The sequence below is a fragment of the Dendrobium catenatum genome, unplaced genomic scaffold (genome assembly GCF_001605985.2).
Source record: "Dendrobium catenatum unplaced genomic scaffold, ASM160598v2 fragScaff_scaffold_655, whole genome shotgun sequence".
NCBI classification, from domain to species: domain Eukaryota; kingdom Viridiplantae; phylum Streptophyta; class Magnoliopsida; order Asparagales; family Orchidaceae; genus Dendrobium; species Dendrobium catenatum.
This window is the reverse complement of record NW_021319117.1, coordinates 465,073-537,161: the sequence shown is the minus strand read 5'-3', so window position 1 is coordinate 537,161 and position 72,089 is coordinate 465,073. Positions and strand designations below refer to the sequence as shown.

General features: G+C 34.0%; 2 protein-coding genes across 4 annotated transcripts in view; both read left to right on the top strand.

Annotated features, from left to right (window-relative positions):
* The first annotated feature begins 14,016 nt into the window (after positions 1-14,016).
* Positions 14,017-47,437, top strand: LOC110104572 (KH domain-containing protein SPIN1-like). Of its 2 annotated transcripts, none has more exons than XM_020833741.2 (7): positions 14,017-14,258; positions 14,400-14,488; positions 17,833-17,981; positions 27,262-27,378; positions 27,453-27,569; positions 30,279-30,422; positions 40,519-40,708. In XM_020833741.2, the coding sequence occupies exons 1-7, from the start codon at positions 14,179-14,181 to the stop codon at positions 40,567-40,569; spliced, it is 747 nt and encodes a 248-aa protein (XP_020689400.1). In that variant the 5' UTR covers positions 14,017-14,178; the 3' UTR covers positions 40,570-40,708. The 2 variants fall into 2 exon arrangements, with proteins under 2 accessions (XP_020689400.1, XP_020689399.1); XM_020833740.2 differs by lacking the exon at positions 40,519-40,708 and adding an exon at positions 46,701-47,437 and having other exon boundaries at positions 14,019-14,258.
* Positions 47,438-63,416: 15,979 nt separating this feature from the next.
* Positions 63,417-72,089, top strand: part of LOC110104557 (B3 domain-containing protein Os05g0481400) — a 19,444-nt gene continuing 10,771 nt past the window's right edge. The window contains exons 1-3 of one of the 2 annotated variants that reach the window (XM_020833712.2): positions 63,418-63,647; positions 70,172-70,237; positions 70,869-70,967. In XM_020833712.2, the coding sequence (XP_020689371.1) occupies positions 63,576-63,647; positions 70,172-70,237; positions 70,869-70,967 (237 nt within the window). In that variant the 5' untranslated portion in view covers positions 63,418-63,575. Of the gene's footprint in view, positions 63,648-70,171; positions 70,238-70,868; positions 70,968-72,089 lie in introns of both variants that reach the window. The other variant, XM_028695542.1, reaches the window with a different exon arrangement.

Below are 72,089 nucleotides of genomic sequence, written 5' to 3'. Positions count from 1 at the left end.
ACAGAATGGAAATTATGATAAATAAATTTTTTTGGGGTGCTTCTTTTAACAATTCTGGTATTAAATGGACCAAGTGGAATAAACTTTGTGGTGTTTATAAGGAAGGTGCCTTGGGGTGCAAGTCTATTATTGATATGATGAAAGTGTTTGCTCATAAGCTTTGGTTTTCTCTGCGTGCTAATACTAGTCTTTGGGCTAAATTTATGTTAGCCAAGTATTGTAAAGGGTCTCACCCTTTAATTGCTCATTACAAAATTTCTGATTCGGCTGTGTGGAAAAGACTGTAAAATTAAAAGGGAGGCTGATTTGAATATCTTCTAGGGTCTCGGTGAAGGGGAAATTTCTTTCTGGTAGGATAACTGGCTGGGAGTATCTTTTATTGATAGGTATCTTAATACTTATACTATTGCCAATATTAAAGTCAATGCTTTTTTTGTTAATGGTTTTTGGAATATTGATATGTTGCATGAGGTTATTCCTCAAGAAATTGTTGATTTAATCATTAAAATCCCGGTTCATTCTCTGCTAAAGGATAAAATTCTGTTTAGTCTATCTTCTACGAGTGTTTTCAGTTTTAAAAATCTTTGGGAGCATATTAGAGTTAAAGAGAAGGTCTCTCATACTTATCAAGCTTTGTGGCATAATACCATTCCTGTTTCTTACTGTTTACTAGCTTGGAGATGTCTTAAAGGTTTCATGCCGGTGGATAATAGATTATGGAGAAAAGGTTTTTATCTTGTTTCTAAATGCCAATGTTCTGTTAATATTGAGAGCATTCAAGACATCTTCCTTACTAGCTTGACTGCTCGGCTGGTTTGGGACCATTTTAGCCATTTAGCTGGTTTGGATTTTTTTTCTTATAATGGTGATTTACAAGATTTCCTCAGTAAGTGGTTTACTAAAGGTAAAGGGCATATTCTTAACTTAATGCCTATTTTAATTCTGTGGTATTTATGGAAAGCTAGAAATGAATCTAAGCATGAGGGTATTAAAGTTAATGTAAACCAGATCATTACTAACATTAGAAACAAAGTTTTACAACTCATTTCTGTTAACCTGATTTTTCCTAATAACTTTAAGCACTGCAGTATTTTGGCTGAGTCTTTTAGCTTAAATGGTGCTGCTGCTACTGATATTACTGTTGGCCGGATGGTTAGATGGTTAAAACCGGAGTTACCTTTTGTGAAGCTGAATACTGATGGGGCTGTTGGTGTTAATTCAGCGGGTTTTGGTGGGATTATTCGTAATCATCAGGGTAATCCTGTGGATGCTTTTGCTGGCCATTTGGAGTTATGCTCTGTTTTGTCTGCTGAGCTTACGAGCTTGAGTTTTGGCTTAAATCGCTGTCTGAATATGGGTTACCATCATGTTAACATTGAGGTTGATTCTACTACTGTGATTCATGTTATTTCTGAGAATAGTAATGGTTATCCTCAAGATTTTTATATGATTAGGAAGATTAGAATGATGCTTGGTGAGATGTCTTATAAGATATCTCATATTTACCGGGAAGGGAATGTTTGTGCTGATTGGTTGGCTAAAGCTGGGGCTAATAGCCTCAGTTTTCAAGATTTTAATGTTATGGATTTGCCTTCCCCTCTTAAAGGCATGGTCTCTCTGGACAAAGCTGGCCTTCCTTATTTTCGTCATGCTTAATTTCTATTTCGTGGAGCTTTTGGGTCGGTTTTTCTGTTTTTTTTTTATTCTGTTTTTACTATTTCTTTTGCTGAATTTTGGTGTTCTTCGGATAGGTATTTGCTCTGTTTTTGTTTTCTGTTTTATGTTTATGCAAATGCAGGGATGGTGATCTCCTCAAATGCTTACTACTGCTATATAACTGGGAGATCTATTTTGTCTCTGGTGTTGCTCCTCTACATGCTGTTTGTTGGTGCCAGTCTCGTGATTAGAGGTGTGAAAATCCGGTCATATTTTGTTCGTTTCTATTTTTCTGGGATGTTTTTTTGGTCCGAATGGAATTTTGGGCTTATTACGAATACCTGGCATCTTTTGGATAAGTGTTTTAAGATGATTGGTAGGTGTGTTTGGCTTAGACTGCTCCTGAATCTGGTTACTCATATTAGTTGGTATCCCTTACACAACACTGAGTTATTCTCTTCAATTACTAATCATGATTTTTGGAGATTTTTTTGCAGGGAATATGTTTTCTTGAGGATCTTTGACTGCAAGGTAATCTCTTTTTTACGTATCCTTTGGTTTTTCCTTTTCCTGTTTCTTTTTTGCAGGGTGACTGTGCTTAATGGAATTTATCTGCTCTCCCAAATTTCGGGTGCTGGTTCCTACCAGCCCGAATCTTTTTATATGTTCTTTTTGTAATCTTAGGAGAAGGACCCATCGGCTCTTAGGGTTTTTGTTTTTATTTTTCATTGTAGCTCTTTTAAGCAGTCGTGAGCTGTTTTCATTGTAGCTCTTTTAAGCATTCGCGAGCTGAAGGGTCCTTTTAAGGACTTCTGTAACCGCTTTTTTGAATTAACACGTAGGCCCGTCAGTGGGTTTTAACCATATATATATATATATATATATAATCTAAAAAATTATTTTAGATAAAATTACTCTGCCCTATTGAAGTTTGTTATGAGAAAAATTAATTTGAACGGGTTCAAATTCAAATTTTTATTCGAACAAAGGTTCAAACACATGCTTGAATGGTTGTTCAAATCTTATTCGATTCTAGTTTGAACCAAGGTTAGAACATGACTATCCTAGGAGGCCTTTGTTTGAAACTCTCTTCATGTGGGTCCCGCAATGCCTTCCACACTGAGCTTAGAGTTGGAAGTCTTGGGATGCATTTGTTGTGCAAACACAACAAAAAATAAATAGAAATCACAACACAATCAATGCAAGGAACACGATGATTTACGTGGTTCGGCAAAGATATGATGCCTACGGCCACGAGAAGGGGATGATGATTTCACTATAGTGGAGAAGAATATAATTACATGTTGGCTCTCTCTTATGCTCTCATACAACAACCCTTAAGCCCTTTTAAATATATTTTTAACTAAATTAAATTAAAAAAAAACTAATTAATGAAAATTTAATCATGCCAATTAGACATCACAATCAATGCAAATCAAATTTCCAAATCTCGGTAACAATCAGGGCTCCTAATTAATGCAAATAAGCCAATAAATTTTTTCTAAACAATGATGATCTAGATTTGAAAAGATTTTCAAATTAACATAAATCTCCATGTCATCCTTCACTTTAAAAAGTGGAAGATGATAAATTAGGCTCCAATATCAGAACAACTATACCCATATGGTTGCCTACGTACCCCCCCCCCCCCCCCCCCCCCCCCCCCCAAGGTATCAAGTCGAGCATAGTTCTTCAAAACAAATGGACAATCGGTCATGAGCCTGAATATTCACCAAACTCCTAGTAGGTGATCTTACTCAATATACCAACTAAGGACTTTTCCAATTTGCAAACCAAGTCTTTTGAGATTCCAAATCCATGCGGCTGTAACATGTGGTTCTCTTCTTACAACTCCCTGTGTAAGAAAGCAATTTTTTACATTAAGCTGATCTAGAATTAGATCATAGTGTGCAACAAGTATTAAAAGAACACAGATCTAGGAATGTTTGACCACTGGGAAGAACAATCACAATCAATCCCTTTCCATTGCGTAAAGTCTTTTGCCACCCACCTAACCTTGTATCGCACATTAGCTACATGAGATCCTTCCTTCTTTGCACACACCCATTAGCTTTATTAATCTCCAAGTAGTATTATCCTAAAGTGACTCCATCTCTTAATACATAGCCCTCTTCCACAAATCATCATTAGGACTGTCCATTGTTTCCTTATAGTGATTAAAAACTTTAGTCTCTGTACGTGGCTAAAAGTGCAAATGCAATGTGGTCCCTCAATCAAGTTGGTTTTAAAAAAATTGATGCTTGGACCTATTCCTTGCAATAGACTCTTGAGCTACAACCTCATCCTTGATTTCATCTTCTACCTTATTATATGCAGTTGAATCATGTACATGGGTAGAAGTGATATGTCTCTATGGAATAAATGGAGTTGCGTCAAACTTCAACTTCTACATCACATTTATGGTCCCAATAAAAGTCTCAGTTGGTTTAGAGTCATAAGGTTTTAGCATAATAACCTTGTTAAATGTAACATCGCTGCTAATGACAATCTTCGATCTTCTCTACTGGATCATAGAGTTTGAAGCCCTTGACTCTATGCCTAAAGCCAATAAAGATTTCCTTCTTTACTCGCAGTTCTAGTTTATCATTCTAAACATGATAGAAAGCTAGACACCTAAACACTCTCAAGTGCTCATAATCTCTAATAGGATGCCCTGACCACTTCTTTTATGAGGTCTTCTTCCCAATATCTGTATAAGGCAGATAGTTTACTAAGTGACAGGCATAGTTTATAGCCTCAACCCAATAGAATCTATCAAATCTAGATAACATACATCAATTTTTTTCCAACAAAGTATGCTTCATCCACTCTGCCACCCCTTTCTACTGTGGTGTCTCTCTAATAATAAAGTGGTGCTTTATGCCAGATATATGTCAATACTAGAAGAATGCATTTGAGGTGTATTCACCCCCATTATTTTGATTTGATACACTGGATCATTTTGTCAATCTGAGTCTCAATCCACTTCTTTCAAGTTATAAAAATATTTGGTACCTCGCTTTGTGCCTCATGATATACACCCAAAAAAATCTAAAGTAATCATCAATAAAAGAGACAAAGTATCACCACCCACATAATGATGATGTCTTCATTAAGCTCCAAATATCTATGTGAACATAATCCAGGATATCTTTTATGTTATGGATGACAGTACCAAAGGATACTCATGACTTCTTCCCAAACAAATAATGTTCATAAAAATTGAGCTTGCAAATGATTGCTCCTTTAATCAATCTTTTTTTTTCCCAGAACCATAAGTGAAGCCTCTCCAACATAAGGTAACCTCAAATACCATAATATTGTGACAATAGAATAATAATTAGGAATAGCAGATGTTCCAATCATTGCTCTTCCTTAAAGATGGTAAATGTTGTAATGATGAACTCCATTAAGAAAAATTAATGCTCCATAATATATCTTTAAAACTCCTACCTCAATGACTACCTTATAGCCATTGGACTCTAAATCCCTAACATATAATAAATTCTTCCTGATATCTAGAACGTGTCCCACATCAGACATCTATCTCATAGTACTATCATGCATTATGATGAAGATATTCCCTACACCAATAGTACGATAAACTTGCTTATTTCCCGTGGCCACTACACCACTATCATGCTTCTTGTTGCTACAGAACCACTCTTTAGAGGGACAAATGTGATTGGTAGCGCCAGTATCCATTATCCAACAAGAACTATTTGCAAACAAACTTTGAGAAGCTGTAGGTAGTGATACATCTGAGTACTGAGTCTTTGTCACGCTCTTCTACACTAAGGTTTACCTTTGCCTTTACCTTTAGCTTTGACAATCTTTCTTATAATAACCAATCTTTAAATAGAAAGTACATCGATTCTTCCCAAGACTATGCCCATGAGACTTATTGTTGTTTCCACCCTTTTTATTCTTCTGCTTATCAAGTCTTCCTAGTTGGTGTGTGAAAGCCTCAATTGAATCTATCTTTATAGATTCCTTGTCCTGACGCCAAACTCGTGATTCAGCAATGCAGTGGTCACCTCACCAAAGTTCATGATCTCTTTCCCATTAATGAGTGTCATCATGAAGTTTTCATACTCATAAGAGAGCGAATTCAACAAATGGAGCACCTTGTCTTCATCTGCAACATCCTCATCCATATTTAAAAGATCTGTCAATAACTTTGTAAAGTCTTTCAGATGCTCATCAATTGTAACCTCATTTCTCATTTGAAACTTGTAGAGTTAACCTTTCAAATGAAAATTATTCTCCACCCACTTCGTCAAGTCTTATTTCCCAAAATCTTCCACAACTTTATAATGAAAGTCTCCATCATCACCCCATACTTGATCTCCTGGGATATGCAATTTTTTATCAAGCCACGTACACTTTTGGTTCATCTTCAGCCAACCTCTTCCAAAATAACTTCCTATAGATTCAAAGAGCACAATGTAGTTATCACCTCACATTGCCACATGCCAAAGTTCTATTTATCTTTAAATTTTATTACATCAATTTTGACAAGATGAATAACCACCAGATGAATCAACTTCTTCTCCACCGTCGAGATGGATGTATCCATGGCTCCACCAAACTACATAGCATCTACCAAATTGCAGCTGTCTTACGGCACCAGAATTGCAACAATCCAACTCAACAACAATCCAGAGAAAAAAATCGACATCCTTTACATGTTCAATCTAACCATTCATAATATCCCACTTAGAACATGTGCCACTCAACCTGTAGAACAATTTTTGTGATCAGATTTTTCTGCACCCAACCACTTGCGGGCAAGCTAAGTTGCTTCTGATTTTGTCGTGCGCCTTTGTCTCACGTGAAGAATCGCACGTTCATCGTATTTTGATCTCGCACAATATTGTGCATTAACTCCACGCGAACTGCCTTTACGCAAATAGTCACGAGTGAACCAATTCGTGCAATCTGTTGCTCCTACACATGTGATATTCGCTTTGATTCATGCTCGATTCGTCCATTTGCATGTTCTTCCTGCTACCGCACCTATGACCAAATCCAATTTGACCCACATTATGTACCTTAGTCGTCGCACGTGCTGGTCTCCTATGCCCTCCATATTGCGTGATCGACAAGTCCCATACGTGAGTCATGCTCTCGCTTCCAGACCAAACTTGCACGACCTTCGTGCCTGTCATGTCTGCCTATTGATAGTGCCTGGTCAGTCTGCCTACTACTTCCACGATAACCGCCTTCACACAAAACAATTCATGTAATATGCTGCCTCCTACACGTGATGCTTGATTCGCCGTCTTTGTTTCACGGAAATGAGCACCTTCGCTCCGACTGTACGAACCACACAAATAGATAAATCTTAATGAAAATTTAACCATTCCAATTAGACCTCCAAATCAGTGCAAATCAAATCTCCCAATCTTGGCGGCAATCATGGCTCCTAATTAATGCAAATCAACCCATAAATTCTTTCTAAACAATGATGATCTATATTCACAAATATTTCCAAATCAACAACATTTCCTAGCATGCTTCACCTTCAAAGTCTTTTCTCGTCACACGTCTCTTGTCCTACTGACGTCTGCCATTAGCGAGCTCTTTGTTGTGAAATTCTCTTCTCTAAAGCATGTCACCATCGATGCATTCACATAATAAGAGACACTCCCATCCCAAACTGTCATACTCCTACATACGACGGTAGACCCTTCGACATCCGCCCGCCCCCAACGAGTTTGCACATATTTTGAACTAAGCAGAGCAATTTGAAAAATGGTTCGACCTTTATTCCAAAAAAGTTCAAATGAAACTTTGAGATTCGAGATTTGAACCAACTTCAGATAATTTTCTAGCCAACAGTCCGCAAATATAATATATTATCCCTCATTGCTAAGAACTTTGTCCGAAACAAACATTCAAATATATTTCTAAAAAAAACAAATATCAAAAACATATTTTCAATTATATTCACATTGATACACAAAGTCAAATTTCACCAACCAAATACTATACCATGATAAAAAAGTCAAAATCAAAACAATGAATAAAATCTGCGTATGCTCTATATATTTATATAGTACAAGTTTTACAAAAGATTATGCAAATCTTCTCACAATCAAAGTCTTGTCCTTTAGGTTTTCTAAACGGTCAATGTTTATATTGTTAAATAGTTTCTCGATTTAATTTTAATTATAATTTTTTTTTTTTTACTGATTATTGTGTTTGCCAAGTATAAGTGATTTTTTGGACCATTCGCTAATATTTGTTTACGTGAAACATATGGAGCAGTTGAGGGGAGCTATATAGAGTTAATATCGTACAAAATAAAGATTTCAGTGAAATTGAGAACGGTAATGAGTTCTGGTATAATTTTTTTATTATTATTTTACTTTTAAAATTATTACTATAATTTTAATTTGATCATTTTTTTCAATCATTATAAAAAGTTACTGTAACTTTACCAAACATTATAAAAACAATCACAAATGAAGTCTTAATAAAAATTTTGATGTATCTAATAAAAAAATTATTTCTAATATTTTCTAACTAAATCATTTTAGTTCTATCTATAACTTTTTTTTAATATAGGTTAGATTTAATACATGTACTCTTGTTGTGGGCTAGAATATACACGGCGATAGAGTTATAATTATACGTCTTATCGTTGCACGGATATCTAGCCCACACATAGAGAACACAATATTTTTTACGTGGAAAACCTGGGAAAGAAAAAAACCACTGGGCTTAGCCCAGTTGAAAATAATTATACTAGAATTTGAGCAAAGTACAATAATCTGACTCGTCCTTGAAGACGACCAAATTACAAATGTCAAAGAGTCACTCCAACATTAGGTAGTAGTGCAGCAGCACTACAAGGTCAGGTGGTGGTTCGGCAGTATTACTTCAGTGTCAGGGAGCAATCCAGCTTCATATGGCACTTCGACATCCTTTGATAGTCTGGTAATGATATGACAGAACTCCGGTGTCCCTTGGTGGTCTGGCGGTGGTGCAGCAGAACTCCGGCGTCCCTTAGTTGTCCGACGATGGTGCGGCAGACCACCGGCGGTGGTGCGATAGAACTCCGGCGTCTCTTGGTGGTCCGGCGGTGGTGAGACAGAACTTCGGCGTCTCTTGGTGGTCCGACGGTGGTGCGGCAGAGCATCGGTGGTGGTGCGACAAAACTCCGGTGTCACTTGGTGGTCCGGCGGTGGTGTGATAGAACTTCGACAGAGGTCGAAGAGAAGCTAGGCAGTTTGATCTTTCTTCATCTTCCTTCTTCTCTCTTGGCTTCCTCTCCCTTTCAAGAGGAAACGAGGTTCTATTTATATAATTCTTGAGTGACATGACTTGTAAATAAGTGAAAGATCAAGAGTAAATTGGGAGTGGTTCGGATGGACGACCGATCTTGATTCATACGATCATGCACCGTTCAATGGACTTTTGACTATCTTAATAATATCAGAATTTGATGATCTTGGGCTCGTTAGATTCGTCTCGTCGAGCCGCTCAATTTGACTATAAACATGTAATGATTGTAGAGCATTTGGTAACCCAAATTGTGGTTAAATCCTTCCAAAAGTGCTTTGAGTCTTTGATTTGGACTCATTTGGGCTCGGATTGGGTCGATTTTTATGTCGTTGTGTTCGTGCTTCCGAGACGCTTAGTTCGACTATTAGTTTGCTGAAATCAGAATTCATATAGTCTCCGATTTAATTTTTGAAGTTTCCAACTTGATTTTGCCTCGAGATTCGTGCTTGATTGAAACTATTTTTTTGGTGACTTATCAACTCTCTTAAGGAGATCATCAAAAGGCACACTTTATGTGACCAAATAATTTAAGGAGACTCTCTCTAATATTATGTATCACTCAAGCTACTCAAAATAAAATGTACATAATCTAAATAATAAAAATACTTATTTGCTTTTTTTGTTTATCATAATCTAAAAAAATCTAAATGCGCATTAAATTTAAATATATCTTGAAAAATTATAATTTCTTAATATCTAATAAAAAAAATCAAAAAGTAAAACACTTCACACCTATTCATTTCTTAATAAATTTCTTTTTATTAAAATTTATAAGCTCATAATTTAGAATTTAATTTGAAAAATGTACGGATGAGTAAAGTAAATATAAAAAAAATATTATAAATCTTTAATGATTGGCATCTTAGTGAGAAAAAAATTATTATGTGCAGACGCCGAACGTCGTATGGAGATTAATCAGAATGCATCACGTCACCCATGTGCTCGGTACCGCGGCTCCGTACTGCTACCGCTGACGTGACACATTTTGGTTGATCTCCGGACGTATTCTGCGTTCCGTCTCCGCACAGAATAATTTCTCCTTAGTAAGAGCGCCCAATTTAAGTCGAGATTTGTTTTTTATAATTTTCTTAAATTAATGATGAATGTATGAAACTAACTTTTATTAAATTTTAAAATATTAATATTCAATTAAATTTCAAAAAGATAAACTAATAGCTTTCAGTTGAGTTTTGGCCTTTGGGCCATTAATTTCCGTTTCATTAGCACTTCACAATTTTGATTTTGTTTTGTTTTTTTAAATCCAACTTTCTGCGATTGACTAATGACTTGATAAACTAATATATCATTTGAATATGACATATTAATATATTATACTTTCGAGTTTCAAATTTTACCATAGAATAAGATTAAAAAAAAAATTTATACAAAAAAGTTACTTTAGAAAGTAACAAGAAAGCTATTTCAATCTAAATCTAAAATTCAAATAATCTATTTTTAAGGAAGTGTATAATATACAATCATGAATTTATAAATTAGATAATTGGGTGTTTATAAGAAACTCACCGTTCTAAAATTTTTAATAAATTTACAAATCATGCCATTTTCTATCTCATGTCCTAAATTCACTTTAGGGTGTAATTAAGCTAAGCCGGCTTGCGAGCCAACTCGAAATCGACACGCGAATGAGCTGGCGTGATTAGCTTATTGAGGTGCCAGTTTCCATTCGAGCTTAAATTTGAGCTCATATACTGACTCAATTAATATTAATTAACACATCGACATTTATTGTAGCATAACTAATTATTTATTTTAACCAAATTCAACATAAGAAATTGAGCTCAAAATGAGTCAATCTCGAAATTTTTTATCGAGCTCAAGCATTCGAGTCGAGCTCATGCATCATAGTTTTCTCTTAAAATGTGCTCGAGCTCAACAAAAGAGCTCGAGTTCATGCTCTTTATAAATGAATCAAATTTGGCTTAATTAAGCAAGAAATCAACTATTTTTCACTCCTTTATTCACTTAGGATCTTACATTGAGCGAAGGCATCTATTTAGACCATGATGTTATGTAGTAAGAAAAAGTCTTATTAATAAGTGTTGTGTCCTGGATATTCGCGGTGGTAGAGAAATATAAAATTTAGCGTCTTAGAGTTGTACGAAAATCCGGCACGCAATCAGATAAGAGAGAGGATCTAGCATTTATAAGATACCAACATTTTTACGTGGAAAACCCCTGAACGGGGGTAAAACCACGGGGCCTAGCCCAGTTTGAATGAATCCACTAGTATAGTAGTTGATTACAAATGAGTCCCTTCCTTGAGAGAAGCCCTTAGCTTGATGTACATTTTATAGAGTACATTACATGATGTGAATGCAAAGAGTCACTATTAACGTATTCGTTTGATCAGGAGGACCATAGTCTGGTGATAGAAGTTAGAAGAACCGTAGTCGGCGGGCAACAAAGGTTATAAAGAACGTTGTTTGGCGACGGAGGTCAAAAAGACTGTAGTTGGCGGGCGACGAAGGTCATAAAGACTGTTGTCTAGCGACGGAGGTTGGAAAGGTTGTAGTCGGCGGGTGACTTAAGTCAGGGGACTGTAGTCGGCGGGCGACAGAGGTCATAAAGATCATTGTCTTGCGACGGAGGTCGGAAAGACTGTAGTCGGCAAGCGACGTAAGTCAGGAGGACCGTAGTCGGCGGGCGACGAAGGTCGAAAGGACTATTGTCTGACGACGAATGTCAGAAGGACGACGTCAGGTAGAAATCCAACAATGAAAAGAAATCCAACATCAGATAGATGTCCAGCGAAAGTCTGACAACCGGTAGAAGTCTGACGTTGGGTAGAGACTTGGCGACGAGTGAAGGTCCGGCGTCGGGTGGAAGTCCGACGTATGTTAGCGGCCGAGGAGAACTCAGGCATAACTTGGGCAGAGTTTCGACGTCAGGGGGAAATTTTGTCGTTACTTAGGCAGAATTTCAGCATCCTGTGGAAGTCGGGCAGAATTCTGGAATTTCGTGGAAGTCGGGCAGAATTCCGGTGTCCTGTGGAAGTCAGGCAGAATTCCGATGTCATTTGGAGTTTGGACGGAACTCCAACGGTGATCGAGGATGAGTCTCTTCCCTCCTATTCTTCTCTTATCCTCTTGTTCTCTTCTTCTTCTTGCTTGGATCCCCTCTCATGAGAAATGAGGGGTTTATTTATAGATATTATGGAGTGGCATGACATATAAATAGGTGAGAGATCAGGGGTAAATAAGGAGTGGTCGGATGGACGGCCGATATTGAATCCATTCATCGTGTACCGTTCGTCAGATATTTGAAGGTCTTAATGATGTCGGAATTTGGCGATCTTGAGCTCGTTGGATTCGTCTCGTGGAGCCGCTTGATTTATTATAAGAACGTTATATTTGAAAACCGTTTGGTAACTCAAATTATGGATTGAATCTTCCAACATCACTTCGGGTCTTTGATTCGGACCCATTTGGGCTCGGATTGAGTTGAATTTGGTGTCGTTGGGTTTGTATTTCTGAGACGATCAGTTCGACTATAAGTTTGTTGAAATTGGAGTTCAGATGATCCCAGATTTAATTTTTGAAGTTTCCAACTTGATTTTTGCCTCGAGATTCGTGCCCGATCAAGATAAATTTTTTTATGACATATCAAGAAGAAAGAAAAAGAGGAGCAAAGCGAATGATCTCACCCAATAATTACCATAACAGTTGTTAAGTTATTGATGACTAATATTATGGTAATTTAAAAATTTTAATATTATAATATTTTTTAAGTTCTAATAAGTGAGGCACCTTTTTCAATGCCTATATATTAAATAATAATAATAATAATAATCACAAGTGCTCCAATTACTTCGGGGAGCAACGCTTCTTAAATGGGGCCCAATCAAGTGCGGGCCATGAGTTTTTTAGGGTGAGTGTCTCTTTTAGATCAGCTGAGGATTATTCACGCAGCCAAGTATCCCTTCAGGGGAGACAACAAGTGGATATCCCGTTCCAAAATAATAATAATAATAATAATAATGATCACATCAAAATTAAACTTGATTCCAACAAAATTATCAAAATCATGGAATTAAAAAAGGATGATTTAGGTTCATATAATTTTATTTATATTTTTAACACCTAAAGTTTTAATATTTTATGTATATCACTTATAAATAACTTTAATATCAAATATGTCATTCCCATATCTCATTCTTATCACATATATCATCATATAAATTTTAAATGTTAGATACGTAAATTATAAGGCTTAATGGAGTTCTCTAACTCTTTGCATAAACTTGTATCATAATTTATGTAAAAGAAATCGAAACAAAAAACTTGAATTTACGTAAGTCTTAAATCCTCAATATCTTAAACAAGATGATTTTCACAATATTTAATCGAAAAAAAAACATACATTGATTCATTTTGAATTCGTCGAATTTCGAACTACGGTTTCTCTCCCTTCTCCCTTCACTTTCTTCTTTCATGAGTTAGTCCTCTATGGAGCAAGATAACTCCTCTTTATGAGAGATTGAGAGAGGACCAATAGTTATTTCCTGCGGATTTGTCATAATAACCATTCATAGGAGTTATTTTACAATAACTCATAGGAGTTATTTTACAATAACCACTCATAGGAGTTATTTGATCAAACGGTCCATAAACGAATGATCAAATTATCTTTTCTTGACTAATAGGATTTAAACATAAATAATTAAATTTCAATAATTCAAATATATGAGCCACATAATGATTTATATAATTAAATATATATTCTTAAATAATTATTGTGACGTCTCGCATAATTAATATATTTAATTATTCTAACATAAATATCATGATGTGATGATATAAAATAATATATTTTTAATCCCCTTAAAAAATGATATGATAACACCTAAACCAAAAGCGAAATCAAATTTAAGTTTTAAAGCTTTCGTTTAAATCAGTAATTGAAAACCCACTGAATATCTCCTCACTCCAAAATTTTCTAAAATTTTCTCTCCACCTATTTATTTAAAATTTTTATTAATGTTTTATTTTTATTTTTTAAAGTTTATGGCTGTTTCCACCCCATATTTCATTTGTTTTATACTTTAATGGGTTGCAGGGTTGCCACGAAGAAAAATAAAGCGAGTTCAAGACTTCTCACTCTAGCCGACATCATCAACTTTCTACCACCTCACCTTCCTTGGTCTTTTTCCTTCCCCATTAACTTCCTTCGTTCCAACCTTCTCTCTGCAAAATCTTTCTCCTTACAACCATGTCAGGTTTATATACTCACAGCTTCTCTCCAGCGAGAACCAACTCCCCACAGATAAGAAACACTCCAGATGCAGATAGGTATTGTAGCTGATAATAGAAAGATGAGAAAAGAGTTTTTAATTTTTTACACAAAATTTGACTATGTTCTACGAAGGCTATTCCTTTTTTATGATTTTAAGTGTTCATGTAATCTTGGTGTTCTTTTTGTTTTGTCTATAGCCAGTACTTGGCAGAGTTGTTGGTAGAACATCAAAAACTTGGGCCTTTCACGCAGGTTCTACCCATATGTAGCCGTTTATTGAATCAAGGTTAGAGCTTTGATGGGTTTCTATTAGTTTTGGTTGAATTCTGGATTTGGGAATTTGAACTTTCATTGCTTTGGGAACTCGGATGGATTATTATCAAGGCTGTGGCAATGTGTATTGCTTGATGGAAATCTTCTTTTATCATGCTGTGTTTTGATGCGATATCTTAAGTTTCCTCCTTGAATTTTCACCGCGGTTTCTTTTAGGTTTTTGGTTGTTTTTTGGGCTCAATGAATGAGCCTAGGTTTAATAGCATTCTACAGTGGACAAATGTTCTTATGTTGTTCTTTATTCCTAGCTTGTCCATGTACTTTGGCCATTATGCTTTGTTATACATATGCAGTTTACATGGCACTTAGTGGTTGTTCTATGGATTGTTAGATGTAGTTGTGCAAAGTAGAATTAATAGATTATGCAGCACTCATGGAGAAGGAATGAACATTGAGGATTCGTAAGACCGAACCTAATGTATCTCTTATCTGTTTAAATTTTCCCATTCAATTGCTTTACATGTGCCATTATAGAAGCAAAATAAAATTGTAAGCTGACATGGTAATGATGGAGTGCGCTTTTTTGGTTTATTAATGGTAGTTTTTGTTTTCTTGGAAGCCTTACATTGGATTATATTCCTTGTTAGTTGTCAAAACATAGCAGTTATCAGCCTTGCTTGTTTTTTTTTTTTATTTCATGATAATGTGCGGTCATTTTACATTTCATGATAATGTAAAATACAGTTTTTGTGTTCTTAGAAGTCTTACATTGGATTATATTCCTTGTTAATTGTCAAAACAATTATCAGCCTCGCTTGATTTTTAAATTTCATGATAATGTGTAGTCTTCATGAATAATATAGTTTGTGAAAATGTTTGTCATATAAGACTAAAGAAACCCCATTCGTAGTGATTAGACTCAAATGTATCTTCATAATACATAATTTGGATGCATATATGATAAGTATCATGTCATTAAAGAAAAAAAAAGTTTAAACTATATGTAAATTTTTAAGTTTAGTATCACATCAAATGGTTAAAGAATTTATTTCTATAGATATATTGAGTGGTTGGTCTTCACCCATGAGCCTAAACATTTGGATTGAAAATGAGTTTCATCATTGGTCCCCGTTTGATTAATAAACCCTAATAAGAGATATTAGATTAGAGGGTTTATATAAGATTGAGTTATTTCTTGTAGCTTATCCCATTTTTCGTTGCTGGCTTTTACTATGGTTGAGCAATGTTTAAGAGTAGGTGAATCCCACTCATGGTAGTTTTTTTTGTGGTTAAGTGGGCTCTTGGTGTGTGATACTCTATAATGCTTCTATTTGAGAATAAGTGATGGGTGATTTGGAGATCTCCCATGTAAAAGTAGATTATTCAGGCACACGGGGCTTTCATCTTAGTCTCGAATCAAATATTTCAAAAATTTATTGGTTAATGTATATATGGTTCCTTACTAATAGCATAGGAACAATGGTGTATCTGGCCTTTGATACTAATATATATTTTCAACTATTTGTTAATGTATATTGGAAATATATAAGTTGTTGTCCTTCACCTATAGGATTAAGCTTTTGGGTTAAAAACGGATTTGACCATTGGTGTATTAGGCCCAACTTTGGCTCTCTTTTGGTTCATCTTGTATAACATTGACCATCTAATTTTGGAATAGGGGAACTTATTATAATTCTATGTATTTCAATGTTTAATTTAGTTCTCTTCATTCAAAGACACAATATTGATTATCACCCATTAGTATTTAATTTGGGTACATAAATAGTTAACATGTCATTTAGGAAAATGAACTTTCTCAACTTGATAGAGTGGAGCTTAAGAGAATTCTTTGTGATGAATTTTTTTCTATGTTTTTTATTTCTCTTCATTCGAAGATGTGTTTATGAGGATAATTGAAATTGTTAAGAATATGACATAAGCTACTGCTTATGTTTACAAGGAAAACAATGAGCGGGCATCAAAGACGACAACAACAACAACATCAAGTCTTTGTCCCACTACATGGGGTCAGCTACATGAATCCTTTTTCGCCATTGTGTCCAGTTAAAAGTCAAATTCTCATTTAAATCTAATAAAGAAAGACCATTTCTAATATTTTCTAACCAAGTCTTTTTAGGTCTACTTCTACCTTTCTTAACATAAGTCAAATCTAATACCTCAACTTTCCTAACCGGGCCATCGGAAGGCCTCCGTTTAATGTGACCAAACCATCTAAGGCGACTTTCTCTAATCTTATCTTCCACCGGAACTACTCCAACCTTTTCACGTATATGCTCATTTTGTATCCTGTCTCTAAGGGTCAAGCCACTCATCCACCTAAGCATCCTCATCTCTGCAACACTTAACTTTGTATTATGCTTCTCTTTTAATGGCCAACATTCAGCACCATAAAGCATTGTAGGTTTCACCACCATCTTATAGAATTTCACCTTAAGTTTGAGTGGGACTTTTCTATCGCACAATAAGCCTGATGCATTCCTCCACTTCAACCATCCAACTTGAATATATATATATTCAATGATAGCATAAAGAGATAGTAAGAGTATAAATGTTGGTACCAATGCTAATTCAAATGAGGTATGGAAGTATATTATTTTCTTTCTTTTTCTGTATTTCTAATTTATAATTTGCAGCAGTATTCATCCAACCACAAGCTTATAGATTATATTTTTTATAAGTCTACTATTTATATGGCATCCTGAGCAATTATATCCCCGTAAAGATCTAACAAAATTCTATGGCACACACTACTGCATTTTTTTTTGATATTCTAAATTAGTGCACCATGTCTTCGCAATCATCCTAAAATTCCTTTGTGCATCCTACATGGCGAGTCAAGTTGACCAACACAATTATCCTTTATGGGTCAATGCTCTAAAGCGTTTTATGTTGATGGATCCTTAGCGGCTCCTCCAAAGCTTATTTAAGAAACTTCTATGAGAGATAGTGAAGCCCATGAGATGAAATGAGTTATTGTATTAAATTTTACATTTCAAGAGTGGTTTGCTTAGTGTCAATTTCTTATTGGATTGATCAAATCTTCTCTCTGAGAAATTTGTGATTTTTGGTTTTCATGTCTAGTCGTTTACAAAATTATGAGAAAACTCATGCGATAATTATTCAAGATTATCAAAAGTCAAAGACATGTAACTACGATGTGAACTTTGACAACTCTATCAAAGACAAATACATACGATAGAATATTGCAGCAAGATCTTAGCATTATACAATGAGTTGGATCTTATTGGTGATCATACTTGTAATTAGGAGCATGTGATGTAAATCCTTAATGGCTTAATGATTTTTGTCTTTCTAAAGCCTTAGTTTTTTTTGTAGAAATAGTGCGAGTCTCAGGAGTACCCAGTCAAGGATTTGGGGACTATGATCGGCAACAGTATGGATACCCCAGTCCAATGGCTTCTCCAAATCCTGCTTCAAACATATCTGTCACAGGTTCAATTGGTTGGAATGGGTTGTACCAAGAGGTGAATGATCATGTTTTTTTTTTCTTCATTGTTTATGTACAATTTCTTTTTATTATTTGTGATGTGATCTTTTGTGCCACTTGTCTTACCCAGAGATTCACAAACTACGAATTAATAGGACAAGTAATATATGGATCATGGCCTTATAAACGAGAAAACCTACTTGTTGACTTTTAAATTATATCAAACACCTTTTGGTGTTTATTGAAAAAAAAAGGTTAAGAGCTCCTAACCGAATGCCCATTAGGAGAAATTGAAGTGTTTGTATCTCATTTCATTATTACTAATTAATTCACAAAATATTTATTCTAAAAAAATGAGACGTTTAACATATAAGTGTAAGTCCCATAGTCAATTATACAGGACATGTAAATGAAAAACCATGGCATTTTTAATACAAAATCAATAGTAAAAATCACCTCATTATGTATAGTTGAAGGCAGTTGGCCTACAATGAATCCCCTGTTGGGGCAATCTGATATAGTGATTTAAATTATTCTTGGTGGCACTAAGGATGGACTAATTTGGGTTCAATTTAAGGTGAGTATAGCCTTGTTCTTTTCTTATTCAGGGAGTTAAAAACTGTGCTACTTGGTACGCTTAAGAAATTGGCAGTATATTGTTGCTTCTAGTGGGGATAAAGCTGAATCTTAGTTCTTGTAGAGTAAGATATCTTACTAGCATATTTTTGGGTTAACAATATTGAAGGTCTTATGCATAAGCACATTTCTCATTGCGTGTTAGGAAAGTTAATTTTGCTGCTGGAATGTAGAACTGTACAGAGATTGTTCATCAAATTCATATTTATTAAAAGCCTTTTGTGAGGTTTTCTATAACCAATACAGTACAAGAGATCACTTTCCTTGATGTTGGCCCCGGCGTGGAAACACCACCTGAATTGCTTCAGCATACAGAGCTCAGAACAAAGCAAAAGAAAGAATTCTAATTATCTCAAAAATCTGTCTTCAAGAGAGGAGATAGTCCTCTATTCATAGAGTAATGCTATATTTGTAACACCCCATGATACTCCTTACCAGTAACGTAGAGTATCACAGAACTAAACATAACATTCATTCTCTACATGCAACATTTCTCATCATTTGCATACTTGTCTAAAAACATCCACTGACCATTACATTTACTGAATAAACGGAAATATCTATATAGTCTCAATTTTATCACAAAAGTACTTACATAGCCACTAAGAAAATTAGAGTACATCACCATATTTAGACATTTTACATACCTTACAAGAAGACATCATAAACTTTGCTAAACAGAAAACATAAATATTTCATAACTTGCCTAATATGTTTCAACTTTTTCCTTGCATTCCCTGAACAACAACCGATATAAAAACTGGTGAGCTATGAGACTCATAAAATTATACAATTTAAATAAGAAATTAAATGCAAAGTTATAGTGAATAATATAATTGAATTAACTCAAAAAACATTTGCAAATCAACATAAAAATCATAATTAAAATCATTATGTAATTCTTTTGAAATCTGTATAGAATATCATAATTAGTTTTCTAAGGATTTGACTATCATTTTCATATAGTTAACTTTCATATTAATGTTCAATGGAGCCTAGATAAATCTGACATTTTCGTCATTGAACTATATAGAGATTCCTTTTGCCCCATCTACTAAGCAAGTATCATATCTAGGGTCCTTTTTGCCCCCACCTGCAACGTCATATCATTTCATACTCAATCTTTCCTAATTTAATATTGAGTCGACTTTAAATATTCGAAATCCATACATGCTTTATATTTTTGCATGCTTTCATATAAATCTATCTGTTATACCGTTTACATAAAAATAATGTGTATGGAATATGCAATGAATTGAACTTTTTTCCAAAATATTATTAACTAGGAAAAGTTTTAAACAATCATACTTTAATTATCTCAAATTTCAATTATTCATATGGATTTGTAGTTGCTTGTACGTGAATACTTGGATGTATGCTCATATTCACTAATTGAAATCATCTTAATGCATTTATCCCTTCATTCAAGTGACATTGCATTTATCTAAAATTAATAATATTGATTTTGTAATTTAGAATTGCATATCTTACCTCATTGACGAGTTGTCTCTTCAAAGCCCACGCCTCGTACTCTTTTCCTTTGGTAAAAATTATCTCAACACTTTATTTCTGCATATATAATCTAAGTTCTTACACAATTGAGTAAATTTTCTTTTAATAATTTTTACTAACATTAGGAAATCTACAAAACAACAATAACATTGCAATAAAAGCAATTTACTTTAACTTCTTCCTTCCTCAATTGCTGTAGTTTCCTCTTCTTCTTCATTTACCTATACTCTTTTCTCTCAGTAGAAGTTGCTTCCATCACTCACAAACCCTCATTTAAAAATTCTTCACTCAGCCGAACACACTGCTTCAATTACTTCTAACTCCACCGAGAAAGAATCCCTTCTCTGCTCTCTCACTGCCCGCAGGTTTTCACAGACCAATGCCACATAGCCTCATATTTTTCCTTTGCTGTTAATAACTGCAGTGTGCCAAGCCCTTCCTGCACTGTACTGTGCCGATCTTCTTCTTTTGCAACTTCTCTCCAGAAAATATGCTCTCATTTACTCTGCCCTGCTTTGCTCGTTAACCCACTCCTTTCCTTCCTGCTTCGCATACAACAATCAAATTCTCAGCCTTCCGGTTCCAATCCTCACTTGAAAACCACTGGAAGAGTGGCCCCACACCAAATAACTGCTCTCACATCTTTTCATATCCAAAGAAAGCACCTATTCAGGAATATGGAAATAACTAATTTCATTTAATATTTTACTTAGTATTAATGCTAATATCGACTTAACAGTAATTAACTGTTTAGTAAATATTAATTTATTTAACAGTTAATTATAATTAAAAAGTATTAGTTAGGCTTGTTTAAAGTTTAAAAGAAATAACGTGTTGAAATTTTTATTACTTGAAAATTTCTGGTTATTACAACCTCAAGGTCCCTTTGGAGGGAATTATTGAAGAAAGGTAAAAATTACATATAACAATAGAGAGGGGGTGGGTTTAGTTGGTTGAACCAATCCAAATAAATCCATCCAATATCGTTCTCCCTATCCAGGAGTGACTTCAGCACAAGCTGAAGTTGATGAAACTTGCTGAGGAATCTAAGGATCTTATTTTTTTTCTTTTCTTTCTCATCACCAAATTCTTATATATAACATATAATGATGCCCCTCTTAGCAACAAGGCAAGTTGAATTGAACACGACCCCAAATTGACCAATCATGCTGACATCAACATCCACAACTAGCGCCTCCATGAACTTTGTGTTGGAATGTGTGAAGGTACCAAAGTAGTTGTGATGAGGTCATCGATAGGAGATTCGGCGCGTCTATCAGAGACGACCACGGAGATTGACGGCCATGATTGCTAGCCTTTATTTTTGATTTTATTTGTACCATCAGTTTTCATATTATTCTTTTATTTTCGTAGTTTCCCATTTTACCCCTGAGGGTAGTAGTTGCTTTTGTAGCCTCAAGGGGCATTTTAGACTTTTGCACTTTATTTTCTTTGGGGCCTATTTATATGGCCATTGTATCTTGTATGAGGATTATTGAATTATTGAATGAAATTTTGTTTTGTGTTCTCTTTGTGAGTGCCAAAATGTGGATCTCTTTGTGAGTTCCATTAGAGATCTCTTAGTGAGTTCTCGAATTTGTTCCTTGTGATCATCTTCTTCTCTACACACATCTCCCGCATACAATTCACCACCGTGGAGAGGAGCTAAATTTTCCGTGGCCATTCACTACCCTTGGAGCACAAGCCGCCGGCCAAATAATTGTGGAGCTAATATTTAATTTTCTTTTAAAGTTCTTGTGTAACTCCCCATTGCATCACATCAAGTTGCCATGATCAGGTTTAGTCATACCAATTCCATTATTAATGATGGAGAGCATATTTGTTGCCTTATTTGGAACGATATGAATGAATACTTTCGGCTGGATATCTTGCTTGATTTTTTTATCATCATGCACGTTCTTATTAAAACCAAGAACTCCAAAGAACATGTCGTCATCATACTCTTCATACACTGGCTCATCATAAAAAGGCAAAGATGACAATTTCAACAACAAATTTTTAAACTCATCGAAGATGGACTCAATCGAGGGTATGGAGGAAGATTTATGAGGTGTCCTTTCAAACACGTTTTCATGGGAAGAAGGGATTCAATCGGCCCATATACCCTCTCCATCATCGGTTCATAAGGATTCGCCCAGAACGGAGTATCTGTAAGCCGCCATGGGGGCATACTTGCTCCTTGGTCTGATGCCAGAAAAGTCCCAGGCAAGTGGGACCAAGTCTTTCCTTCGTTTGAGCCTTAATAGTCGTTGTTGAAGGTGGGTTATTTTTCGCTGTAGATCTTCAATCACTATTTCTTGAATTGGTCACTGATGCTTTTGGTGAGGCGACATCTTGCCATATCCTTCTTGGTTTTATCCTTTCATGAATGAGATTTGATCGTCTGTTAGCCTAAGCCCTAAGGTGCTTTTCTTGTAGGCGACAAGACAAGTCAGAAAACTTTTTTTCCTTGTTCTTGGACCAGATTTTCCAGTGGATGCAAATCGACATTACAGGCGCCTAGGCTGCGAGGCTTGCTTGCAATCTTCCTGTTGTTGTCGGTAAGTCCCTAAATGCAGAAAATAGGCGCTAAACAACACCCTATGGTGTGTAAAAATGAATTGGCACGGTAAAGGCCCGCTGTTGGTACACTGAAACAAATTGAAAGATCAAGAAGAAGCTTCGATTGTGATGTTGGCAGAATCCCGGATCCCACTACACTTACTTTCCTTCCTCTCCTCTCAATATTTAGGGGAAATCCACCCCAAGGAATTGGATTTCTCCCTCCTAGGTGGGCTTCAAGATGGCAACCTTCAGCTCCTGCTGAATTGCCAAATTCAATCACCCAGATTTCAGGGATAACCGGCATCTGAATTATAGTTCAGGATGCAGAACATATATACAAAACATACCCCCCCCCCCCCCCCCCCCCCCCCATATGCATCTTCCTGGCTCTGATATCAAATGACGCTTGATATGGAGTGGAAACACCACCTGAATTTCTTCAGGATACATAGCTCAGAACAGGCAAAAGAAAAAATTTCTAATTTTCTCAAAAATATGCCAACAAGCGAGGAGATAACCCTCTATTTATAGCGTAAGACTACCTCAAGAGTCCCTTTGGAGAGAATTATTGAAGAAAGCTAGAAATTACATATAACAATAGAGAGGATGTGGGTTTGATTGGCTGAACCAGTCCTGATAGATCCATCTAGTGTCATTCCTTCACTAATCTATATGCAGGAATTGATTAAAACGGAATAGTTTAAAGATTTTGTTGAAGGAAAACTGGATGAAAACATAGTAGAGATCAATCTGTATAATGTTTCACTCGTTTCTGGTAAGAATTGGCTCCCTTTCCTTAGAGTAAGTGATTGAACAAGAACTTATACAAGTTCATTGTTGGGCAGTTTAGAACCGAAAAGGGACTATGGTTAGGCTGATACACTAATGGTGAAACACATTTTCAACTTAAAAGTTTAAGCCTTTGGGAGATTCGCAACTTCTTGGTATTCCTATAACATATTTTTTACTTATTTACAATGTGATTAAACTCTACATGCTTGCACATCTCGTAATAATCACCCTTTTATGTGAGAGTTTGATAGGAAACACTTGTAAATCTCAAGTATTTTCTATCAATCTTTGAAAACATTGAGCTCTCTCTATCACAATCCACACAAAATCACAAAAATAGTAGATAATTTGTATTATTTGATAAAATAGAAATGGAAAAATAGCAAGATACAGTTGATCCTCAATTCGAGAGGAGGATCGATCTCTCCCAAATCTCTAGACGCTGCTAGAGCCCAAAGGAAAACCTAACTCTAAGAGATCTCAAATTTCAGCCAAATTCAAGATGCCCTAACCCAAGGAAAACAAAGTATTTAATGCATACAAATCAAAAGGAAATCCCTAAACAGTCCCTACATTCAAATTTCCCTCTTAATTCATCAAAATTTTTTTCCTAAATGGCTCTAGTAGATTCGGGCATGCGTTCGGCGTCATAATCCACGTACAGGAGGTGGATGGTTCCTCCAACTTACGCGTGAACCGGTCCCGTCAAATCGGTTGGACCGGTCTAGCATAGTTCTTATCCTTGGCCATCACTTTCTCATGAACCAAAGCTTTTATGCATCTTCAAATCTGTGGGCTCCGAAAATTCGGCCCCGGCCTCTGACCACTGTGCTTTCCTTCGGGAGAGTTTTAACTGAAATAAGTTCTGGGGTAACTTTTGGAAGGTAGATGGGTTTGTAGATAAGACACTACACAGAGATTTTGTCCTCATTTTACGAGGACTTTATGATCTGAGTTCTGGTTTCCTATAGGCGCAAGTCCCTGTAGTTAATTACCCTCTCGATCACGAGAGAGAACTTTCAATTAAGGCTAGTCGTCAATTAGATACGTTGTATCCATAGATATATAGTATTAGGCATATAGTAGTAGCATGGGCTTGGGTGTTTGGAAGATTTGATATTTAAAATTAAAAATTTCACCATCTTGCACTTAAAACGGATGGTGGGGGAATGAATGATGGACCCAATCAAGATCCCATGGTTCAGTTGTCCTGGGCCATCGTGGTCCCTAGTCTACTTAGTCAGAAGAGGTGTTGGTGGAATTTTGAAAACATGTTTTGAAAAATATTAGTTTTCTTTGGGAATTTTAAGATTAAGGTTGAGTTCTAATTCTAAGGTCGAATCAACTCATTAGAAAGAATATATCACCCCGAAGCAAAAATGAGGTCAACAAGAGGTAGTCAACCCAACCTGACAAAAGGATCCTTGTCGGCAGCCATGGGTTGCGTTGTTCAAGGGTACCTTGTAGATCTGAGGTGTATGTTTGTCTAAGGGGACAAATTTGAATCCACCTTAGCTAACAGAGGGTTTTGTGCCCTATGAATCATATCCTATTGATTCATGTCTTAAATATTTGATGCCATTAAGGAACGTATTGGCTCTGGCCATAACCGGTATTTCATGGTGCCATTTGACGGCAAAATCACTCGGTTCAGAGGGCCCCAGGTCATAACCGTTTATCCTGCGGTACCATTTGGAGGCAAAACCATAGGTCAGAGGATACATTCCACATCTTTAGTGGCAGGAGATTGTTTGAGAATGGATCCTAATTATATTTTTGACTAGGTATTAGCTCTATGTGAGCCGAAATAAATTTCAATTTGTCCACCCTTGCAAGATGTTGTGGAGGATGAATGTATTTTGCTTTAAGTGATTAATGGTATTGAATTTCAATTTTAAATATTTTGGATTTTGGGATGTTTGTTGGAAATTTGGATTTTCGGGTATTTGGGATGGCATTTTGAAGATATTTGTGAACCCTCCTGGTTGAGATAAACCTTTAACACGGCCATCATCGGGGTGTTTGGGATCATTTTCATTTATGGATTGAACCCTGTCGACCCTGTTAACTTGCCGACAGAGGATAGGGTTCGTCGTTAGTTTTGTGCCTTTATTAGTGAATTCTTATTGTTATAGGCCTTGAAGGCCTAATATGAATGTATTAAAATAAATATACTGGTCGCCGCAACCGTATATTTGTTTGATTATTTGAACCTTGTCGACTCCTATTGATCCGCATAGAAGGATCAGGTTTGAACTTGAATTCACTTATTGACCTGCGCAGTATTCCTGGACATCACGTGTGTATTTATAACACCTTCGCCGGGGCCCATGCGAGTTTATTATACATCCCCTTCCATGTACCTATGTGCATACATATTACAGTGCATGTGCGGGGGCATTTTGGATATTTGACTGGTCTTCTACAATAGCTCATAGAAGTTTGCATTTGTCGTAGTACTTCAATACTTGTATGTAGAAGGCATGTTGAATGCATGACCATTGTTCATCAAGAAACTTGCAAGCCTCAATAATCTTATCGAACTCAATGTTCAGAACATGGTTGAATTGAGATTCACTCACTTCATAATGACTTGATCCGACTTTCACTTCCCAGAACTCATATAGAAATCAGTAAGCGACTTTTGATGTCCTGTACTCCGGAATTTGTGACCATTACTTTGAACTGCCAACTGTAATGATTGAAGGTGACTCAACTTGTCTGGGAGAACCATACAAGCGTTCATTCCTAAAATAATTGTTGCGGTTGAAAACATGGAGATAGGAGAAGGTTGGAGTTCAGCTCGGTGAATCGGGAGTCTTGGCGTTGGGTGAAGAGGCCGATGGTGATGGATGAGTTCGGCTAGATCGGAAGAGACAGAGTGAATGCGGGAAGAATTCCGAGAGCTTGCGATAGGAGTTGGAGTTTGCTAATGGATTTGATGTCGGGATGCTTGCGGAAAGGGGAAGAAGCTAACGAGCTTACGAACAGGAAGAGAAGAGGTGCGAAGAAGAGCCTTTGTCCGCATTTTATTAGCGAGGGTGGGAATGGGATCGAGGTGAGGTTGCACGCTTAACTGTCATTAGCGCCGCTTGCAGAGGATGGGTCACCAATATGAGCAGAGATCTGGTACAAGTGATGATTTAAGTTTTACTTTACATATATATTCTTTGTCTGCTTTATCTTGGTTGTAGTGTATTGGTCAACAAAATATCATTCACCAGGAAACTCTCAACCACATGATGTTGTCACGGGAGTCACATTTTCTTGAGCCTTGTTTAACCATAATAGAAGATACCAACTGAACCTTCTGTTCTGATACTACTTATTAAGCAGTATGAAATCAAAAGCAGATCAATGTTGGTCCATACATAGGAGTGATCATTTTTTTTTTTCAACCCTAAACTTTAAGCTTATGGAAGAGGGTGAATCATTTGGTATTTGGACACTAGAATATTTGTTTACCTATCCAAACCCAATACTCTCATGTGCCTTAACACTGAAACCGGCTACTATCTCATATGAGAGTGCTAACTATTCTGATTGAATCCCTTGCTGAGATTTTTTTCTTTTGGTTGACAAAAAAAATTTCTGGCTAACCTACATAGGGTAACCAATCTTGGAAAGTATGTTTGGTACACCTAACATGTTGAAACAAATTCTCGGGACATTTTCTTGTTTCCATACTTATTGTTTGGCCCTTAAAGAATTGATTATACCGTTTATCTATTAATTTGAACTTTTGACTGTTACATATGGTAGCAAGTGCATTATTTGCTTCTTCCGTTCTTCTCTTATAATGGTTTGAGCAGAGATCAGAATTTCCTCAAGGAACCACAATGGATTGGCAAGGTGCTCCGGCTAGTCCTAGTTCACACTTTGTCAAGAAAATATTGCGTTTAGAAATTCCAGTGCATAAGTATCCTAATGTATGTACCTTTCCATTTATAAATTTATTGAATTCTTAGTGTTTGAGTTGTCTTTAACTTCTAATTCTTTTCAGTTCAATTTTGTGGGACGCCTTCTTGGACCCAGAGGGAATTCTCTAAAACGCGTGGAAGCTTCAACTGGTTGTCGTGTTTATATTAGAGGAAAAGGTTCAATAAAGGATCCTGGCAAGGTTAACAGTCATTTTTCGTTTGTCAGGATAATAGATGCTCTTGGTTGATAATTTCCTCCTTCAATTTGGGCTATTTTTTGACATGCCTTTCATACATCATAGATTTGTTATGATGTTATCAAGAATTGAGAATTGATGTTGTGTTATATGTATGTCCTGTTATTTATTTCATAAGTTATCTTATTTCTAAGATATTTGCTTCACTCTGGATTTATGCAAAAATAGTTATAATGAATATATAAATTCGAATATTCCTTTAGGAAAGGTGAATAAGCTAACTAAATATTTTCTGGTTATAACAAAATCACGAAAAAAGTTGCTTGTCAAAACATAAACCTTCAATTTGACACTAATAATAAGTGAAATTTCTGCCCAACTTGTGACTTCAGTTTTTCTAAGTTTCATAGAAGCGATTTTGAAATTGTTTGAATTATTGTATATTCATTTATCAAAAGGAAAATGAAGAGTTTTTTTTTAATATGATTTTGTTTAGTTAAGAGAAGCTTGATGAGTGGCTTTTTAAGGTAATACAAGCGTAGTTTTTTTCAAGGATTTTTTGTCTTCTGACTGTAATAATTTTACAAAAGATTACTAATATGTTCAGTAGATTTGAGGATGGCTTAGGATAAACATTCTTTGAAGTATGTGATGGGATGAGGAGATGCGGGTTGTTTGTGTTGGTCTATGCTTATGTTTAGTCAAATATTAATCTGCACTAAAAAATTAAGTGCGCATGTTGATTAAGTTAATAAGTGTTATGAGAGAGTGTCGATTCCATGAGGAAGTGTTCTGCTTCACACAATTGTTTAAGTACCGTCTATTTCAAGATACTAAAATTATTCTACACAACAAAATTAGAGCTGTATTCTATCTAGAATGAGAATTGCTGAAGAAAAGTGAAGATACCAATAGATAAAATGTTTTGGACTAATGACAGTGAAATATGCTAAGCTTTCCTAAGTAGACTCTCCTAAATTAGTTGTGAACCAGAGCATATGCATCCCTAGATCTCTCTTGAGCTTGTAAGGATGTAAAGAAAGATTTATGACATTTCTACAGTTGTTCTATCTCCATAGACTCTAGAATGCTAATTATCCTATGTCTAGACATGCAAGTATTTCATTCCAATTTTCCTAATTATTCCAATATTCCTCTATCGAGGCAATATATCACCGTAGGTTTTAATTCTACACATCGCCACTACATAGATTAAATAAAGAGCGAGATATTAAAAATGACCATTCAAAATTTAAAGCACAAGAGTCTATATTAGTAATTACTTAGGTTTTCATAGTATTAGTTCACAACTATGAGTTTAGCCGGCCATAGAATAAAAACATAACAACACAATTTTCATTTCTTACTCAAGAAAAAAAGTACAAGTAGAAAAGAGTTAAATGATATCACCCGGGATTAAGGATCCCAAACAGATCATACAGATGAACCCTTCTTAAAGTGAATCTCTCCTTGTAACTTTGCGCTCCACACTTCTTTCTTCTCCAAATGCTTACTTCTCACAACAATATTATCTAGCCACTCTAAAGTATGCACTTAACTCTCCTCTGGCTTCTCTTTTAAGAAAATTATTCAGAACTTCAACACTCTCACATAAAAAAATAGAAATATTATTTATATTTATTACAAAATGGCTCAGGCGTCGCGGTGTTATAATATGAACTAGCGCCTCGGCGCTTCTAAATGTTCTCCACTACGGTGCTAGGCTTACACGGCATGGCTATTTGCTAATCTAGCGTGACGTTTGACTGATCAGGCGTAGCATTTCTTTTTGTTAATAGCTTTGTTGTGGCACTGCAAAAGTTGGGCCCTGCGGCGCTCGCTTACATTATCCGGCGTTGCAATGCTTACGAGATCGGCGCTCCGACATTTAATTATTGTGCAATTTTCCTGAAACTTCGGTGCTGCAATGTTGATTTTTGGCGCTGTGGCATTGTGAAGTGCTGTGGTGCTGACCTTTTTTCTACCAGGGTGCTGAATTAAATACAATTTTTTTTAAGGCTCCGACGTTACAATATCCTGATATGGCGCCGGGGCGTCAACGACATTGCATTGACGCTACGATGCTAATGGTTTCAGTGCTGCGGCGTTGGTTCCATACTCATGATTTTTTTCTTTTTTTTTTAGATATTCCTGTACAACAGCAATTAAAAACAAACATATTCACGGGAATTTAACACAATAAAATATTACATAACTTTTACTTAACAGTATGTTTTGGCGCTGATGCATCAGTTGGGAGTGGTTTTACAAATCATGTGAACTACACATATATACAGTGCCCAACAATTTACTAAAGCATATTTATTTGAGATGATTTAGTCACAATACTCTTTATACGCTTGTCCAGAGGTCCTCTCCATATTTGAACATCTTAGCTGTTAATTTCTTTCAAGTTTTTCTGTATTATAGGCCTTAATTTGCACATAATCCTTGTGATTTCTGTATTAACATTGATTCTTTTGATATTCATGGAGACAAGGTAAACTTGATTCTTGTTAAAGCTTTTGGAATTAGGCTTTGAAGGTCCATGCTGTATTCAGACATCTGAATCTTGTAATAGTATGACCATTTATAAATTTTAACATTAGCAGGAAACTTGTTTATCAAAATGGTCTCAATCTATTAATGTGATTGCTATCATTTTCTTGCTTGAAGTCAAGATTTTATTATTTTGTTTTTCTCATATTGAAGGAGGAAACACATATGGGACGGCCAGGTTATGAACATTTGAACGAGCCGCTGCATGTCCTGATCGAAGCTGACTTGCCTTCTCATATTATTGATTTAAAGTTGAGACATGCTCAAGAAATTCTAGAAGAGCTGCTCAAGCCAGTGGTATGTACCAGGAATTACTCTTTTGATTAATACGTTTAGCCACTGAAATATCTTCTTCATGCATGCTAAAAGCAAATAAATAGTTTTATGTCCTGTAGGAGTGCTTAACGTTATTCTATCTTTAACTAACAAAAGGCTTGTTCCTTTCTGAACCTTTTTTCTTTGGGATAAATCTTCTAATCCGACGTGATAATTCCTATTTGTTGTTGTAAACTGCCTTTCTTAACCTTTTCTTAACATTACGGCTTTTTTGCTTCTTCTTAAAGTAGCTTTTTAGGAAAGCAGCTTTTCTAGAAAGCTACTTTAAGAAGCAATAAGAAAGACATCTCAAACGAAGCCTAAATGAGGGGTATCCGCATGTGGTAAAATGTTTTTCATTCTTTGTCCTGCTTGCTACTACACAACATTTTCTTAATTTATGGCATGTTTGAATTGTATCGTGAGAGCAAGTCTTGTAGTTCCTTTAAAAACACTGCTTTACAACAGCACATTTGATATGTAGATCCATTCTTTACCATAGGGAAAAGCTAAAGCCGCGGAAATCAATTACTTTATAGGATGATGAATGACGTGACTCGGGGTTAGTGTTTCCTAACATGACTAATATGATGTGTTGTATGAACTCAAGAAGGGAACTTAGGTTTTTTGCATATCGCAAATCACAAATTAATTCAACAACTTGCTTTCTTTAATTATAATCAGTCAATATAAAAGCTAAAACCCAAGTAACAACAAAATGATAAAATTAATCTAAGCAAATTAATAAAAATTTTGAACCACATAAAATCAGCAAAAATTTTGAGCCATAGAAAATCATAGAGCAATTCTAGTTTAATTCCCACAAATAGGATTGTAGTTTTATTAAATTTGAGCAAAATCAGTAGTGTTAATAAGCCAAGAAGAAACATGTAATTGAAATAAGAACAAGATTCCAAAGTACAAAAAAATAAAAATCAGGATTCAAATTGATACAAAGGAAAGGTCTAGCATTAGGTGGTCACACTTTATACATACTCAAGTGATTCACATAAACAACTTTAACTTACAAAATTAAAATTTTAGAACTGAAATTTTATTTTGCAAACGTTCATCAATTATGTGCCTTCTTATACCCTAGGCTAGTAGATATGATTGACATAGGATTGTCTCAATTCAAATTTAAATTAAGGTTTCATTTGGGATGACTTTTTTACTACTTCTTGAAGTACTTTTTAATATAAAAAATAAAATTTTTGCATTAAAAATTTGCTTTAAGAAGTATTTAAAAAGCCGTCCCAAGTGAAGCCTAAGTATCAAAAGGTTAAGAGTTACGGACAGCCTTATTTTAAAATTCCATATGCTCTTATACAAACAACAACAACGTGTTAGTTGAAACTTGTAAGTAATATCGGGACTATATCAGCAAAAGCCACGAATACTGCCTTCTCCCGATCTTTCAGATAACAAAGAAACTGCCAAAATCAAATTCTGCACGCTCCCATAATGGGAGCTGTAGGTAATATGAGAAATAGTTGTAAACTTCAATGCCATGGGAATCCTTTAAGATCAGCATGAAACAAAATAGAGAAAAATTGGGTTAGGATATCCCAACTAAAATTTTGTCAATATGTGCTTTCAAACCTTTTAAAGTTGCTTTGAGATGAGTACAATATATGGACAATCAATTAATTCTTGTTTGACTCCTCTCAAAGCAAATCTAATAGCTTTAAATTCATCCTAGCCAAATTTTGGTCAGGATATTCCCACCCAATTTTCTTTTACCAAAAAAAAAAAAGAAAATCTAATTTTCAATCCACAATTTTGAATAAAATTGATATGTTGTAATCAAATTTAATTACTTTAAAGTCAAAATCATACTTCACCCTTCGCGGGCTCGATGCGTGACAACTTATGCTTGTCGAGTTAATCCTCATGTTTCTTCTTGTGCACGCTCCTATTTGCTCGATGCAAGTTAGAAACTTGACATTTATTATTATTTCTTTAACCTTTGAGAAACCCTTCAAAATTATTTAGTAATATGTTAATTAATATAAATTGGAACAGAAAAGAATAGGATTAATCTAGCGTGTGAAGGCGAAGTGTTGAAGCCAATAAAGGATTTCTCAAGGGATTTGAGGCAAGAATTCATTAAAATGTAAAATTAATGAAAGTTAAATATAGTAATAATTTATGTGATTGTATGTGAATTTAGGTTATAATAAGGAAGATTATTTCAAAGGTCGAAATTTGAAAGGAGCTGAAGCCTGAAGTATAAAAGTGGATAATTTTCATAATTATTTTATGACAATTTCAAATTCTTTTCTTTATGTAATTATAATTACTTGTAATTGTTGCAATTACTACATGTTATACAAATTAATTAAAACAATAAAGAAAATTTAAATTTAAGTTATAAGCATACGGAATTATCATTGTTGCGGGCTAGAATATTCACGGCAGTAAAGTAGGAAAATCTTTTCGTCTTATTGTTGCATGAATATCCAACAGACAAACAGAGAAAAAAGAAACACCAAAATTTTTTATGTAGAAATCCCTGAAGGGAAAAATCACGGGGCCACGCCTAATTGAAATGATTCCATTAATATTTGAATGGATTGCAAATGATTGGTTTGTTCTTGAACTTTAGGACGATTAGATTATAATACTTAACTATCAGGTTGAAATCTAGCGACGAATAAGGATCAAACGAAAGTCCGACAACGATAGGTGGTCGGGCAAAAATCCGGCATCAGTTGGTGGCCAGGCAGAAGTCTGGTGATAGTTGGTGGTCGAGCGAAAGTCCAACAACATCTGGTAGTTAGACAGAAGTTCGACGATAATCGATTGTCGGGCAGAAGTCCGGTGATAGTCTGGTGATGGTAGGTGGCTGGTGGCCGAGAAGTCTGATGGCCAGAGAACTCTAATTTCTCTTCATTTCCTCTCTTCCTTGCTTGCACCCTCTTAATGAAGGATGAGAGCTCTATTTATAGTTTTTTGAGAGTAACATGGACTGTAAATAGGGAGAAGATCAAGGGCTTGTTGGTAGTGTTTTGAATAGACAACCGATATCGACTCCCTTGATTGTGGACTGTTTTTCAAAATTTTTAATGCCTTAATGATATCAAAATTCGATGATCTTGGGCTCGTTTGATTTGCCTCGACGAGCCACTCGATTTGACTATAAACATGTCATGTTTGGAAATTGTTTTGTTGTCTCATTTATGGTTTAAACCTTCTAAATGTGCTTTAGGTCTTCAATTTGGACCCATTTGTGCTCATATTGGGTCGAATTTGGTGTCATTGTATTCTTCTTTTCGAGATTTTTAGTTCAACTATAAGTTTGCTGAAATCGGAGCTTGAATGGTCCTAGATTTAATTTTGAAAGTTGCCAACTCAATTTTGCCCCGAGATTAGTGCCCAATCATGATTAATTTTTGATGATATATCAATCATTATATAGATAATATATTTAAATGTTAAATATGCAATAACCTTGAGAATTATTATATGCTAAGGTTATATCATAATGTATATAATAGTAATGATTTATATAAAATAAAAGTAATAAAAGAGGGAAAATATATATGTATGTTAATTTACGGAAGTTCATCCCTGTATGATATTGGCTGGGGAAGCAACGTACCTGTGCATGTTAAATAAAAAATGTTATGGAAAAGGAAATGTAAATGGTTGTAACTTTATTAGTGCATTTAGACAGTGCTCCTGTACTAAATGAAAGGGGAAAGGGATAAATGAAAATGAAAAAAATGAATGAACATAAAATGAAAAAGGAATATGTTATTGGACAAAGATATAATAAAGATTTATCCCATATAAATTGATACGTTTATGTATATATTAGATAAAAAGAAGAAAGAAAAAAAAACATATAATTCATTGTATATTTTTGTATAATTGTTATATTATAAGAGTAATTACCCACTGAGTTTATCATGTAAACTCAATCTGTTAAACTAAGCTTTCAAGTAAGTCTCCTGACATTTAGAAATTGCTGAAAGAGGAGAGGAATACGTCTACAGAAGACGATGCACAAATGCAACTAGGTAATATATGATTTATGTAAATGTTAAGTATTTGAAAGATTTTGTTTGTAGTTTGATGGAAATTGTGTTAATGGTTTTTTAGTTTTTCTTTGGAATATATATGATAAAATGTTTTTGAATTTAAAGAAATGTTATTAACGTACGACTGTTCGTTCCCGCCTCCTTAATTCGAGCAACCGGGCCAGGTCGTGATAAAAGTGATATCATAAACCAATTAGGATATGAATCATACTAAAAGAGCTATTAGATTGATTATTGAAATTGAATTGATAATAAATTATGAATTTATAAGACATTGTAATTGTATTTCAGAACTCAAATTGATACTGAAGAAGATATATAAAGAACAATGCCTAAGCAGTTAACCCTGATGTACTGACACAAGTGATGATAGTAATGACATAATTAATTCAAGACTTGAGAAATCAACCAATAGGAAGTAGCGGTGTGTTGACTGTTAATTAGCTGATCAGCCCCCATGTTGACTAAGCCAAACCCCATGTAACTCCCTCACGACACAAGATCACTCGTAACCACCCACTACCCACATTGTCCACGATGTGGACCTTCGAAAGGGATCCACCGCTACAGAGTGTAGAGGGTATATAATCGTATCACCTCAAGGGATAGAAACGATCGCAGGCCTCCACGCTCTTCGCAAGCAGGCTAATGAGAGGGTAGATTAGATCATACATATGATCAACCATTGAGGATAGCGGCTTTCGCCAGTGCACTCAGATGGGTGATAATATGTACGACCTGATCAGTGTCACGGGGTTTCCCCTACCCGATACATCAGCTCTAATTGTCTAACATGCATCCAATGCTAAACTAATCTCCCGTATCCGACACCTCCTCGTCAGAAAGAACTTCCGCCTTTGCCTGTCTCGTCCGACATCCTAGTCTCCGCTCACACCCCAGCCTTCTGTGTTCATCTGAAGCATGCTGCAACACCGAGCTGCCTTCGCACACCGTCTCGCCTCCACACTCCAGACTGAACGCCAACCCTGCGTCTTACCTCAGGCTTCCTATTGCAGATGCTCTGACATTCCGATCAAGCCCGAACAAACACCTGATTGAACTGCTTGCATGCCTCCTAGGCTCGAACGCTTAGCGTGCCCTCTCCCGTTTCGCGTGAACTCTGTGATCAACCCCCTCTCCGTTCCTCCTCTCTTATATGTATTTAGTTTTGAAAAATTTCTAAATAAAATATCGAACTCTTGAACAAAAACTAACGGGCATCTTAGTCTAAAGGATTAAGTTGTAAGACCCACTTTCATACATCTTATAAAAGAAGTTATAAGACCTGTTATTTGAGAAAAACTCCTCTGAAATTAAATTTGAACCAACAAGAATCTTAATCTAAAAGATTAGGTTGTAAGACCTACTTTTATGCAACTTTCAAAAGGAAATTGTAAGACCTACCCAAATAATTAAATTCTCAGGTAGCCTGGCTGCAGAGCTAGGAAACTGTAAGACCTACTCATAAGTAGAGTAGTAAGTTCCACTCCAAATTAAACCGATAGACAACTTCTAAGAGAGTCGTAAGACCTATCAACCAAATTCAAAACTAATGGCCAGCCTTGCTCTAGAGCTTTGTTGTAAGACCCGCTAATGAGCCACTTCTCAAAAAAGCTGTAAGATCCGCTTTAATTTAAACTTTTAGGTAACTTCTAAATGAAGTTATAAACCCAAAATCAAAATAATTTCTAGGTATTCTAATAGATGTATATCCCAAAATCTTAATAAAACTAAAATTTACATATAAGCTTCTCAGTTTACTAAGGATCCTTGAGAAGATTCAACTCATGACTGCTAATCAGATTCCCTGGACACTACGGTTAATGATTGTTAATGTTGGTAAATTGAACCATTTTGTATACTTAGGACAACATATCATGGGATCTTGATAAGGTTTACCTCCATTTTCTTCACAATTGAGATTAAAACACCCAAACTTTATTCATCATTAATCGAGAGTTCTCTCTTATGTGTTAAGAGGGGTAATCAATTATGAGTGCTTGCACTCATGGGAAGTAAGGACCTAGATCTAACTAATTCTTGACACTACCTTCAGGGAAAATTTGGTTAACTATAATCTGACCCAAGGAAGACGAAATCCAATGTCTGCAAAGCGGGATTCATGTATATGCACTGTTTTTTTGAGCCAATAAATTTCTGGCAACTCCATTGGGGATATCTTTTCTCTTCATCTTTGGATGAAAATAAAATAAATATTTAGTCCCAAATAACAAAACATCTAAAAGAAATATAGATGTTCATTCATCGAAAGCTTGTGTTTTCTTTTCCAACATAATTCAAGTTGATTCTAATCCATGTAATTTCTGTTGACAAGTTGCTTAATATGATTCCTGTGAAGTCCTTTATGACTGTAAAATTGGGCGAGGAAGCCAAAGTGCAATTTCCTTAAGCCATTCTAAACACAGGCTATGCGGGGTGACCATCCAATTCAGAATTGTAGGAATGTCGTAGCATTCACTGCATGTTGCTGGTTACCACTTGTAGGCATACTATTTTATATACGACAAACCTTTCTTTATTGCTAGAAGATATTCACATTCATCGTATGATGTGCTGTGTATGTTTGCAAGGGGTTTTGTTGTTTGCAAATGAGTTGATGTATCCATCTGCATACTGGTGCTGACTACCAAGTGATAAGCATTCATTCATATATCATCTTTCATTTGTTCACAAAAGACCCCTCATCCTTACAACATATCTACTGCTGCTACTTAGGCAGGCTAATTCGTTTGTTGCAACCCCTCATCAGTACTTGCAAGGAATTCATTATATTCATTGCGCGTTGATCACCATGGCTTGTAGGGGATTAGTGTGCTTGTTTGCAGTTAAGCGACATTAGTTGTATGCAAGCTGTATTTGCTTCGAACTCTTCAAAGAATCTTGGTTGGCAATTCATTGCATGTTGATTGTTATTGTTTGTAGTGAGGTTAAATGTTCGTTTGTGCGTTGATATCGACTGGAAAGTGTTGTTGTATTCATCTACATATCTTTCATGTTTTGCTCATAAGCATATCAATGGATGTTTACATGCTACCATTCATAGATGGCTCATTACAAGTCTCTTGTCCTCGAGGACATTCTGTAATATACATAACGAGTCTTGCATCATTGTTTGCTTGGCATTTGCATTCCAATCAGCATGATGACTTCCAATATTTATTGAAAATTTCAAATTATTTGTTGTAAGCATATTGCATGTTTTCCATTTGATCTTTACTTGTAAGCCGATTATTCTTGAAATTATTATCAACTACAGTCCTTGCTTGTATATTTAATTTTGTTATTTTGTAAATTATAGGCTTCGTTTTAGATGTTAGGTTCAATTCCGTGTAATTTCAAGTTTGGTTCCATGTGGTCCAATTTTTTATGTTCAATTTCCTGTCAATTGTGCTCAAGTCCCATGTGTCGCGACGAAATTTAAGTAAAAATTCAATGTCATCGGAATTCGACAAAATAAATTTTATAAAACTCTAAACAAAATTTGGAGCAAATTGGTATATAAAATCTATATTTAATTTCGCTTAATTTGGGAGATAAAAATGTTAGAAGTTTCCTAATACCTAAACTACCCCTAGAAATTATTTAAGTGGAGATGTTTTAAGTGAGGCAATTAAGTCATTATGTAAATAAAAAAAACTCATCACTCGTAAAGGGACCAAATTTCATTTGGTCCCCATTGTTTGTTCGATCGAACTTAAGGAAAGAAGCTGACGGGAGAGAGAGGCGACGGGAGCTTTTCGACGGCGGCTCCGGCGGTGGTTTCCGGCGAAGGGATTTGAGGGAAATCGAAGAGGAAGTCAAGGGAAGAATAAGGTATGCCATAGATTTAAGAATATCCATCTTATCTCAAAAATTTTTGGAAGAGAAAAATTAGGATGTTCTCCAAACTTTATTTTCTTTCAAAATTCCTTCACCAAGATGTTTCCTAATGGTGTTAGGAAGATAATTATGGAATTTAATTTAAGTTTTATGAAATTAATTTTGAGATTTGAAAATTAAGGTTTTTCCTAAAATTTAAATTTCTTCAAGTGCTTTCACAAAAATGATTTTTATAGGTCTTAGCATGGTTTAAAATTGCGCAATATGAGGCTCGCCTTGAGGCCGGCCTTTGCGCAATTCCAGTGAAAAGCGCCTTGAGGCTTACTCAAGTTTTTTTTATGAGGCTTACGCCTCAACTTGCCTCGCCTCACCCGATATATATTAAAACTTACATAAATCCTGAAGTAAAGTCGCGAACAAATCACATTTCGTGTACCCCATAGTCGCAGCAACTTCCTCTTAACTTCTAACTTGTCGCTATTTTTTAACATATTATTTGAGTATTATATAAAAATTTACTTTTAACATTTATTTGCACTTAACACAATTTTTTTATTATGAGGTTCACGCCTCAAAATGCCTTGAGGCTTACACCTTGCCTTAGAAACAAAAAACGCCTCAATACCTAATTGTGCATTTTTAAACATGGTGATGACAGTGCTGATGACTTATGAGTTCTTATGTGATATGTCATTGCTATTTATTTTTTGAATTATATGTTAATTAAAAGAATAATGTGATTTGGGAAAGATGGAGTTTGAGTTGAACTATATTTCATGTTGTCTTATTATTGGGATATTTTGATTTCACTTCATATCTTGTGCATTTTTATGTTTTATATATTATTTACTCATTAGTATATACAAAATTTATCATTTTATGTTTACACAATTTTTTGATTTTGAGGCTTACGCCTCAAAACGCCTCGAGGCTTATGCCTCGCCTCATGAACGAAAAACGCCTCAATACCCGATTACGCAATTTTAAACATTGGGTCTTAGGAATGTTTCTAAAACGAAATTTTAAGTTTTTTTAAGAATTTGTATTTTTTTTTAATTTTTCTTATTAAATAATTCCGAAAAAGATTAAGGTAATTATTAAATTAGGTTTTGGGGAAACTTTGGCATGTTGATTTGAGGTAATTAATGAATTTAGCGTTTCTAAAATTTAGGGTTTTTAATAAATCCAAAATTTAATTAATTTTATTTTAATTAGAAAATTAGTGAATGTTTATTTTGGGTAAAATATGGAGTTAAACGAATTAAGGTAACATAATAATTAAGGAATTATTTAAATTAAGAAATTATTTAATTTCAAAAATAAAAATTAAATTAATCTTTTAATGAAAATATGTTATGATTAAGGTTAGATAAAAATGTTTATATTTATACTTAGTTGTTAATTACAAGGACGCTTCAAACTTAAGTGGCATCGGTGTGGTTTGCGATATTTATGTGGTAGGTGTTTGCATTAAATTAAGTTTATGAATTTAAATTAAGTAAATAATTCAATTTCAAATGTTATGATTATTGAAGAAATATTCAGATATTAATGTTTATAAATTTCTTTTTTTTGCTTCATTTTCATATGTAATTCATGTCATTGTGTTTATTCTTAAAATTTGTAAAACAAAAAATTCAAGGCATAACTGATACCGAATTATACACGAAAATTTTTGAACAACATATGATTCTATGAATAATTTTAGTCTCTTTGATGTATATAAATATTATTATTTGCATGTGCATGCTGATCCAGAGCCAATGGTAAAAGGGTTCTACAGAGGCAGTGATAAATGGGTTCTTCGGAGCCAAATGATAAAGGAATGATAATAAATTTGACGGTGTACTCGATCAGTACAAAATTTCTAGTACTTTCGGTACGGGTGCTTATTATATATTATATTATGTATTTTATGTATTTAATAAAAAAATTATAAATGAGAAAGGAAAAGTTTATAAAAAAAAAGAGAAAAAAGGTTTTAAAGGAAAAGCTTCTAGAAAACTGAATATGAAAAAGTATTATGATTTATGCCTACCAATATTTATTGTAATCTTTTAATTGTTTTATGTAATCTTTTAATTGTCTTCATTCATGCTCAATGATATGTTTAAAATTATTTTATGAATTTAAGATAAATGCTTATTACCCGCTGAGCGTTGGCTCACCCTACTTTGGGGAATATTTTTCAGGAGAAAGCGATAGGAAGTGATGACAAGACGACATTTTATCTACTGTCATAGAGGACCTCAATATGTCATGTTTTTATATTTCTGTTATGAGTTGAGTCACTGATTGTAATGAGGAGTTTGTTATTGTATTATGTTTATGTTTTTAGTGATTGTATGTTTTGATGAAATTGTTGAAAAATTTTAAGTTGGATGTTTAGTGGCTCTTTCTTAAGTTGTATGGATGATATTTATGTTTACGTCTTTTATGAAATGAAACTGTTATGATTTAAATGTTATATGTGTTTTTATGTACAATTGTCTGTTCCCTCCCTGTTAAAGGTTAGCCAGGCCAGGTCATTATAATAGTGGTATTAGAGAAAATGTTTAATACAGATCAATATGAAAGATCATATAGTATAATTGTATGAGTCTTGAAATGTATAGGAAGTGTGAATTTTATGAATTTTTGACTTATGATATTATGTTTTGTCTCAAGGATATGGATATTGAGCAGAATGCCACTGATGGCATTGAGAATGAAGCAGGGTCAATGAATCCTGAGCCTATTGCCACTGAGGGCAATGTAGGTGAAGCAAGGAGGGGGCTACCTATAGTAACAGATCCTTCAGGAAGTGGCAGCAGTGTCACAATGGAGTCATTTGCTCAAATGATGGCAACGATGACTCAGATGATTAGGAACTCCCAAACTTAGGCTAGTGGAAGTGGGAGTAGTTCTATGGATAAGAAATTAAAGCTATTTCAAGATATGAAACTTTCGTTGTTTTCAAGTGGTGGACCTATAGAGGCTGAGAATTGACTGATGAGAATAGAGAATATTTTGCAGGGCATGCCTTGCCCTGAAGATAGGAGGATTACACTCGTTGCTTATGCCTTTGATGGTGAGGCAGAAAGGTGGTGGCGGAGCTATCTGCAAGAGACTTTTGGAGGGCGATCCAGCAATCAAGTCTCATGCGAAAAGTTTGTAAAGATATTCAGAGACTAGTTTGTACCTATGTCAGTAAGGAGACAAATGCAAGATAAGTTCAACATATTGGTTCAGGGAGATCGATCTATTTCACAGTATGCGGTAGAATTCATTATGCTCTCTAGATATGCTCCTCACCTGATACCAAATGCTGAAGAAAAATGACACTGCTTCCTGACTGGACTGAAGGATATAATAAGGTAACATTTCATACCTTTTTGAATTGAAGACTATTCCACTTTGGTGGAAAGAGCCAGAAGGATCGAGATGGACTTGCAGGAAACTCAGAGGAGGGGCTTCCAGAAAAGAAAGATTGAGGGTAGGCCAAAACCCACTCAGTCCGCTCAGTCTAAAGTGTCTACTTGGAAGAAGCCCAAACTCAGCCATTCTGACAGTAGTGCCGCAGCTGCTACAGTATGCAGAAAGTGTGGAAGGATGCATAAGGGAGAGTGTCTCTCTACTACTAATACTTGTTAGTACTGGTTTCATCAGCCTGGACATATGGCAAAGTCTTGTCCTCTTTTGAGACAGAAATATGCTACAGAGGTAAGGACATGTAATAATACTCAGAGGACAATTAACAGACCAAAAATTGTGGAGTTTATAGCATCTGTTCCTTCTGAAGGTCAGCCTCGTCAGAATGTTCAGCCTCGAGTCTATGGATTGTCCCAACAAGAAGCTAAGGGGTTTCCTGATGTTGTTACAAATATGTAATTTAATTAATTGTAATGAAAAATATTATATGATATGAATGAACAATGACTATCATGTTTTATAATGATGTTATGAATTTTATGTGATTATGGACAATCTTAATGTGTAACAAACCAGTTAGAGTATTGTTTGATATTGGAGTGTCACACTCCTTTATTTCAGAAGGGTTTGTTAGATTTACAAATTTGCTTCCTACAATTATGTTGAAATCATTGTCAGTTCTAATGTCAAATGGGAATAAAATGAAAACTAATAGGAGTTATCATGTGGACTTGAGGATAGGTGATGAGAATTTAGAAGTAGATTTGACTGTTTTGCCATTGTGTGAATTTGATACAATCTTAAGCATGGATTGGTTATCTTGTCATTTCGTGACTATAGATTGTAATAAGAAGGAAGTTAGATTTCAAATGCCTGGGATGAAGGAATTTAAATTTCAGAGAGATAAATGGATAACTGCTACTATGATTTCATCCTTAAATTTTCAACTGTTAAGGAACGGATATGAAGGCTTCTTGGCCTATGTTAAGGAGGAAAAAGAGCTGAAAGATATTCCTGTTGTTCAGGAATATCTAGAAGTGTTTGCATATGATTTATCTGGCTTACCTCTAAGTAGAGAAATAGTATTCTCTATTGAATTGGTGATAGGAGCTGAACCTATTGCTAAAGCCTCTTATAGAATGACAATAAAAAAACTGAAGAAGTTGAAGTAATAATTGCAAGAATTGCTAGATAACGGATTCATCAGGCATAGTACCTCCCTCCCCTTGGGGTGCTCCTTTACTGTTCGTGAAGAAGGATGGAAGCTTAAGGCTCTTTATAGATTACAGAGAATTGAACAAGCTGACAATGAAGAATAAATATACTCTCCCAAGGATAGATGATTTGTTTGATCAGTTGAAAGGTGCATCAGTGTTTTCGTTTGATTTAAGGTCAGGATATCATCAACTCAGGATTTGAGAAGAAGATATAACAAAGATAACTTTCAGTACCAGATATGGGTATTATGAATTTGTGATGATGCATTTTAATCTTACAAATGCCCCTGTTGTGTTTATGGACCTCATGAATAGAATCTTTAAGTCATTTTTAGATCTATTTAAGATTGTGTTCATAGATGATATTCTGGTTTACTCCCCAGATGAAGAGATGCATGCAAATCACTTAAGAGCTGTGTTACATACATTGAGAGGAAATGAATTATATGCTAAGTTCTCCAAGTGCGAATTTTGGCCGAAGAGTGAACTTTCTAGGGTATGTGATCAGTATTGGGATGATTTCTATAAATCAACATAAGGTGCAAGCAATAGCAGATTGACCTCGACCAGCTACAGTGACAGATGTCAGGAGCTTTTTGGGTTTAGATGGATATTACATAAGGTTTGTTGAGGGGTTTTCACAGATTACTATCCAGATTGACTCAGAAAGAAGTGAAGTTTGAATGGACAGCTCAGTGTGAAGAAGCTTTTCTGAGATTAAAGCAATGTATGATGATTGCACCAGTGCTGACTATTCCTTCAGGGTTAGATGGATTTTAGCTCAATAGTGATGCCTCGCATAAAGGATTGGGTTTTGTACTGATGCAGAATAGAAGAGTCATTGCCTATGCTTCTATGCTTCTAGACAATTGAAAAATCATGAAACGAATTGTTTAACCCATGATATGGAATTAGCTGCAGTAATTTTTGCCTTAAGGATCTAGAGGCATTATTTATATGGGATAAGGTGTGAAGTTCTTACTAATCATCAGAGTTTGAAGTATATCTTCAGGTAGAGGAGATGATTATAACTCACTAAGGATTATGAGTTGGACATTAAATATCATCCGGGTAAAGCAAATGTGGTTGCAAATGCTTTGAGCAGGAAGAATTTATACAGTGCAAACTAAGTGATTACACAACAGCAGGAATTGATAAAAGGAATTGGATAAGTTAAATTTTAGTGGTTCAGCCCAATGATGTAGAAATTGTGATGTTGAATCAAATGATTATTCAATCAACATTTAAAGATAGAGTAGGAGAAGCTTTGCCATAAGATGTAAATTTTAAGAAGATATTGGATATAGTTGGTACGTGATACATTGAAGAATTTGAGCTTGATGATGAAGGATTGCTACATTACAGGGGCAGATTGTGTATTTCAGATGTTGGAGACTTAAGGAAAGAAATCATTCAAGAAGTTCATTATTCAAGTTACACCATTCATCCATGCAGTAACAAAATGTATCAAGACTTAAAGTGTTTTGGTGGCCGGGAATGAAGAAGAGTGTGGTAGAAGTAGTGGCTAAATGTACTTTTTGCCAAATGGTCATGATAGAACATCAGAAACCAGGAGGTTTATTGCAGTCCTTACCTATACTTGAATAGAATTATGAAGACATTGTTATGGATTTTGTGGTTGGTTTGCCCAAATCTAGAAGAGGATGTGATGTTTTATGGGTGATAATTGATAAGTTAACTAAGTCTGCACACTTCGTACCTATCAAACAATCTAATCCAGTTGAGAAATTGACAAGCTTGTATGGTAATGAGATTGTTAGATTACATGGAGTACCAAAGTCTATATTATCAGATCAGGATGGAAGATTCACATCCATATTGCGGAGGAAGATTCAGGAAGCTATGAGTATCTTACTCACATTTATTAAAGCTTTTCACCCTCAAATAGGTGGGCAGTAAAAAAGCCATTCATACTCTAGAAGATTTGCCCAGGTTATGTGTTTTTGGATTTTGGTGGCATGTGGGAGACATATATACCACTGATTGAGTTTGCCTATAACAACAGTTTTCAAGCAAGTATAGATATGGCTCCTTATGAAGCTTTATATGGGAGAAAGTGTAGAACTCTTTTAAGCTGGACTGAGATAAGAGAAAGTAAGATTTTTGGGGCTGATTTAGTGGATGATGCTACAAAAATGATAAGGCTGATCCGTGACAAATAGAAAACTATGCAGGATAGACAGAAGAAATACATCATAGATCAGTAGAATTTGAAGTTGGTGAATTTATATTTCTCAAGATTAGTCCAATGAAGGGTGTGAAGAGAATTTGACAAGATAGGAAAACTGAGTCCAATATATGTTGGTCCTTTTGAAATTGCAGAAAGGATTGAAAAGGTGGCATACAGGTTTATTTTGCCAAGTTATATGATGGAGTACATAATGTATTTCACATCTCTTCTTTGAGGAAGTATATTTTAAATGGAGTTCAGAAGATCAGTACTGATTCAGTGGATATACAACCGGACTTGATTTTTGTAGAAGAACTTGAGAGGACCATAGATATTAAAATTTATGTATATTATTAGGTGTATATGTTTGATGGAAATATTATAGAAATAATAAAATACATGTATTAAACTATTTTCTTATTAATATTAGAACTTCACCATACAAATTAAATAAATGCTAATTTTAATTAAAATCTATATATATAGATTTGCCTAATAATAAGGCTATATAATTAAATCATTGTCATCAAACATAGAATTAGTTGGTCAACTAAAATTTGATTATGGCTAAGAAAACTAATAAACAAATTTGATAAAAATTTTAGAACTCTGGTCATGCTCTCAAAGCTTAGGTCAAACTCGATAATAAAATAAATGAACTTGAATAAGGTATTACTCAACTTGTCTTGCTCATTTATGACCCTAATTGTTGCATACTAGTTTTTCATTTTGCGACGTGAATCTTGAAGAACTTCATAAATTTTGTTCATTAAAAAAAATCTTAGAAAATTTCAGATTTTGATTCCTTTTAAATTATATTTTGGAGTGAATTGTATATATTTTTTTAATTTAGATCAAAGAAGACTAATGTTTGAATGCTCTAAGCAGTTGTTTGATTGGTTGAAAAAGGAAAGCAATTTTGAGAAAGCAATCTATTGGAGGATTTTTTTTTTGGTTATTTATAGGTTTCGAGACAAAAAAAAAATTTCAATATTGGCTTAATAAACTCACATCCTAAATTGTATTAGTGAACTTTAGACCCCTAAGATGTTCTAAATTAACATCCATGCAAGGGCTACCTAATCAATTTTTCTTACAATCCTAGTAGTTTTGGACAAAACAACCACTGCCTTCATTTAAAACATAGCATAAAATCTAGTTGCTTTCTCTTTTAGCACTGAGGCTTTGTTTGGGACGGCTTTTTACTGTTTTTCAAAATCTAGTTGCATTCTCTTTTAGCACTGAGGTTTTGTTTGAGACGACTTTCTTGCTGTTTCTTAAAGCAGCTTTTTAATATAAAAATTAAAATTTATGTATTAAAAAATTGCTTTAAGAAACAGTAAGAAAGCTGACCCAAACGAAATCTGAATATATTTATGACCTTTTAGAGGAAGTTCTCATTAACCATAGTTATTCATGGCTCTGCCATTTCCCTTTTTACATCTTCCAAGTGGAGCTCATACTGTTAACATTCTGATAACTGTCAGTTCCATCCTTAACCATGATGAATTTCTTCTCTTAAGAATATTTTGATTTATGTTGCATTGATCCACAGGAAGAATCACATGATTACTATAAAAGACAGCAGCTGAGAGAGCTTGCAATACTGAATTCAGGATTCAGAGAAGAAAGCCCTCTTCCCAGTGGTACTGTCTCTCCATTTAATGCCAGTGGACTCAAAAGGCCAAAAACTGGACGCTAGTAAAACTATTTTGCTTCCTGCAACTATTTTCTTAGGGGATTTTCATTCATACAACATAATTCTTATATATTTACATTTATAATCTCCAAAAATTAATATTTATTTATATAACACTTCAGTGTCTTAATCACATCTAAATAAATGAATAAAAAAGTATTTTTCACTTTTAAAAAAGTTAATATTAGTGATATGATTTAAAGATTTAGGCGTTATTTAAGTAAATATTAAAATTTATGAGATAGATATGTAAATATATAAAAATTATGTGATATGTATGTAAATCCCTTTATTTTTTATTATCATATATCACCCTGAGCTCAGAATGCATTGATACAAAGGAATTCAGTACCTGAAGTAGCTGCTGATCTTGATCTGCTTGTTTGTTCTCCAGAAGATGTCAATCTATGTAACTAAGCTGACATTATTTATGCTTTTTTTTTTTTCTTGTTTTGAGAGAGAGATTTCAGGCTATAATTTGCTGTAAAACTTGGAACAATATTCATTTGATTCGTTTTTCCTTAGTTTTGTGAAGTGAATACTGTATTTGTGTATTGTAGTTTGCTTGAAATTATAAAAATTAATTATTCAAATTTCATAATGAGATTTCTTAAACTAACTACACAGAAGTGAAGCTTTTGGGCTTTTTTTTTTTTATTTTATTTTATGTGAGATGATTGTTTGCTTGGAAAGGTGCATACTTTTAATTATAATTGAAGACAAATTATTACTAATTAGCTCTAAAGCTTTATTTAATTACGGGGATCAAGAACACCCCTATTAATTAATTATGGATGTAGGCCAGCTCACCTTAACTTTAATTATGGATTTGCAAAAAAAAAAAAAAAAAAAAAAAATATTGTTTGAGAGCTTAGACTTTGTTTGAGATTCATATATGCGGTGTGTGTGAGTTTATGATTTAGGGTCTGTTTGAGATCATTTTTTTACTGCTTTACTTTTCAAATTATAGTCACAGTTTATGTTTGACTATTATTTTTTATTAAATTGTGTTATGAAGTTATTTTTTATAGTAATTAAAAAAAATATTTTTCTCATAATAATTTTACAATTATTTTTATAAAAAGTTGGAGTTGTTCCAAATAGACTTCTAGATTTTATTTGAGACAGTTTTTTTATTGCTTTTAAAGTAAATTTTTAGTATAATTTTGTTTAAATATAATAACACATGACTAATGTCATTTAATTAGGTCTAATAGAACTATTCTTGTAACTAGCAAGCGGATGCTTGCTTAAGGGTTTCCAGTCTTAAACATAAGAGGTCAGATAGGTCGACTATCCCTCTTATTTAGTTTGAAACATGTTTTTTATATGTCTTATGTTTGGTTTGGGATAATTTTCTTCTTACTTTAGATAACAGCTTTCTAGTATAAAATTTTTTAAAAGCAGTGAAAAAATAGTGGCTAAAAGATGTCCCAGATGTAACCTTAATGTAATATATGTTAATTGATAATTCATCAGAAAATTAAGTCGGACAAGTATGAGTTTTTGTGTAGCATTGAATAGGAAATTTTATGAAATAAATTTCAGACCATTTGAATTTTGAATTTAGCAAACTTACAATCAAATTGAACTACTCAATGAACCAAAAATGATTTGATCTAAATCAAAATGAGCCCAAATTAGACTCCGGAAGCGTAGGCAAAAACTTTGTGACATTGATTGAGGGATCAAGTGGTCTTCTGATCTTCTATGCTTACAGTCAAGATGAGCAACACATCAAGAGAAATCCAATATACCTAAGATAATTCAATTTTGAAATATTTAATTCATTTAAATGTTGAATGAATAGTTTATGATTAACAAAATTAATTGGGTCGTCCAATGAGGTGTTTTGAGATTTTTGATAAATTTAACAAAACACGTTACTTCAAAAAAATTATAAATAGATCCCCATTCTCCATATGAAGGGAAACTTAAAGTTAAACATGGACTTACAATTGGAGAGAGCTCTGCCAGATATTCAACATCAAAGATTGTTGTAAACAATAATAGTTACTTAACCACTATCACTCAGCCACCATTGTCCAACTACAATCTCTTGACTATTGCCATCTGATTATGATTTCATGATCATCAGTTTCTTACTATTATTATTGGATCATGATCTCTTAACAACCATTGCTTGACTATAGTTTTCAAGCATGTCTTACTTCCTTCACTTAATTACCGCCTCTCGCTAACTTAATTGCCAACAACATTGATATATGACATTTCTATGAGGCTAATGCTTTTTGTTAACCTCAATGCAAACACTCACTAATTTAGCTTCCCATCATTACCAGCAATATTAATGCAGTCTATTGGTTATAAGTTCTATGCACACCATTGCCTATAATGTTGATGCATGACATCGATGCAAACCTTCGCTTTTAAATCTAATCCATGCATTGGCTATAGGGCTAATACACATTGTCAACATCAAGAATGATGCATATCAACTGTCTCCGATCATTGCTCACGACATTGATGCAAGAAATTAGCAATAAGGTTGAAGTTCATTATCAACATGAACTCCAATTCTGAATGTGAACACCAAGATTATACTAAATTTTCAGGTCTTTCGTCTCCTCAAAGGACAATGACTAAACAAACTATTAATGATCTCTTGAATATAATTCTAATGACTCAAGTTTCTTATATATTTCACCATGGAATCCATGCGCCTTAGTTCACATTTATTAAATTTTACCAAAGCCTTTCCTAATTACAAGAAGGGGGATCATTTGTAGCTAATAATATACACTAGAGAAATCATTTTAATAAGCATAAACCTTCCTCTTTGTGTTTCCAATGTAAAAGTTGTGTCTCTTATAGCTTTCTTTTATTTGTATGTATGCTAGATCTTTGCACAAAGTTAAGATGTTAATATCTCTCTTTCTCTCTCTCTACTACCATAAATAGCATAACACATAACAATTTGATGCTATATGTGAGAAATATTCCCATCATGCTACAAACACTTCATCAATGATTAACAAGCAATTCCTCAATCAATGAACACGTATTTTAACTTGTGAAGAAGGCCATCTAAGCTCAACTTTAGAGGATAACATGCACAGGATGGAGGAGTGTCATAATCAATATATGAAGTTCCTCCTCCATCATAGCCTCATTAGGATTTTTTTTTTACTTAACCATGTGTTACTCAACCATCTTTTAATATTCTAATAATCTTGGTGGACATGAATCAACTTTGCCTTACTGGTGCAATTTCTCGTGCTATAAAAGATGAACATGATGCTATATCTGGGAGGAACTTTCTTTAAGAGATATGGATCAACTAACTCCTCACTGTAATTTTAAGGAGTCTTTGCCCTAAATGATGCAATTATTTTGCATTCCATTCAAGGTTATCATGCAAATGCAATAGAACTAAAAGAAGAATCAAGATATATCTCATGTAAGTAACTTGAGATCTTTTATTTTTTTAACATAGCATTTTACATTTTTATTTAGAAATATCTTGTGAAGGCATGTGGTAAATATGGACTCAAATCTAAACCCCTAGAAGACACACCTATAAGGGATTCTAAAATAGAAGTTTGTAATGAGCTGGATCCTTACTAGAAATACTTTATTAGAGCAAGTAATTGACATAATCTCTACTCATTAAAAAACCTCTTAAGGTTAAAACCTCATAATGTACATGTTATTCAAAACAATTAGGAGGCATGAGCCTCATAAGGTGTGAGATCGCTTAAAAATCTTAAAAGACATAAGTCTTAGAAATTACATGTTATGAAAAAATCACAAATGATATGTCTTGAAAGGTGTTAGTTCTCTAAAAATCTTAGAAGGCATTATGCTCGTAATTAAGTTATACATTGCTCATATTATTACAAAATCTCAAAAGGTATAAGCCTCAGAAGTTATAGGTTTCTTTATCTATCCATAAATCCTAGAAGCAAAAAGTCTTATAAGTTACATGTTTTTTAATTGTCTATAAACCTCAAAAGGTATATATATTCTTTATTCATATGAAGAATATCTACAAACATTTATTACTAATTTCCTACTTATTCAAAATTTTCAAATTGGCGTAAGTTTGAAAGATGTAGATCTTTAATTCCTACAAAATCTAAAAAGGTATAAGCCTTAAAGTAGACACAATATTCATTCATCCAAAGATAACTGTGATAGAAATTGATTTATATTACCTAAAGAGTACATAGTGTATCCCAACATCTTTATTAAATAGGATCAATGTCACTGTTTCCTAACAAAAGCTTAACAGTTTTCTTTTATTAATTACTCAAATATTCAACTATACCATAATATAATTTTAATAAAACTTGAAAATTTTCAAGTACATGTCACAAAAATATAAAGGACTAACACTTATATTATCACAACTCCACCCGACAAGACCCACTGATGGAACAATTCATATTATGTTGGCTTGTGATATGCTATTCATAAGATCTAGTTCTGAAACACTTTCAATTTTTTTCTTCCGATATAAATATTAAAGCAAACAACAAAGTGTAGAGCTAATAAAACATCCAAAGTGTTGAAATAAAAATAACTCATCCATCTCTTTTATTTCATCAGTAAATAAAAGCTATGGAACAAAGTAATAAACTAACTATGATTGTGTAAAAATCAATAGAAGATATATATGTAATCTTATTTCAGATCATGAACTGCTAATCAGCATGCTCCTTCACTTTCCTAGATCTTGAAAATAGAATACAAAGTTATAATGACCTAAATTAACTTAGCAGGCCATAAATACTGATCTAAAATTTTAAATATATTTTTATTAAATACTTTATAGATTATTTAAATGCAGTATAAAAAATCACTGTACTAAACAAAATAATATGAGTATAGTAGTTATCCAAAGATTCAAGTAATAATATTGAGCTGTCAAATAAACTAAAATTCATATCACAGAATAAAATATAACATATTTCTTTTGTCTCAGATAGAATCTCAAAGGATTCTGGCCTTTTAGGACTCCTACTGTGCTTATAGCACCATAGCATGCTCTTAAGCACCAAAACATGACATTTTGCTATCATAGCATGCCTTATAAGCACCATAACATAGCATTTTAGCCACCAGAATGTTTTGCTTCTTTAACAACAATTTCTCCATTCAACCAATGAAACACATAATTCAATCACATAAATACATATTTCATCACATTACAACAATTAAAGCATAATTGAACTCATATCAGAATTGCACAGTTTTCTATAATAGCAGGCAATAGAAATTCCTACCGAGTAAAAATTCATAATTTTAAAATACAACTAAATTATTAAAGATTATATAAAATATTATTTTAATATTTTAATCATACTACAATACTATTTTTTAGAGTCCAAATTATTTTTTCTTCAATAAAAACTATATAATTTATAACACCCATGGTATAAAATTTCTAGAAAAGATTACAAATGTTCAAAATCTCAATCTTTATAACATATAAAAAGTTATGCGGTGAAAGTTTCAAAATTGTCCTTATTTTTAGTAACAAAAATATAAATTTAATTAGAAAATTCGAGAAATCTTCAGATTTTTGAAAACTGAGATAAACATAATGTAACATACCTCTATCTGAATAACTTTCAGAACTAGGCGGATAGCTAAAAATGACACGAAGCGCCCAAAGATCCTTCTTTCCTTAAAATCCTTCTCTTCTTTCTTACGCAGCTGCCAAGATGTTGAATGAATGAAATAGTGAATTTAGATATTTTTAATATTAAAATTTGCTCTAGTGCGTGATGCCTTGTAACATTGGCAATGGTATCCCGCAGCGCTAGCTACGGTGCCACCCTACAGTATTGACAGTGCCACTTCCCATACTGCATGAGCACTGGATTAAATGTAAATTTTTTTCGAGACTTTAGCATCGATGCGCCAAAAACATAGTGCCACTATGGTAAAGGAAAATTTTCAAAAATTTTCAATATGCATTAATACCCCTAGAACTCACTCTATAATGCATGCAAGCCTTTTTCATACTCACATATCATTCCCGAACACATACAAAAGAGTTCAAATAATAAAGTTAAAACATTTAGCTTTTTTAATTTGGGTCAAAAAATGTTAGACTAAATGTTGAACCTGCAAGTATCACACCTATGGGGGCATGTTCTAAAAAATCTTGATAACTTTAATTTATATATTTAGTTTATTAATTGCAAACACTACTACTTCAAACAACTTAATGACAAAATGCCAATCAAGCTTGTACATGATGTGAAGAAATATAGATTCAAGGGTAGACAAATAAGAAGCCTTATGTTAAAGACATATATAAGATTATTGAATCTAAGTGGTGTCAATGCACTCTTCCTCACATTATTAGGAATCTCTTGAATTTTTCAATATTCTTTAAATCCTTAAACTCCTATCATAGCTTCTAATGGTATATCTCTCCCCTATTGAAATTTGTTGCAATGGTACGACTTCTATCTCTGATGTAGAACATCTTAAATAATAAAAAAGAAATTAAATCTAACATTGATGCTTGACATCACCAATATTAGCACTTGGTATTTGTATTTAGAACCATGCTCTAACTTCTCAACTATGATTGTTGCGCTTGAAGCCTTCTCTTCTACCCCTCAATAATTTTCCTCTATATGTGGAAACTTCATCATCACGCCTTTATGGTGTAAATGAATGGATTTGTTGAGTGATAGTGATCCCAATCACCATTGAAACTTTTTACCTAGTGATCATAATCCTCTTCATTGTTGGGACTTCAGTGTGAGATGATGTTTTAAATATAGAAGAAGACTTTTAAGGGGACTCTATAATAAAATGAACTTTGATATTCATTTTTCGATACACAAACTTGTGTACATATTGTGGATGTATTTAAGAAAAATGCGGCCTCTAAACTTGTTCTTATGTTAGCATGTACAAAGTAGCCATAACAATAGTAGTAGGGATTTGTAAGCCACCAAGATGATAGTGGTTCCACCATCTCTTGTGTTGATAATAACGTAAGCTAAGTTGATGTCAGCTTCATGCCATAGCTTCATAATAAAAGGGGTATTTTAGAGATCAATTTTGCATAAATGAAAGATGGGCACCAATAATCAACATTTGGTGTTTCACCCTAAACTTTTAAAATACAAAATATATAAATAGATGACATTATAGTATATAAGCATACTTCATGTAATACTTATAAAAATATAGAACCATGCTTAGAATGAAATCCAAAACTCATAGAGAATGTTATCTTAGGGATTATTATGACATTTGATTTCATTGTTATTAAGTTGTTACTATAGTGCATGTACAACTAGCCAAAGATGAAAAGAAAAAAAAAAATCCAATGAAGCCATCAAAAATCGATTGGCTCTAAAACTTCATGTTTTTTTATTATTTTATTATTTTTATTTGTTTACTAAAACTTCATGCTTGGATATTCTAATAGAGTTTTTAATTTTGTCAAAATTTTAGGTCACATATTATATTACATATAAGACGCTAATAAACATTTCATCCTTATTTTATGAGAATTTTAAGGCCTAGTTCTAAATTTTTAATATGCACATGCCCTATAATTAATTATGCCTCCTAATTATGAGAGAGAAATTTTGACTAAGATAATCTTTTGGAGTTAAATATATAGTATATAATAGCATCAATTTGACTTTAGACTTTACAAAATTTTATCAACTTGAACTTACAGAGGATGGTAAGGGATATAGTGATGAAACCGATCAAGATCTCATACTCCAATCATATTTGGTTATCATGGACTTTGCTCTACTTAATTAGACATTTATGAACTTAAACAATACCCCATATATAGATGATGAAGTCTATGAGATTTTTCCTTATGATTATACCTTGTAGGTTTGAAACTAAGAGTTTACATTTTGAAAGTGATTTTTTATTTATTATAGGAAGTATTTAGGGTCTTATGCAAATATAAATGAAAACATCTTATAGTTTTAAACTTATTTCGTGGGGGTTTATCCCAAGGTTTAAGTCTTGTTAACTCCACTTTAATGAATACATATGGAGGATCATGCTTGAAGTATGGGACCTACAATCCTATCTTATAAGCAAGGTAGTCTAGTTGTGAACATTTGTGTATGTCATGTTTGAGTTTGATATACATATATTTTAAAATAAGTGCAATCCTTTTAAATACTCACATCTCATAGAGGGAAAATTAGAGTTCAACATATTTAATTCTTTATGTTCACATGACATTTTAGACATTAAGTTCTGGTGACTAACACATAGTAATTGTAGAACATATGTACAATTTGGTTTTATCAAGTTCAAAGTATCACTTAAATAACATATATACATTTCAATACATTTGTATACTTTTTGATGCATTTTTATAATGCACATGCACACTTTTAAAGATATTTACATGCCTCAACTGTTTATTTCTCAAAGCATTTTGAGATTATATGAAAGCAATCTCATAATGCCCATCCATTGTTTAAAAATATATGAGTTCTATTTTTAACATGATTATTTTATCATTTATATGTGTGATTATTTTATTTGTGAGTTATTAAAGACTGTCTTCTATCCACTTGCTTGTATGTATTGTTGATTCAATGGAATTTGTGATCTAGGTTATTATTATGCTTTTAAAATAATTTATTTGGTTACTTGCAGTTGATTCACATTTTTTTTTTGAGTAAATACCTTTGGAAGTAGTTTTTCATCTTTTAATTTAGTCTCTCACTTGATCATTGTCAAGTGCATTGTATTTTGCAATTCTAATAGTTTTTTTCACACTTTTTAGTGCATGTAGGTCTAGTTTTATATTCAATTTTTGTTATATTCAACTATTTAAATAAAACATGCAACATAGTCTAAATTTTTATTGAAAGGGCTTATTCATGCTCTCTAGCAAGGTATCAAATCCCTGATAGGTCTTTATATGCATTCAATTTTTCATTCAATTATTATGTTGCAGTTCATTTGATATATATAACATGTATTGCATTTAAAGTTTTATTTTTATAATTTAATAATTTATTTTTATTTTGGTCATATTATTGAGTCCAGAGAATCATTTTAAGTATCCCTTTTCAAATATGTGCATCACTATTCATTGACAAATTTTGGTAGCCCCTTAATGTTTTTCCTAGGCAAGAGGAATCTATAGGGAGTCTCAGCTTGTCCACCATGTCAATATAGACATAGTCAATTCTTAATACACTACTATAGAAATATTCTTAAACCTACCACATCAAGAAAGGTGTATATATGGTACCTGCATGATAGATTTGTAGCAAATATTTTCCTACCACGCTAAGAAAGCTACCTGTTGCATTATAAGTATTGCTTATGAGTTTCCCTTGTCATGCTAAGAAAAGTGCACAAAATTTATGATTATCATGACAATTACTTTATAGCTGGGATTAATAGGGTTTTGAGAGGGGATATTTATACATTCATGCATGAGGTGGTGACAAGGATGATGAGGTGATAAGGAACTTATCATGTCAAACACATACTATTCCTCTCTATTTTTGAATTTAAAAAAAAATCTATGAAATTTCTCTATTATTTTGCTTGAAAAAAATTCTTTTTAGAGAGAGGGGGAGTGTGAAAGAGAGGAGAATAATGAGAGGGTGGAGACTGGCAACCAGTGTTGGAACGTTGATGGCGTTTAGACTAGTGACTTGATGTTGGAGAGTGTTGGTCTTGATTTGTAAGTGAGGAGGTATTTGTTGTGTGGATATTAATAGTGAGGGTTGTCAAGGATGAGGTTGGATGTTAGTTGAAAGTGAGAAAGATAGATAGAAAGGGTGAATTACTGAGGAGGATATTTGAGAGCATTAGTAGAGCAATTTTTAAAAATAATTTAACTTACATTTTGTCAAATAACAAAAATGACAACTTTTTTTCCTAGAGGATCTTAAATCCATTTTCTTTCTTCTTCCCACATCGAGACCCTATAGATGCTCTTCTTGATAAGTTGGTTGGTTGTTGGAGAAGTATTATGAGGTTTTTTTTCTTCTAAATTTTTTATGATTGTGCTGACTTGACAATAAAGATGACTTAGGGGGAGGTTGATTAATTAGTGGTTGATTGTTGGTAAAGGAAAGGAAGAGGGAGTCTCATCGGTAGATGTGAAAGAGGGATATAAGAGGAAAATTTTGTAGATTTAACTTAACCCTAAAGTCTTATGATCTCCTCTTCTTCTTCACATGGTTGGCCTTGTGATGCTTTCATTAGCGTCCTGTCACACATTTTATAGTTGACTTCCAGGCCTCTTCCTTGCTTCTTCTTATCATAACAAGCCTTGTAAATATATTAATTTTTGATATCTCATCGTGGTTACTCACTTCTTCACATCCAAGTAGGTTTGTTGATGTCTTACTCCCGCGAGATCCAATGCGACTTCCTTGCTTCTCTATCATTGAGGGTGATAGGAAGTTAGTGTAATACCAGTTGCTCTAGAACCCAGTTGATTGAATTAATCTATCAGGAATCCTCACCTAATTTAATTTAATTATTAAATTTAAGTTATATAACATTTATTTAAGTCAATTGAGGGTTTCGTTGAGCATGAGGTAGAATTTTAAACACTTATCTCTGATTTTATTTTAAATAAGTTTATAACAAGATATAGACAAAAACACATTTTTCTTGGGTATTATGATGTTTTCACTTAATTACTTTTAGTATATTATAACATGCTTTCTTCTGGACGCTTTGACCATAAAAAAGTTAAAATTTTACTGATTCATTTTCTCTTTGATGATTTTAATGCAGATTAAATAAGCAAGGCATTTGTAATATTCCTAATAGTTCTCTAAAAATCTTAAAATACTATTATGGATATTCTTCTAAAATTAGATTCGAAAAAGAAAATTTTAGGTGTATAGGGTCTTATGCATGCAATGTTATCCTACTTTGGTAGTTCTTATAGTTCATTCATTATCATACTCATGCTTAAATTCATAAATATCTATTGTTACATTCAAGTTGCACAATTCATGGTTTGGCATTGGAAAAGTTCTGATTTTGAAAATGTCAAAATTGCCCTCGGTGAAATTTTACAAGGGCCTTATATATTCTATTCTGACCTCATATATATCTTGTGTGGATACATGAGGTTTTTATTTTGCTATGATCCCACTTGACTTATGAGGGTGTGGGAGTTTTAAAGAGAGTTATTAGTAAAAGTGGAGCTATAAACAAGTATATGGACATGTGCATAATACATTCATACATTGCATATTTCGATAATTTAAATAAATTCAAGTGAAATAAATATTCTAACAAAATGTACATTCTAATGTGCTTGATACCTTTGTGAAGTGGTCTATCTATAGAAATATAAGTGATGGTTTTGATAACACAAATTTTGATAGCCCTATGATAATATTTATATGAAATGTATAAAGGTAATTGTTATGTGCAAATCAAGTAGTAACTTCTACATTAATGTTTCTAAAACATAAATTTGTTAAATTTTATATAAGTACTACTGTTAGCAGTCCAATCAATAGCATGACAGTGAATAAAGCACGCTATGTTGAAGCTTATAGATCCAGCAGTCCAATCAACAGCATGCCAGTGAACCTAGCAATATCCATGACATCGCATACCAATCTATACAAAAACATATAAAAGTGTAGCAAATCCTTATATATGGTAAATATAAGGTTCTTTCACTTTGTTCATGTTAACTTTAAAATAAAAAAAATCAAATAAGTCCAATTACATCATATATTTTATAAATAAATAAAACTTTTAAAGCATTCTTCTAATATTAATCTAGATTTTCTCTTGGTGACATTATTAAACATATTGAGAGAGTTTTTTTATTCTTGATTTAAAATATTTTATTTTAGTTAGAAAAAGAAAGCATGATCATTTTATACTTCTAAATTTAACCTCATATAATATAACATCTCATCTTTAGAATAATTAAACTATTAATATTTAACATTATGTAATACTTAATCTTTGAAATTATTACATATTTTTTATTTTTAAATGTATTTCATGAGTTATTTTCTTCTGAGAACTAATTCTTAGAATTCGATAAATTTAACTTTATGTGACCCATAATTCCTATAATTGAAAAAAAAAAATGCCAACTACATCATCTTGGAGAAGTATGTCTGAAACTTTCATTTGAATGAAAATAAATTTACCTTTTAACATATAGAGTTGGAACACTTGCAGAATAGTTTTGTAACTTTGCGATCCCAAATGCTCCTTGGCCCTTCCTTTTCCCACCACCTTCTCAATTTTTAGTGATTGTAGAGTGTCTTTGGTGTGTCACAAAAATTAACTATGATGATCTCTATCTACTTATTATCTTCATATTTGGTGATATTTTTGGTTTATCTTTTAGGGTTGAAAATAGGCCTTACACTCTAAACCTTAAACCATTTTTCTATTAGACTTCAATTAAAATGTTAATTCTCATCTTAGAATAATCTCCCAACTATATTTATTGTTAGAATGATAATTAAATGATCATTGCATAATCTTTAAACTATGATAAAAATTTATTCAAATGTTATTTGATCTTTTTAAAAAATAATCAACATATTTAATGAGACTTCAACCTAAAATTATGCAATATTCAACCAACTTTGATGCATTATAATTTATTTCAAGCTTATCTAAACCTTATTTAAAATTTGAATCATCTTTAAAGCTTCATTGATCATGTCACAATATCTTTAAAGAAGGGTTAGAAAAAGGTTTCTTTAAATAAGATTTCAATGCATTGAAATAATTTTTTTCATGATCCAAGATTATTGAATAGTTGCATATATGATGGTTCAAAGATAGTTCTCTCTCTCTCTCTCTCTCTCTCTCTCTCTCTCTCTCTCCCCACCGAACACACACACCTCTTTTAACATAATTTCATTTAGGATTTTTTTATTTGTGCTGTTATGCTATGTTTTCAAATGTCTAATATGCTCTTTCTAGTTTGTGAGGCATTACCATGCATTGTTAGATATTGAGATGTGGAGTTATGGAGAAATTGTTTAGAAAATTTCTTGTTGATGATCTCATTGGTCAGGTTGAGAGATCTCCTTTTGATCATTTATTCAAGGTTTTTTCACCCTCATTCATTAATTGTTCATGATTGTTGAGTTTTCTTTAGTGATTAGTTTTGAAGGAGTTCCTAACTGACGATGAGTTTTGCTTTAATGGCAAGAAGTGTCAAGCTATTTGAGAGCTACTTCAGTGCACTGACTAAAGATGATCTATAGAAACTTGAGTTATGATTTTTTATAGATTGCATCACATCTCGAGTTTGCCAAGGACATTATTGTCTTCATTGAAATGGTTCTCATGATCAAAGATGAGTATGCTATTTTAGACATCCATGCGGTAGGATGTCATGGAAATGAAACTACAAGGGCTAACAAGGAATGTGGCATAGTATAAGGATATACATTAGAGAAAAATGTCCTAGCACAATATATTGTATCTAGATTTGCAATATCACTAAAATGTTGATCTTATAAAGCTATTCTAAATCTGGGGGAAGGATGCAAAGTCGGAGTAGCAATAAGATGCTCATGAGTAAGGATTTCTCATCATGACTCATGACTAAAGATGTAAGTGTATATTTCTTTTTACCATGGATTGTGTTTAAGGCGGAAGATATATAAATGACTCATTATCACTTTGTACCTGATTTTTTTATAGGTAGTTGTCCATCCTTTGTTGGTGCATAGAGATGGTAAAGAGAACTTAAATAATTTCATTATATATACCCCCTCTCAGCCTATCGTAATTAGGACTATAAAGCAGAAAGTGGTAAGAGGCTAAATCTAACTAGAGAATAACCAAACAAGATTAGAGAATAAATTGGATGTTCTAAACAATCTTTTATAAAATTATTAACAACATTGGAGAGGAGGGAGGAAGAGGAGGAGAATAGCGAGAAGGTTCCTGTTACAAACCCAACCTTTAACTCGGTGCAGTAGGAGAAGGATGTGTGGAAGAAGTTGGAGGTAGAAGTGAAGGAGTTAGGTGATTAACCCCTTACCATATGTGCAAGAAAGGTGGAGGAGTCAAGTGATCAACCTCTTGACATTAAATGTATAAATTAAGAAAGGAAGGGCTTTGATGATCAACCACTTGTCAATATATATACAAACAATAGATAGTTAGTCCCTCTATTATAATTAAAAAAGCAATGCATAACTTATAAAGATTAAAAAAAGATCATAAAAGAGTAAGAAGTACCTAATTGGGTACTTCAGAAATTCATCAAGAAAAAATGACAAGAACACCGGGAGCCTCAACTTTATTTTTCTTTGGAGAAGAGCCATTTGCTAATTGAATGGAGCATTTTCAAGGCATCAATGGACAACTAGTAAAGAGATCAAAGAGGCATTAGAGGTCTGCTCAAGAGAGGATGGACACAAACATGAGTGACCTCATGGAGTGCAGCTGACTCCATTACAACTACATTGGCCAATTCAACACATCCCTAACAAATATATTTGTAAACTGGCACATTAATGCCAATCATAAAATCCAACCTTCTTGAGGTCGCCACTATACCATAAGCTACTAAAATACATTATTGAGGAGGAAGAAGTGGATGAATAGCTCACCAACACTAGGAAGTCTTATTACCCCTTCTCTTTAAGCTTTAATTTAATTATTTTATTCTATTTTTTTATGCATCGGGGGCAATGCAAACTTCAGGTTTTGGGGGTGAATTCTTTGTCTTTTATTTCATCTTTGTATTTTATTAGATTTTGTTGTTTTACCATTGCATATTTGCTTTTAGTTATTTATTTATTTTAGTAGTGCATTGTTTTTCTATTAGTCTATTTTGTTTGTGCTGTTGTTGTTGTTATTATTATTATTATTATTGAGAGAGAGGAGTAGACTTATTTGTTGTATTGCACTTGTTATTTTCTTCTCATTTACTATTTACATATTTTATCAAATAAAAATTGGCTTTAATTTACCCATTATTTAATAATATTTGTACTAATGAAGTAGAGTTATTAATCATTTCAAATTCTTGAGGTTTCTCAAATGCTTGTAACTAGTTTAGTGCATTGCTTTTTGATATCAATCAAACAAATCCAATTCTTCTTGAATTTACATTTTATAGAGATTGTATAATGCATCAAAAATATTGAACAATGATATTTTTAAATTAAACTTTAATTACCCATATTATCACAATATATAAAAATAGCATATAGCGAGCTTTTAGACAAAGAAAAGAATATGAGTTGAGTGTATTAGATAAATAGAAATAAAAATTATTGTAGTTATTTGAATACCTCTCTAATTTGAAAGTGTTTATTAATTCAAATGTTTATTGCAGTCCAAATAAATAGATATGCATTGCCATGTTTTAATCAATTTGTGTTTTGTTTTGATTCTAAGTTTTTTATGTTCTCTTTTTACTTTACTCAAGGATGGGTTATAGCTAAAGCCTTCTTTAACTCAAATGTACCATCTAGAGATAGGAAAGTTGTGTAATTATGTTAATAAGCATAGGAATTTGAGAAAAAAAAGGTAGGTTCCACCATTAATTTGATTAAAATTTTCTTATAACTCATTAATTGTATTGCAACCAAATTCCTAGATAGAACCAATATTAAATTCAATACATAGTCCTAATCATTTGATCATTAGATTTAGTATTTTTAATTTTATTGTAATAATTTAATTTGTTTTTCTTATCATAGATTACAATTCCAATTCGATCAATAAAAAGTGTAAAACCAACATAGTTTCAGTACTTATCACGTAATCTTGCATGTATGTTTGGATGTAATATTGATGCCATGAGTTAGAGTTGGTATGAATATTTTTGCATCAACCTTATAGGCCAATGTATGTGAATGTTATTTGTGAAGGTGGGCAACAAAATCAACAAGCATTCGTATTATGGGGTTATGGCGGTTGGAGGATAGTAGTCAAGGGATAGTTGTTGGAGGGCCATAGTTGGGTGATCTTCATTGGAGGATCATAGATGGATGATGGTGGTTGAAGGATTATAGTTAGGCAATGACGATAAGAGGATCATATTTGAGGGATGATGATCGGTGAATTATAGTTGGATGATGTTAATGAGTCGAGGCAGTTCAAACTCGACTCACTAATGAGCTCACGTGTTGAGCTTATCGATTTTCGAGTTCGTGCTCGAGCCTGTAATCGAGCTTGTTTACTAAATGAGCTCAAGTTCAAACTCAGTCCAAACCGATTCATTAGCTCATCGAGTTACTTGATTTTAAAATATATTTAAAAATAATAATGTATCATTTTCTTAAGAATTTTTTAAGATGACAAAAATTTGAGCTTTATAAATTAGTCTTGTTTGAGCTTTTTAATCGAGTTGAGCACGAGCTTTTTAAATGAGTTTTATACAACGAGTCGAGTTTGAGCTCAATATGAGCTAAACGAGCTCAGCTCGATAATGATGCTACTCGATTTGACGTGACTCGTTTACACCCCTAGGTGATGATAGTTAGAGGGCAATTGTCATGAGATGTTGGTAGTAGGATCATAGTCATATGAATGTATTTAGAGGACTAAAATCAGATGATAATAATCATAAGATCGTAGTTGGAAAATGATGATAGATTGTGCATTAAGATGGGGAATGATAGTTTGTGGAATGTGATTTGGTGATGATAATCTAATGATCATATTTGAATGATCTGCGAAATTTCAAACTCAAGCTTCCACTTATAAATTCTGAGAGCGAGGGACAGAGTCAGACTCAGAGAGACAGAAAGGAGAAGCATGGAGGCTTCGATCCACGCATATGAGGACATTCGTAGGAAAAGAATCGAAAAAAATCTCAAGCAGCTTGAGGTGAGCGATATTCCGAGGAAATTTTTCCCAAAAAAAGATATTCCGAGGAAAAGAACAGATAGAATGGTTTTATCACGAATTTTTTCCTATAGATGCGTCTATTTTTTTCTTCATTTCTCGCATGCGTCCATCCAAAATTTATCTTCCATAGAGACCCTTTATGTTTTCATATTTCCAGTCATTTTATTGGATTTTGTTTTTGGTATCCGCGTTTTGATTTTTTTGTCATTTTTTGGCTAATAACGTAGAAATAGATGGTTTCTCGTCTCTTGATCAACTTAAGATTTATATTCACGTAGATGGCTAGGGCTGATCAGTTGCAAAGCTGTGGGATGACGGCTATCATGGAAGGAAATGAGGATTTACATAAAGTTTAAAAAGGCTAGTGTAGAAGAATAAAAAAAAACAAGAGAAAGAGAGAGATACGGAGTATATTCAATGAACATTGTTGCCCTCTTTATATAGTTATTTAATTTTTTTTATTTCTCATTTTTTGGGAGATTTTGTAAGATATGTTAGATGGTGGTGGGAGGATCTTGAGGTGTACGACACTCGCTCTTTGCTTGTGGTGGTGTAGTGTTATGATGGAAGACTTGGAGGGATTTGGTAGTACCTTGAGTTAGGTTTATGATGGGAGGAAAGGTTGAATACATCATGAGTTTGTAAAGCAAAAGATACTTTTTTTTATTATTTTTTTTATAAAGCAAAAGATACTTATTTTACATCAGTAACTCTTTTAGGGTTTGATCAAGCTAGAGTAAGAAGGAGAGTGGTTCCAAATTGCATTCAAGCTTCCTACCTTTCGTTGGAGTGGTTGACCATTGTGTTTTGGAGGGAGATTTAACTTCATTGTAACCACATGTTTCTTGCTCACCAAGTCAAGGGTTCAGTCATTTAAAGAAAGAAGGTAGAGTGGTCTTGTAGATTAAGCACATGGTAGAATCCAAAGTGAAGGGACAGACTAAGACTTGATCATACTCTTCCTTGGAGATTTGGCATCTTGCTACTGGTGATGAATCTCATTAATGATGTAGTGTGTTGGGCCTGTTGGCCTTAGATCTGATCATTTGTTGGTATGACATGACCTCCAACATACTATTTAAAACTCTATTATGCAGAGTTGAAGTCAACATGGCCATTCTTGAGGTCAGGTGAGAGCTGCTCCTTGATTGAGTGGGTCAACCTTAAGTCCTCTAAAGGTATTGTGCCTATAGTTGTGGGAACTACATACAAGAGGATGATTTCAGCAACTAGCACAAGTGAGTGGAGAGGCACTTGCAATGGTTATTCTCTGTCACTTGCGAATGGGTTAGTTTGCAAATCCCAATGATTTATATTTGCTTGATATGAAAAGTATATCTTTTGCATTGAAAACTAGGCTAGAAAATTTGTCAGCTGACAAATTTAGAAAATGGGAAACTTGCCCAATGTTCTTATGCAGCCTGTTGCATTATATGGTTACAAAGTGTTAGAAATGAATGTAAATTAAATCATAATAACTACCATTATATTCCCATGATGAATATACTTTGCAGAACAAATTTAACATATTTATTATTATTAATGTCAACTTGTTATAGCATAGGGAATGCAGACTATGAAAATCAAGCTTAAATAAAAATGTAGTATCATAGAATGAATGATTTAAAATGTTAGCTAGATCATGAGACCTTATAAGTTAACCATCTACTTATTTATACAACTTACTGTACTCAGCTTCAATCTACAATGGAGTAAAGGTGACAATGTTGACATAGGTGTGAGGTGTTTATTAGGTTCTATATGTCTTAGTAAAGGTGACTTATCAGTTAGGTCATTGGGGAAGGTATCAGATAACTTAGTCAGCTTATCTAAGACCAGAACATTTATGTGAATATCAGCAGGCAAAGATATAACATCCTTCTCAGGAAGGGAAGTTTTATTAGATTTTTTTTTTAGTTCAATGTTTGCATTGGAATCCTCGTGACTAGAACTTGAAGGAGAGAAGGAAAGACCAATCATAATGGGTGTCTAAAACATATGGAAAGGAAGAGGAATCAGCTAGTGAGTCAAATTACAATCCATTTCCTTCATGGCTTGAGAAATGCTTTAGTTTAGAATTAGACTTATGAGTTGTAAGATGGGGCTCCTTATCCTATGGCTTGATAAGAAATAATTTGATGGTTTGTCTTTCTGTTTGACTACATAAGTATTGTCATGATAATAATGAATAACATCCATATCATAAAGCCACGGTCTACCAAGAAAAATATTGCATTGTTTAGGGATTGCACATCACACCAAATTTGATCTTCAAAATTATCTAGTTTAATGGGGAATGGGCATTTGGTGTTCACAAATATAGATGTATTATTGACCCATCTAACATAGAATAATTTCTGTATTATGCACCAGGTTAGCCCTTGCGAGTGCATGGGTGGAGATGAAATTTCTTACTGGGTTACCATCAATTACTATTATGTACTTTTTCTTAGTATAGATGGTACATATGGTAAATGTCCCTACATTTCCAATCCTCAAAAATAGATTGTGTAACAAAAAAATCTCATAACAACCAAATGAAGGGTATCAATATGCTAAACTAATCATACAATGGTTTATCATCCCTAACTTCTGCAAAAATATCATATTCAAGAGTCTTAGTTTCTTGTAAGATAAGATTTATGCCTTACATCGATTTTGTATATACCATTTTTTCTACTAGAAACTTGTAATGCCCTTAGAATTCCTAGAAGGAGGGTGTCAAAAGTTTACTCGACCCAAAACCCGACCCAGACCTGTCCCGAAAAAATTTGGGTTTGGGTCAACCCGTTTGTAAAACAAGTCAGGTTCGAGTTTAAATTTCTGATTCTTCTGAAAATCGTGTCTGTTTCGGGTTGACCCGAAAATCCGAAGTTGACTCGGGTGACCCAGATGTCGTCCACGCTTGCTTTGCAATCGGCAGTCCTGCGGGCTCCTGCCTCGTCGCGCTTAGGTTGCGCGCAGTTGCGGCCTGCCAAGTCGAGCTTCGCCTTTGCCTCACCTGCGGCCTCACTCTGACTCAGTCCCTGTGTTTGGCAAAAGGCTTTCGCCCAGGTTCTACACTGCTACATGACCATGCCCGCACGACTCAGCGACTGTGCCCGCGGAAGGAAGGCGGAAGTTTGGGTTCGTGTGTAGTGTTGGGCCAATCCAGTAACTCGCTCGAGTCTTGTCTGGGTTGGAAATCTTGACCTATTTGCAAAACCGGGTTGGGTTAGGGTCAAACCGTTTGGATTCGGTTTAATTCGGGTTAGACTTGAACCTGACCCGTTGACCCATTTTGACACCCCCCCTAAGAAAGAGAATCAACGGGAATCCTAAGTTGTTAAGTATTTTTAGAAATGTGAAGCATTAGAGAGGCAGAGGTTCTATCATTTATTTTGATTTTCTATCAAAAGCACATAGTAAAAAGCGTTCTATAAGGTCTATGGGTCTAAGAGCTCAACCTCAATCCTAATTTCCATTTTTTTATCTATCAAAATTTTTTTGCCACATTCCAATCCTAGTTAGTACAAATTGTTCTAGCTAATAGATTTTCATATGCGTTTATGTATTTGATTACTTACACTACATCCCTTAACATTTAGAGTGACGAGACAATCATTTTGAAGGTACAAAAAAATTTGCGATGGATGCACTTTTAATATTGATGAATTAATTTTATTATATAATAAGCATGCTTTTGAGATCTCTTCTAAGTGTTTGGTTCAAGTGTCATATTGATGAGGACATCGTCAGCATTTTCGACACGAGTACCATCAGGAGACGCCGGAGGTCGACGACCACGATCATGAGTTTTATTTTGAGTCATTTTATGTAGTAGTTTATTTTATTTTCAGTTTTTTCTACTTTTGCCCTTATGGGTATTTGGTCGCTATTGTAGCCCAAGGGGCATTTTAGTCTTTTGTTTTCTTTGTCATTTGGAGGCCTATATATGACCCTTTTCTTATGTAATAGTTAGTTTTTTGATGAATGAAAATTTTACCACTTATGTTCTCTTTGTGAGTGCAAACCTCCACGATCTCTTAGTGAGTTCGTAGGAGAAGCTAGATCTCTTTGTGAGTTCTAGGTTTTCTTGTTCTAATAGTTTTTCCTTTCTTTCTCTTGAGCGATTCGTCGTCACGGAGATTCGGTTGAAGCACTTGTGGAAAATTGGATTATTGCTCCTTGGATCCCTCAAAATTCTCCCTAAGATTTTTTTTTCTCCCTTGCTCCCTACCGTCGGCCCTCCTGGACAGCCCAGGCTGTCGGCCTGCATCCGGCCCCCCCCTCTCTCTCCTAATCACCTTAATAGCTCCACAAATTCAGCCCAAATCTTCTCCCCATTGCCGCCCCTCTCTCCCTCCTTGGATTAATTTGAAATTCAAATTAAATCCCTCTCCTAAATCACTAAAATCTGAATTTTATTTCAGATTTCATGCATTTGCCTCTTAGCCCCCACCATAGCCGTCAAGGAAGTTTCGATAAGACGTTGGATGCTCACTAGTCATCCCATGGACTACCCGCCATCGGCTACCGCTCCAACGGACTACGCTTTTGTGCGCCATTTGTCTCCTAGTGGCATCGCTCGGTTGTTCTCAATCTTCCTCCATTAAAAGTGCCACCAACAAGAGAGTGAGTGAGAGACACAAGGTGAAAAGTTCTATTTGTTAATTGTGGATTATTGTTTCTCCTCATAGCATTACTCTCTAATTCTATATTGTCAATTTGATATTATCCCGTTAATCTAGTTATAACTGCATGCCTTACTTAATTTCAACTTGATAATTCTGAAAATCTAACTTGGGTAAGCATTAATTCTATAACTAGCAAAGCTTTAAAATCTTATATTAAAATCCCCAAACAGTTCTTGTTTCCATGCATCACGTTTCACATCACATATGAACTTATTAAGGATTAGTATTGCTTTGCCCTTTGAAGCTTTGGCGGCTTAGAGTGCTCAGCTTGGAGAGTACTTGTAGGGGAGATCTAGGATTTGTCATAATATTGAGCAAGGGAGAGATTTTTTAGGTATTATTTACTCAATTTTGTTGTGTCTTGTGTGATATGTGTTAAATTGAATATGAGAAGCATTGCATGTGATTTGGATACTTATACTATTCCAAATTTGAATAATAATCTTACTGGGTGGCTAAGTATACCACAAAGGCCACAAATTAGGACGCACCTCAGGCATTGTGCCATCCGTATTTTGTGTGTAAGGATGTATGAGATCCTCTGGTTCACATCATATAGTGACTTGAAATTTTTGTAGATTTCTATCGAGATGTGTGAAATCTTGAGACTCCTTGGGATGCATAATGAAAGAAGGGGCTTCAAAAATCAGGCATAACGCTGCAAGCTATCTCGAGATGCCAATCTTCTTGTTTTTTATGTCTATATCATCCTCATATTGCATGCATGACAACTATAAGAAGAGATCTCTCTTCTAGGGTTTGCAACTTAAGCTTGGTGGCTTTCATGTCCTCTTAGCTAGGGTTTCATTAACAATTGAAGGAGTACATACTTAGAAATTGGGAATGGTGGTGATTGTCCTTATTTTGTATGCCTCATTTGTGATTTATATATTTAGTAGATCAAATCCTCTCTCCTCTCCCCATGAATGTAGGCCTTGTTAAGTCGAACCACATAACTTTTGATGATCTTTTTCTCTTGTTTGATCTCATTTGTAGTTATTTTTGGTTCATTATATTCGTCCATGGGTTAACATTTGCATTGAAGAGTTTGACACTTTTCTTAACTATTTGTATCGAAAATGGATTTGAAAACTGATGTATCTACCACAATTTGGCCCCCCTTAGGAATAAGTGGTTCAAGCAGTTTATGGTTCCATAGTTTTTGGCTACCCTTCCAAAATGATTTTGTAAAGTTTAAGAGGAGGTGACTCCTAAGATAGATCCACTGTGGAGTTGTATCTCGGTAATTTGATAAAATTTTCAATTTGAGGGAGAATGATGGATGATGTTGCAAGCTCTCACATAAGGGGCAATTGTTAAAGCACACGAAAATTTGGGTTTAGGCCATTGTGGATAATTGAAATATATTTTTGTATATAAATGCAATGCGGTTGGTACTCATTCATATTATTAAAGCTTTTGAATTGAAAAGGGGTTTGACTATTGGTGTTTCTAACCTAGCTTCAGTTCCCTTCTGATTCATTGCCCAACAATTTTTGTACTAAGTTGGAATTTATATTAAGCTTTTTGCTCTTCTGTTTGAACCTGATCGCTCTTGAGAGAAACTTTATTGAGAATATTGAGGCACTTCTAATTATATTAAAGATCAGCCTAAACTTAGGCGTTGATCTGATTGATGGATGGCCACAATAGATTGTATTTGGCAGTCATTCAACTCCATTTTTTCTTAACTTCCTTTGGCTATCCATCTTAAAGTGCTTTTCAATTCAATCCGGATATAGTCCACTCTGAAAAACCGACCAAAATGACATGCTAGAGAACATTCAGATAGTTTTTTTTCTAACACAAATTTCTTTGTTGGAATAGGACCTTGGAATTGCCAGGATCTCTAAAAGCCTTCTTGAAGTTGCAAAGAGGGAGTCCAAACAATTGGCAAGTTTAAACTCCTTGTGTTTTCTGAGTACATGCTGCAATCAACTTAAAACATCCGCCTTATACTGCTTTTACATTAAAAAAAAAAAATTATCTTAAGTTTATAATTTCTATAAATCTCTTGTTCACTGAATGAGAATATTTCTCCAAATATATCGCCAAGGAAAGCACTCCATGTATTCCACTTCTCATTGCATTTTCAGCTTTTGATTTTGTTTCTCATATTTGAGTACCTAAATTTAATTTCGATGTCATTATTTCCAGAGCCTTATTAAAATATAGATGTAATAATATTTATGAATAAGATAATTATGTGAACAGGTTGGTTCATGTACCATAGAACTCATTCCAAAGCAAAATTGCTCCTTACGTGCTCTCTGAAACATATTCATTCAAACAGGGGAAATTTTCATTTATTTAACTGCAGCTTTATTAATCACATGATTGACACATAGTTTGTTCATGGAAGAATATGAGCTGCTGATCTGCTATTTAATTATTTCGTTCTAACTACCATTGTTCCAATCTTTACTAAAACAAGAATAATCTCAAATGTTTCCTAACGAATCCACCGTACTTTGAAATCAATGATAGAAGCTAACTGTAATCATCAATGCCCTATTTTCTGCAGAAAATCCATACGTGTTTCAAGGCAAAGAAGTTACTCGAGACTTCTGAGTTGAGGCGCTCGTCAAGAATCCAAAAGGAAGTCCCTTCATATTGTGATGATGTACGTAATTGCTAATTTATTAGGACTTAGAGAGAATTAAAAGTTTGTGCCAATCATTTCTCATGGTGGTGTATTTATCTCATAAATGCTGAATAATAGTTACTTTGGCCTCCTCGAGTCTAGAATTTGACAATTTTCCAAGGTTAGTATTACACATATTGCTTCCTTTTAAATACCACACTAGTGATGAGTGTATGCATGTGTTTTGATTTTGTATATATGCCCACTGAGGGTAAGGATGCGCTAGGAGTAAGGTTAGGTTGCCATGCGTGATCTGGGGTCATTGGTTTGAATGTTGGTAATGTCTATCCACATTGTAGGGAATACTGTGAGTATATATATACAACCCAATTAGATTTCAATGCTATTACCTTCAAATGCAAGATTGAAACATTTATTTTCTATTGAATCATCAAAATTGGTGCCAATATTAATTCAAGACTTGTTAAGGTATTGGATGGCTCCAATATCATGGGATGGTTATTATGATAGTAAGCCATAGAGACTTTCAAATGATTTGAAATTAAATTCATGCTTTATCTTATTTAGTGGATGATCTAGGCTTTCTTATTAGTGGCAAGAGTAATATGAAAACATTTCTTAAATTTTTTTGCAGTTAGGGGGTATGCTACCCTTACTAAAATATTTTTCACAAGGTTAATGAATGATTAAAATAGTATGAAAATTGATGAAATTCCACAAGCAATTTTGATGTTGGAGATCATAATCAGTGATATGATCTTAGTCTGAGGACAATGGAAGGTTATGCAAGAATAAAATTACCTCTTAATTAAAATAGTAGATATATATATATATGGATACCCAAAACTCAAAAGAATCCCATTGAATTCGAATTTCTGATTTGGAAAAGTCAATTGAACTCAGATTTGATCAATTGGGCTGATCAGGTTTGAAATTGAGCTCGAATCAAACTCGATTTGAGTTCATTTTGGCTCAATCGAGTTAATTTGAGTAAATTAGACTCGAATCAACGCCAATTTGAGTCGAATTAGGTTCGACGGGCTCAAATGAATTGATCGGGTCTAGGGGTGTAAACGAGTTGAGCCGAGCTTGAATAGCAGCAAATTCGAGCTCGACTTGCCACTTGAAAGAGCAACTCGA

What these genes read in the sequence shown, in the direction of transcription:
- LOC110104572 (XM_020833740.2), top strand. Translation starts at nt 14,179, where the DNA reads ATGTCAGGTTTATATACTCACAGCTTCTCTCCAGCGAGAACCAACTCC. An exon ending in TAGCCGTTTATTGAATCAAG is followed by an intron (nt 14,489 to 17,832) that starts GTTAGAGCTTTG and finishes TTTTTTTTGTAG; the next exon opens with AAATAGTGCGAGTCTCAGGA. An exon ending in CAATAAAGGATCCTGGCAAG is followed by an intron (nt 27,570 to 30,278) that starts GTTAACAGTCAT and finishes CTCATATTGAAG; the next exon opens with GAGGAAACACATATGGGACG.